Source organism: Salvelinus alpinus, chromosome 14 (assembly GCF_045679555.1).
Source record: "Salvelinus alpinus chromosome 14, SLU_Salpinus.1, whole genome shotgun sequence".
NCBI lineage: Eukaryota > Metazoa > Chordata > Actinopteri > Salmoniformes > Salmonidae > Salvelinus > Salvelinus alpinus.
Genome location: NC_092099.1, coordinates 50769338 through 50841426, shown reverse-complemented (window position 1 = coordinate 50841426; position 72089 = coordinate 50769338). Strand labels below are relative to the sequence as shown.

General features: G+C 45.0%; 1 long non-coding RNA gene and 1 pseudogene across 1 annotated transcript; both read left to right on the top strand.

Moving 5' to 3' along the window:
- The first annotated feature begins 14027 nt into the window (after positions 1 to 14027).
- Positions 14028 to 54286, top strand: LOC139538273 (rab3 GTPase-activating protein catalytic subunit-like; annotated as a pseudogene).
- Positions 54287 to 56661: 2375 nt separating this feature from the next.
- Positions 56662 to 66048, top strand: LOC139539029 (uncharacterized). Its single transcript, XR_011667857.1, has 2 exons — positions 56662 to 62225; positions 62515 to 66048. It is a non-coding gene; the product is annotated as an uncharacterized lncRNA (long non-coding RNA).
- The last annotated feature ends 6041 nt before the right edge of the window (positions 66049 to 72089 follow it).

Sequence of the window (72089 nt, the reverse complement as noted above, 5' to 3'; positions counted from 1 at the left end):
CATTCTAGACGTTTCTGTGCTTCCAACTTTGTGCCTTTCCTGTTTCAGCATGACAATGCCCCTGTGCACAAAGCGAGGTCCATACAGAAATGGTTTGTTGATCAGTGTAGAATAACTTGACTGGCCTGCACAGAGCCCTGACCTCAACCCCATTGAACACCTTTGGGATGAATTGGAACGTCGACTGGGTGCCAGGCCTAATCGCCCAACATCAGTGCCCGACCTCACTAATGCGCTTGTGGCTGAATGGAAGCAAGTCCCTGCAACAATGTTCCAACATCTAGTGGAAAGCCTTCCCAGAAGAGTGGAGGCTGTTATAGCAGCAAAGGGGGATCAACTCCATATTAATGCCCATGATTTTGGAATGAGATGTTCGACGAGCAGGTGTCCACATACAGTGGGGAGAACAAGTATTTGAAACACTGCCGATTTTGCAGGTTTTCCTACTTACAAAGCATGTAGCGGTCTGTAATTTTTATCATAGGTACACTTCAACTGTGAGAGACGGAATCTAAAACAAAAATCTAGAAAATCACATTGTATGATTTTTAAGTAATTCATTTGCATTTTATTGTTGATTGATTGTTTGAAATAGGACAAATATAGTCACCCATCTATGATTATAATTACACAGACACAAGGTATGCACACACGTGCTCTCTCTTTCACTACCTCTCTCTGACACTGACCTCACACATTGAGAATGTGGCCTTCTCTGCCTTTTCTTCACCATCCTCTTCCTCAGACATCCTGTTCAAATAATAGACACAATATTCTATAGATAACTCTCCCCCTGTTAGAGAAAACACCTTTAGGCCTCCGGTTTAACGTTTTAGGAAAAACATAATTTTTTCAGACTTTTAATAATATCAAATCAAATTGTTTTGGTCACATACACATGGTACGAGATGTTATTGTGAGTGTAGCGAGATGCTTGTGCTTCTAGTTCCGACAGTGCAACAATATCAACAAGTAATCTAACAATTCCTCAACAACTACCTAATACACACAAATCTAAGTAAAGGGATGGAATAAGAATATGTACATATAAATATATGGATGAGCAATGACCGAGCGGCATAGGCAAGATGCAGTAGATGGTATAAAATACAGTATAAACATATGGGATGAGTAATGCAAGATATGTAAACATCATTATTAAAGTGGCATTATTAAAGTGACTATTGATCCATTTGTTAGAGTGGCTAATGATTTCAAGTCTGTATGTAGGCAGCAGCCACTCTGTGTTAGTGATGGCTGTGTAACAGTCTTGGTCCCAGCTTTTGGTCCCAGCTTTGATACACATGTGAATTCCATTAAGCAAATAATTTTTTTTACTTACAGTAGTGTGTGCATATATTTAAACATGGGGGCCCCAGCTAGAACCAAACCCACGCCCCTGGCATCGCAAGCAACATGAGCCACACAATCATGTTTTGTGCTATTTTATCCAGTTAGCATTGCATTGACATTGTCTTTAATACCCCACAACCCAGTGCATGGATTAGGTAAGGGAGTAATAATGATTATCACTTTTTAGAGAAATATGAGATGTCACACTTGAGCCCTGACCACTCAAGACATATTTTACTACTGTGATGGGACACTGCAGTATTTTTGATTTGTTTTCAAATTCTTTGTGGGTCCGTGTGATCTGTAGGAAATATGTTTGAGTAGTGTGAGATGTCACACTTGAGCCCTGACCACTGAAGGCAAAATTGGGGTTTGTAAATGGGGCGGCAGCGTAGCCTAGTGGTTAGAATGTTGTACTAGTAACTTAAAGGTTGCAAGATCGAATCCCCAAGCTGACAAGGTACAAATCTATTGTTCTGAACAAGACAGTTGACTGTTCCTAGGCTGTCATTGAAAATATGAATTTGTTCTTAATTAACTGACTTGCCTAGTTAAATAAAGGCAAAATGATCTTAGCTGTTAAGTGTCCCCCTCACTCTCTAAACCCTGGTTGGCTGTTTCTCATGGCAACAAATCTTGCTGCTGCTTTATTTCCAGGGAAACAGTGAGTGAACTGCCTTGTTCAGGGGCAGAATGACATATTTTTACCTTGTCAGCTCGGGGATTCGATCCAGCAACCTTTCAGTTACTGGCCCAACACTCTAACCACTAACCCGCCGCCCCTAACAGCCTAATTCCTTGTGAGTCCCTGTGATCTGTGGGAAATATGTATCTCAAAGGTGGTCATACATTTGGCAAGAGGTTAGGAAGAGCAGCTCATTTCCCATCTCATTTTGTGGGCAGTGTGCACAGCCTTTCTCTTGAGAGCCAGGTCTGCCTATGGCAGTCTCTCTCGATAGCAAGGCCATGCTCAATTAGTCTGTACAGTCAAAACTTTTCTTAATTTTCTATATATTTTTATTTTATTTAACTAGGCAAGTCAGTTGAGAACATTCTTATTTACATTGAAGGCCTACACAAGATCTGAAGATCTTTTATATCAATAGCAGTCAATTATTAATCGTCACCTCGATCAATCTCATTCTGATTGTCTTAAGTACTTGGTTATCGGCACGAACCCTAGCTAATAAGTTAAATCAGCAATACATAAATTGGCTTAATTATTTATTTACTAAATAATCACACAGAATTACATGTACAGTTGAAGTCGGAAGTTTACATACACTTAGGTTGGAGTCATTAAAACTCGTTTTTCAACCACTTCACAAATTTCTTGTTAACAAACTATAATTTTGGCAAGTCGGTTAGGACATCTACTTTGTGCATGACATAAGTCATTTTTCCAACAATTGTTTACAGACAGATTATTTTACATATAATTCACTGTATCACAATTCCAGTGGGTCAGGCAATCAGTGGTACAGAGTCAAATATCTCGAACTCTTTAAACCATCCTACTATTGTCAAATGACCATAGTACACTACTCTCATCACCCCACTGGAACTAAAAACACCACACATTTTGGAATGTCTGTGCGTCCTTGACAATCGCCAATCAATATCTAAAAACAGCACACATTTAATTCAGAGAACCTGCACATCATCTCCCTTTTGTGGCACCAATGTCAGGGGTTATAGCAGGGGAAACAGTGCTGCAGTAGTTTAGTGTGTGATGCTGGAATAATGACAAGTGAACCTGGGGAGCTTTGCGTTCACATTGTCTTAAATAAGAGAACCGGTCCGTGGAATTCAAGCGAACCGAACTCTCGAGGTCTGTTTGGTTCGCTTTGGGGGCTCTTTTGAGAGGTCAAATCAAATGTTATTAGTCACATGTGCCGAATACAATAGGTGTAGACCTTACAGTAAAATGCTTACTTACGAGCCCCTAACCAACAGTGCAGTTAAAAAAAAATACAGATAAAGATAAAAGTAAAGTAATTAAAGAGCAGCGGTAAAAAAAATAACAATATATACATGGGAGTGCCGGTACAGAGGCAATGTGCGGGGGCACCGGTTAGTTGAGGTAGTATGTACATGTAGGTGGAGTTAATTAAAGTGACTATGCATAGATGACAACAGAGAGTGGCAGTGGTGTGGAGAGGGGAGGGTAGCCATTTGACTAGATGTTCAGGAATCTTATGGCTTGGGGGTAGAAGCTGTTTAGAAGCATCTTGGACCTAGACTTAGCGCTCCGGTACCACTTGCAGTGTGGTAGCAGAGAGAACAGTCTATGACTAGGGTGGCTGGAGTCTTTGACAAGTTTTGCACTTCATGGCTACAGATGTGAGTGCTACGGTTCGGTAGTCATTTAGGCAGGTTACCTTAGTGTTCTTGAGGACATTTAAGTAACTTATTTTGGCTGGGGGCGCTATTTTCACGTTCGGATGAAAAGCATGCCCAGAGTAAACTGCCTGCTACTCAGGCCCAGAAGCTAAGATATGCATATTATTAGTAGATTTGGATAGTGTCACGTTCGTCGTCCTCCTCATCTGAGGAGGAGTAGTAAGAAGGATCGGAGGACCAAAATGCAGCGTGATGATTATCCATTTTAATTAGAAAACAAAGAACAAAACAATAAACGGACGAAAACGCAACAGTCCCGTATGGTGACATACAAAAAGAAACAGGAACAATCACCCACAATACAAAACAGCCTACCTAAATATGGTTCCCAATCAGAGACAACGACTAATACCTGCCTCTGATTGAGAACTATATCAGGCCAAACACATAGAAATAGACAAACTAGACATACAACATAGAATACCCACTCAGATCACACCCTGACCAAACAAAACATACAAACATACAAAGCAAACTATGGTCAGGGCGTGACAGATAGAAAACACTCTGAAGTTTCTAAAACTGTTTGAAAGATGTCTGTGAGTTTAACAGAACTCATATGGCAGGCGAAAACCTGAGAAAAATCCAACCAGGAAGTGGGAAATCTGAGGTTTGTAGTTTTTCAAGTGATTTCCTATCCAATATTTGTTTGTCTTTTTTTTTTTTTTTCACCTTTGTTCAACCAGGTAGGCAAGTTGAGAACAAGTTCTCATTTACAATTGCGACCTGGCCAAGATAAAGCAAAGCAGTTCGACACATACAACAACAGAGTTACACATGGAGTAAAACAAACATACAGTCAATAATACAGTAGAAAATAAGTCTATATACAATGTGAGCAAATAGGGTGATATAAGGGAGGTAAAGGCAAAAAAAGGCAATGGTGGTGAAGTAAATACAATATAGCAAGTAAAACACTGGAATGGTAGATTTGCAGTGGAAGAATGTGCAAAGTAGAAATATAAATAATGGGGTGCAAAGGAGCAAAATAAATAAATACAGTAGGGGAAGAGTAGTTGTTTGGGCTAAATTATAGATGGGCTATGTACAGGTGCAGTAATCTGTGAGCTGCTCTGACAGCTGGTGCTTAAAGCTAGTGAGGGAGATACAGTGGGGAGAACAAGTATTTGATACACTGCCGATTTTGCAGGTTTTCCTACTTACAAAGCATGTAAAGGTCTGTAATTTTTATCATAGGTACACTTCAACTGTGAGAGACGGAATCTAAAACAAAAATCCAGAAAATCACATTGTATGATTTTTAAGTAATTAATTTGCATTTTATTGCATGACATAAGTATTTGATACATCAGAAAAGCAGAACTTAATATTTGGTACAGACACCTTTGTTTGCAATTACAGAGATCATACGTTTCCTGTAGTTCTTGACCAGGTTTGCACACAATGCAGCAGGGTTTTGGCCCACTCCTCCATACAGACCTTCTCCAGATCCTTCAGGTTTCGGGGCTGTCGCTGGGCAATACGGACTTTCAGCTCCCTCCAAAGATTTTCTATTGGGTTCAGGTCTGGAGACTGGCTAGGCCACTCCTGGACCTTGAGATGCTTCTTACGGAGCCACTCCTTAGTTGCCCTGGCTGTGTGTTTTGGGTCGTTGTCATGCTGGAAGACCCAGCCACGACCCATCTTCAATGCTCTTACTGAGGGAAGGAGGTTGTTGGCCAAGATCTCGCGATACATGGCCCCATCCATCCTCCCCTCAATATGGTGCAGTCGTCCTGTCCCCTTTGCAGAAAAGCATCCCCAAAGAATGATGCTTCCACCTCCATGCTTCACGGTTGGGATGGTGTTCTTGGGGTTGTACTCAACCTTCTTCTTCCTCCAAACACGGCGAGTGGAGTTTAGACCAAAAAACTCTATTTTTGTCTCATCAGACCACATGACCTTCTCCCATTCCTCCTCTGGATCATCCAGATGGTCATTGGCAAACTTCAGACGGGCCTGGACATGCGCTGGCTTGAGCAGGGGGACCTTGCGTGCGCTGCAGGATTTTAATCCATGACGGCGTAGTGTGTTACTAATGGTTTTCTTTGAGACTGTGGTCCCAGCTCTCTTCAGGTCATTGACCAGGTCCTGCCGTGTAGTTCTGGGCTGATCCCTCACCTTCCTCATGATCATTGATGCCCCACGAGGTGAGATGGATGGAGCCCCAGACTGAGGGTGATTGACCGTCATCTTGAACTTCTTCCATTTTCTAATAATTGCGCCAACAGTTGTTGCCTTCTCACCAAGCTGCTTGCCTATTGTCCTGTAGCCCATCCCAGCCTTGTGCAGGTCTACAATTTTATCCCTGATGTCCTTACACAGCTCTCTGGTCTTGGCCATTGTGGAGAGGTTGGAGTCTGTTTGATTGAGTGTGTGGACAGGTGTCTTTTATACAGGTAACGAGTTCAAACAGGTGCAGTTAATACAGGTAATGAGTGGAGAACAGGAGGGCTTCTTAAAGAAAAACTAACAGGTCTGTGAGAGCCGGAATTCTTACTGGTTGGTAGGTGATCAAATACTTATGTCATGCAATAAAATGCATATTAATTACTTAAAAATCATACAATGTGATTTTCTGGAATTTTGTTTTAGATTCCGTCTCTCACAGTTGAAGTGTACCTATGATAAAAATTACAGACCTCTACATGCTTTGTAAGTAGGAAAACCTGCAAAATCGGCAGTGTATCAAATACTTGTTCTCCCCACTGTAAGTGTTTCAGAGATTTTTGTAGTTCGTTCCAGTCATTGGCAGCAGAGAACTGGAAGGAGAGGCGGCCAAAGGAGGAATTGGTTTTGGGGGTGACCAGAGAGATATACCTGCTGGAGCGCATGCTACAGGTGGGTGCTGCTATGGTGACCAGCGAGCTGAGATAAAGGGGGACTTTACCTAGCAGGGTCTTGTAGATGACCTGGAGCCAGTGGGTTTGGCGACGAGTATGAAGCGAGGGCCAGCCAACGAGAGCGTACAGGTCGCAGTGGTGGGTAGTATATGGGGCTTTGGTGACAAAACGGATGGCACTGTGATAGACTGCATCCAATTTATTGAGTAGGGTATTGGAGGCTATTTTGTAAATGACATCTCCGAAGTCGAGGATCGGTAGGATGGTCAGTTTTACGAAGGTATGTTTGGCAGCATGAGTGAAGGATGCCTTGTTGCGAAATAGGAAGCCAATTCTAGATTTAACTTTGGATTGGAGATGTTTGATGTGAGTCTGGAAGGAGAGTTTACAGTCTAACCAGACACCTAGGTATTTGTAGTTGTCCACATATTCTAAGTCAGAACCGTCCAGAGTAGTGATGCTGGACGGGCGGGCAGGTGCAGGCAGTGATCGGTTGAATAGCATGCATTTAGTTTTACTTGTATTTAAGAGCAGTTGGAGGCCACGGAAGAAGAGTTGTGGCATTGAAGCTCGTCTGGAGGGTTGTTAACACAGTGTCCAAAGAAGGGACAGAAGTATACAGAATGGTGTTGTCTGCGTAGAGGTGGATCAGAGACTCACCAGCAGCAAGAGCGAGATCATTGATGTATACAGAGAAGAGAGTCGGCCCAAGAATTGAACCCTCTGGCACCCCCATAGAGACTGCCAGAGGCCCGGACAACAGGCCTTCCGATTTGACACACTGAACTCTATCAGAGAAGTAGTTGGTGAACCAGGCGAGGCAATCATTTGAGAAACCAAGGATATCGAGTCTGCCGGTGAGGATGTGGTGATTGACAGAGTCGAAAGCCTTGGCCAGGTCAATGAATATGGCTGCACAGTATTGTTTCTTATTGATGGCGGTTATGATAATGTTTAAGACCTTGAGCGTGGCTGAGGTGCACCCATGACCAGCTCTGAAACCAGATTGCATAGCGGAGAAGGTGCGGTGGGATTCGAAATGGTCGGTAATCTGGTTGTTGACTTGGCTTTCGAAGACCTTGGAAAGGCAGGGTAGGCTAGATATAGGTCTGTAGCAGTTTGGGTCAAGAGTTTCCCTCCCTTTGAAGAGGGGGATGACCGCAGCTGCTTTCCAATCTTTGGGAATCTCAGACGACACGAAAGACGACACGAAAGAGAGGTTGAACAGGCTAGTAATAGGGGTTGCAACAATTTCGGCAGATAGTTTTAGAAAGAAAGGGTCCAGATTGTCTAGCCCGGCTGATTTGTAGGGGTCCAGATTTTGCAGCTCTTTCAGAACATCAGCTATCTGGATTTGGGAGGAGGAGAAATGGGGAAGGCATGGGCGAGTTGCTGTGAGGGGTGCAGTGCTGTTGACCGGGGTAGGGGTAGCCAGGTGGAAAGCATGGCCAGCCATAGAAAAATGCTTATTGAAATTCTCAATTATAGTGGATTTATCGGTGGTGACAGAGTTTCCTATCCTCAGTGCAGTGGGCAGCTGGGAGGAGGTGTTCTTATTCTCCATGGACTTTACAGTGTCCCAGAACTTTTTTAAGTTTGTGTTGCAGGAAGCAAATTTCTGCTTGAAAAGACTAGCCTTGGCTTTCCTAACTGCCTGTGTATATTGGTTTCTAACTTCCCTGAAAAGTTGCATATCACGGGGGCTGTTCGATGCTAATGCAGAACGCCATAGGATGTTTTTGTGTTGGTTAAGGGCAGTCAGGTCTGGAGAGAACCAAGGGCTATATCTGTTCCTGGTTCAATTTTTTTTGAATGGGGCATGCTTATTTAAGATGGTGAGGAAGGAATTTAAAAAAAATAACCAGGCATCCTCTACTGACGGGATGAGGTCAATATCCTTCCAGGAAACCCGGGCCAGGTCGATTAGAAAGGCCTGCTCGCTGAAGTGTTTCAGGGAGCGTTTGACAGTGATGAGTGGAGGTCGTTTGACCGCTGACCCATTACGGATGCAGGCAATGAGGCAGTGATCGCTGAGATCTTGGTTGAAAACAGGTGTATTTGGAGGGCAAGTTGGTTAGGATGATATCTATGAGGGTGCCCGTGTTTACGGCTTTGGGGTGGTACCTGGTAGGTTCATTGATAATTTGTGTGAGATTGAGGGCATCAAGTTTAGATTGTAGGATGGCTGGGGTGTTAAGCATGTCCCAGTTTCGGTCACCTAGCAGCACGAGCTCTGAAGATAGATGGGGGGCAATCAGTTCACACATGGTGTCCAGAGCACAGCTGGGGGCAGAGGGTGGTCTATAGCAGGCGGCAACGGTGAGAGACGGTGAGAGACTTGTTTTTAGAGAGGTAGATTTTTAAAACTGTTTGGGTACACACCTGGATAGTAGGACAGAACTCTGCAGGCTATCTCTGCAGTAGATTGCAACACCGCCCCCTTTGGTCGTTCTATCTTGTCTGAAAATGTTGAAGTTAGGGATGGATATTTCAGAGTTATTGGTGGTCTTCCTAAGCCAGGATTCAGACACGGCTAGGACATCCGGGTTGGCAGAGTGTGCTAAAGCAGTGAATAAAACAAACTTAGGGAGGAGGCTTTTAATGTTAACATGCAAGAAACCAAGGCTATTACGGTTACAGAAGTCATCAAAAGAGAGCGCCTGGGGAATAGGAGTGGAGCTAGGCACTGCAGGGCCTGGATTCACCTCTACATCACCAGAGGGACAGAGGAGGAGTAGGATAAGGGTACGGCTAAAAGCTATGAGAATTGGTCATCTAGGACGTCTGGAACAGAGAGTAAAAGGAGCAGGTTTCTGGGGACGATAAAATAGCTTCAAGGTATAATATACAGACAAAGGAATGGTAGGATGTGAATACAGTGGAGGTAAACCTAGGCATTGAGTGATGATGAGAGAGATATTGTCTCTAGAAACATTATTGAAACCAGGTGATGTCATCACATGTGTGGGTGGTGGAACTGAAAGGTTGGATAAGGTATAATGAGCAGGGCTAGAGGCTCTACAGTGAAATAAGCCAATAAACACTAACCAGAACGGCAATGGACAAGGCATATTGACATTAAGGAGAGGCATGCTTAGCCGAGTGATCATAAGGGTCCAGTGAATAGTGAGGTTGGTTGGGGTCACGGCGATTCAGACAGCTAGCCGGGCCATGGGTAGCAAGATGGCAGAGGATGGAGGTCTGTTTTTAGCCACCTCGTGCGTTTCTGTCGGTAGATTAGTGGGATTCCGTGTGGTAGAAGGGACCAATCCATTTGGCAAAATAGATATAGTTATAGTGACCCAAGAAAATAGTCCGATAGTCCTATTCAGATAGCAGCCGATAAGACAGCTAACGATTAGCGGGCCGCAGATGGGCGTTCAGTGCAGATAACGTCGGTAGTCCAGTCGTGAAGGCCCGGTTGGGCTCCGTATCGGCAGTAAAACGGGTCCGGATAGGTGATTGTAGCCCAGGAGTGGCTGATAGAACTCAGACTTTTCGTCTGGACTTAGTGCTCGCGCCTTGTGCATTTGGATTACTGGACTATACGAGCGAACAAAAAGGAGGTATTTGGACATAAATTATGGACTTTATCGAACAAAACAAACATTTATTGTTGAACTGGGATTCCTGGGAGTGCATTCTGATGAAGATCATCAAAGGTAAGTGAATATTTATAATGCTATTTCTGACTTTTGTTGACTCCACAACATGGCGGGTATCTGTTTGGCGGCTGAGCGCTGTACTCAGATTATCGCATGGTGTGCTTTTACCGTAAAGCTTTTTTGAAATCTGACACAGCGGTTGCATTAAGGAGAAGTATATCTTTAATTCTATGCATAACCCTTGTGTCTTTCATCAACGTTTATGATGAGTATTCCTGTAAATTGATGTGGCTCTCTGCAAAATCATCGGATGTTTTGGAGGCAAAACATTACTGAACATAACACGCCAATGTAAACTGAGATTTTGGGATATAAATATGAACTTTATCGAACAAAACATACATGTATTGCGTAACATGAAGTCCTATGAGTGCCATCTGATGAAGATCATCAAAGGTTAGTGATTAATTTTATCTCTATTTCTGCTTTTTGTGACTCCTCTCTTTGGCTGGAAAATGGCTGTGTTTTTCTGTGACTAGGCGCTGACCTAACATAATCGCATGGTATGCTTTTGTCGTAAAGCCTTTTTGAAATCGGACACTGTGGTGGGATTAACAACAAGTTTTTCTTTAAAATTGTGTATAATACTTGTATGTTTATGTATAATATGTATGTATAATATGTATAATATTGTATGTATAATACTTGTATGTATGTTTAATACTTGTATGTCGTAGCGGGAGTTGTGTTTGGCCACTCAGTCGTGGGTCAACAGGGAGTACAGGAGGGGACTAAGTACACACCCCTGAGGGTCCCCAGTGTTGAGGATCAGCGTGGAAGACGTGTTGTTGCCTATCCTTACCATCTGGGGTCGGCCTGTCAGGAAGTCCAGGATCCAGTTGCAGAGGGAGGTGTTAGTCCCAGGGTCCTTTGCTTAGTGATGAGCTTCGTGGGCACTATGGTGTTGAACACTGAGCTGTTGTCAATGAACAGCATTCTCACATAGGTGTTCCTTTTGTCCAGATGGGAAAGGGCAGTGTGGAGTGCGATTAAGATTGCGTCATCTGTGGATCTGTTGGGGCAGTATGCGAATTGGAGTGTGTCTTGGGGATCCGGGAGGATGCTGTTTAAGTGAGCCATTACCAGCCTTTCAAAGCTTCATGGCTACTGACGTGAGTGCTACGGGGTGGTAATCATTTAGGCAGGTTACCTTTGCTTCCTTGGGCACAGGGACTATGGGGGTCTGCTTGAAACATGTTGGTATTACAGACTTAGTCAGGGAGATGTTCAAAATGTCAGTGAAGACACTTGCCAGTTAGTCCGAGCATGCTTTGAGTACACGTCCTAGTAATCCATCTGGCCCTGTGGCTTTGTGAATGTTGACCTGTTTAAAGGTCTTGCTCACATCAGCTACCGAGAGCGTGATCACACAGTCATCCAGAACAGCTGGTGCTCTTGTGCATGCTTCAGTGTTGCTTACCTCGAAGCGAGCATAAAAGGCATTCAGCTCGTCTGGTAGGCTCACGTCACTGGGCAACTCGCGTCTGGGTGTCCCTTTGTAGTCTGTAATAGTTTTCAAGCTCTGCCACATCCGACGAGCGTCAGAACCGGTGTAGTAGGATTCAATCTTAAACCTGTGTTGACGCTTTGCTTGTTTGATGGTTTGTCTGAGGGCATAGCAGGATTTCTTATATGCGTCCGGGTTAGAGTCCCGCTCCTTGAAAGCGGCAGCTCTAGCCTTTAGCTCGATGTGGATGTTGCCTGTAATCGATGGCTTCTGGTTGGGATATGTACGTACGGTCACTGTGGGGACGATGTCGTCGATGCACTTATTGATGAAGCCAATGACAGGTGGTATACTCCTCAATGCCATTGAATGAATCCCGGAACATATTCCAGTCTGTGCTAGCAAAACTGTCCTGTAGCGTAGTATCGAGCATGGTGGCGACACAGTAAAGAGGCTCAGAGAGAATGCCACCGAATCGCTTTTTCACAGCCTTTTGTGGAGTACTTTTCCAAGTTTTAACCCCACTGTCTGTGTCGGCAGTTTTGTTGAGCAGGTGTTTTAATGCCATGACAGAGGGTATCACGTCTGCTGCAGACGCAGTTGATGAGCTTATTTCTCCAGTCAGTTGTTCGAATTGAGCTAGGAGTGTGTTCATGTTTCAAACATGCTCTTATATGCCATTGAAATGGCAGCAGCGGTATGAGACCACGAAATCCTCGTCGACCCACTGTGCTGTCAGACTCACCATGCTCACGGGGCTGACATCGCTGGTCCAAATGTCAGTCGTGAAGCTAATAGCAGTGACGCCCATAGCAAGTAGCTCATGGATGTGCGTTTCAACAATACTGTGTAACTCTGGTAGGGCAACATCTGACATTGGTAGTGTGTAGTGGGGCATTGGTAGTGTGTAGTGGGGCTCGAGGTGCACAACCAGTCAGCGAAAGCCAACATCATCCACGACAGAGAATGGTTGATTGTCAAGGGCAATGAATTCCATTATCTTGGCGTTAATGGATTTCGCCTTTGAGTTGTCTCGCTCTTTCAAATGACTGCTCGTCTTGAACTTGTTTAGCTTTTGTTCTGTGTAGTGCTGTATTTGTCGTGGCGTCATTACGTCATCTAACTACCTTTATTTAGGTATGCACGTCAGCTTTGACATCGGTTTTGCACACCGGCGTTAAACTAGGCATTGGGCCGATGTTGGCATTTTTGTTAATATCGGCCTATTTCGATATGCTTACCGATATATCGTGCATCCCTAATGAGTACAGTAATCCAGGTCTCCTCTCCCTAACCTCTAACCTTTACCACAAATCTTTATGTTAAGATGGGAATTAAAGACAGACATTCACTACTGCTATTGATATTTCTTAACACCGAATCTGTCTGCTATGTTTTACAATATATATTATAGAGGTTATAGTTTGACCTGACTTGATGGATGGTGTAGTAGCGGTCTGCTCTCATTTTAAAGCAAAAATATGTCATTTTTGGGCTACCCGACCATATTCACATAGAAATGTGAGTTATATACGTGTCATTCTAATTGATAGCACATCTAGGAAGCGTTAGATCTGTTCTTCAGTGAGCTCCAAAAGTATTGGGACAGTGATATTTTATGTTGTTTTTTGTGTCTGTACTCCAACACTTTGCATTTGTAATGATACAATGACTGAGATTAAGGTGCAGACTGTCAGCTTTAATTTGAGGGTATTTTCATCCATAACCATTTAGAAATGACAGGGGATAGGGGAAAGTATTCTGACAAATTCACATGTAGTAAATAGAGGGGTATTTGGTCCCATATTCATAGCACGTAATGACTACATCAAGCTCGTGACTCTACACATTTGTTGGATTCATTTGCTGTTTGTTTTGGTTGTGTTTCAGATTACTTTGTGTCCAATAGAAATGAATGGTAAATAATGTATTGTGTCATTTATGAGTCACTTTTATTGTATGAATGAAAATACCCTAAAATTAAAGCTGACAGGTTGCACTTTAACATCATAGTCATTGTATAATTTCAAATCCAAAGTGCTTGAGTACAGAGCCAAAACAACAAAACATGTGTCCCATTACTTTAGGAGCTCACTGTATGTGTGCTACTTTTATGCTTCCCAATTTTCAGTTTAGTTTTTGTATCTTTTGCTTTCATTTCTGACACCAGCTTCAAACAGCTGAAAATACAACATTTTTGGTCATGAAAATATATTTCACAATGGTTTAGATGGTACAATGATTATCTACACAATGACTGCTTGTTTTGTCACAAACTGACATTAGGCAAACTATTCTAATTTTTGCAACTTGGAAATGGCAGAGCGACTTCTGCATATTGCACCTTTTAAGTATCCAGTCTGTGTTTGCAGGTATGGCATGCGTGAGTTTGTGGTCATCTCCCCTGGGGCCAACTGGGAGGCAGTCATCAGTGAGTCCAGGTGCAACCTGCTCCTCAGCTCCGTCTCCATCTCTCTGGCCAACACAGACGGGTAGGTGAACATAGCTCCATCTCTCTGGCCAACACAGACGGGTAGGTGAACATAGCTCCATCTCTCTGGCCAACACAGACGGGTAGGTGAACATAGCTCCATCTCTCTGGCCAACACAGACGGGTAGGTGAACATAGCTCCATCTCTCTGGCAAACACAGACTGGTAGGTGAACATAGCTCCATCTCTCTGGCCAACACAGACTGGTAGGTGAACATAGCTCCATCTCTCTGGCCAACACAGACTGGTAGGTGACAGTAGCTCCATCTCTCTGGCCAACACAGACTGGTAGGTGACAGTAGCTCCATCTCTCTGGCCAACACAGACTGGTAGTTGAACATAGCTCCATCTCTCTGGCCAACACAGACTGGTAGGTGACAGTAGCTCCATCTCTCTGGCCAACACAGACTGGTAGGTGAACATAGCTCCATCTCTCTGGCCAACACAGACTGGTAGGTGAACATAGCTCCATCTCTCTGGCCAACACAGACGGGTAGGTGAACATAGCTCCATCTCTCTGGCCAACACAGACTGGTAGGTGAACATAGCTCCATCTCTCTGGCCAACACAGACGGGTAGGTGAACATAGCTCCATCTCTCTGGCCAACACAGGCTGGTAGGTGAACATAGCTCCATCTCTCTGGCCAACACAGACTGGTAGGTGAACATAGCTCCATCTCTCTGGCCTACACAGACTGGTAGGTGACAGTAGCTCCATCTCTCTGGCCAACACAGGCTGGTAGGTGAACATAGCTCCATCTCTCTAGCCAACACAGACTGGTAGGTGAACATAGCTCCATCTCTCTGGCCAACACAGACTGGTAGGTGAACATAGCTCCATCTCTCTGGCCAACACAGACTGGTAGGTGACAGTAGCTCCATCTCTCTGGCCAACACAGACTAGTAGGTGACAGTAGCTCCATCTCTCTGGCCAACACAGACTGGTAGGTGAACATAGCTCCATCTCTCTGGCCAACACAGACGGGTAGGTGAACATAGCTCCATCTCTCTGGCAAACACAGACTGGTAGGTGGCCATAGCCCCATCTCTCTGGCAAACACAGACTGGTAGGTGACCGTAGCAACAGTGAATACTGTATTCAGCAAATATTATATTCCTGTCTCTTTGGGAACAGTAACTGTTATAAGTCACAGTTATACAACAACTGTTTATGTTCTTTTGTAAAATCAAGTTCAAATTTGTTACAGAATTTGCTTTGACAAATAAGAGAAGAGCTGATACTGCCAATGTGTCCTATAGCTAATAATGAATCTATGCTGAGGTTCCTACACATTCACACAGCTAGTTGCAACATGCTCTTTGTGTGTGTTTCTGTATAATGTCACAAGCCATGTTTTAAAATAGCAACACTGTGGGAAGTGAGTACAGCCCTCCGTGGCATCACATATTGCGGTAGGTCAGCTGGTATCCATGGCAACACTGGGCTGAATGGAAGATGGTAGCAGTAGATCTGTGGCTCTGTAGCAAGGTCATCTGGTCTCACTGTCTTTCTGGGAGTTTACTGTGTGGCAGAGAGACATTAACAACACATGTTTAGAGTAAGAGGAAGCATGTATCAGATCATCAGCACGTAGCTTCATGAGCACGTAGCTTCATGAGCACATAGCTTCATGAGCACGTGTTCTGTCACTGATGCATGTATCATTTATTACAAATAATGTTGTTTTGTGACTTCTTCAAATTAGAGAAAGTATGACATACTTTTGAATAGAATAATATTCAAGGTTAGTATGTGGGAGGAAAAAGTATGAAAATGTATGTACTCATTACTGAAAGTCGCTCTGCATAAGAGCGTCTGCTAAATGACTAACGTAAATGTAAAAAATGGAACAAGGCTTATTATTAAATGATTTACTTGTTCAATCCACTAGGTGGCGTATGTTTTGTCTGTAGTTCCTCTACTGTGCACCAGGTGCTGCTGTGTAGCTGTGGTGGTAGAATAGGGTTGTGGAGGGAGTTACAGGATTTCACACTGTGGCTGCTCTTCCACATTGATACCAGAGATTCCTGGCATGTCTCTAAAGTTAAAGGGATCACTTCAAAATCAAACATCATCTGTTGTGCAGGTCCAAATGTATGCCTCAATCCCAAACCAATTGAAAGATTAGTCAAATCGGAAATCTTTCTATAGCTGGATCTTGACTGCCGATGGCATGTGACTAACTCATCTTGACACAAGAACAGAGAGTAGTTACAGTAGGCACCTGGCTTTCAACGTGTGGCTGCTCTCCCACAAAACATCAAAGTTTGAAGTGACCTACCCTTTTTTAAACTCCTCTATTTCCCCTGTCTCTGTGGGTGCCGTACAGCCAGGTGCCGATGTTTGTACAGATCCAGCAGAAGTGGAGGAGGATGTACCATGGGGAGTGCCAGGGACCGGGGGTGTGTACCGACTTTGAGATGGTCCACCTCCGCAAGGTGCCCAGCCAATACAACCACCTCTCAGGCCTGCTGGACATCTTTAAGTCCAAGATGGTGAGTATAGAAGGACCTGGTCTAATGACTTCATGCCTAACATTAACCTTTTAGCTCTTTTAGCTCTTTGGGTCACCCCAGACTAACTGTAGGTCCAGTTTCCCTGAATGAGAGTAAGCCTAGTGTTGGACTAAGATTCACTTTCAATGGTGAATCTTCATTAAGCATGTTTTTTTTGTCCAGGACTAGGCTGAACCTTTGTCTGGATACCCAGCCCCCTGCTAGATATGATGGATAGCACAAGATATTACATAACACATTGTCTCTATTTATGTTTCTCTTTCCTCTGTTCTCCAGGTCTGTCTCCTCTTCCTCCCATCAACATCGCTATCCGCTTCACGTACGTCCTGCAGGACTGGCAGCAGTACTCCTGGCCTCAGCAGCCCCCTGGTACACACAACAACCACACAGCCCACTAAACAGGAAGGAATGTGTCTAGTTATTCGTGCCGCTAACTCCGGCACACTTATATACCAGAGTCGATGTGGGTTTGAATCCAGCCCAGTCGCACTCCTCCTACCTTTCCTGTCTGCTTTTATAAAACCACATCCTATCTGTTCAGTAAAACCACATCCTATCTGTTCAGTAAAACCACATCCTATCTGTTCAGTAAAACCACATCCTATCTGTTCAGTAAAACCACATCCTATCTGTTCAGTAAAACCACATCCTATCTGTTCAGTAAAACCACATCCTATCTGTTCAGTAAAACCACATCCTATCTGTTCAGTAAAACCACATCCTATCTGTTCAGTAAAACCACAAAATATGAAACAGGAAGGAGCTAGGAGGGCAACCGATATATCAAGTCAGAAATCTAAACGGTGCTAGACATACAGTGGGGTCTGAAGTTATTGACACTCTTGATAAAGATGAGAAAAAATTACTGAATAAAATAAATCATAAAAATACTGAGCTATATTGTATGCAAAAAAAATGTGGAAATTATATAATTGCATATTAATACAATTGCTCAGAGAAAAAGATTTTGTTTAACAAGTAATACTTTTTGCTCTCTCAAAAAGGTAGGGGTCAAAATGATTGACACCCCTGTTTTCAATACCTTTCAATAGCTCACCTTGCAAGGAAAATGGCACTGAGCCTTTTTCTAAAATGTTTGAGTTGGAGAACACATTGGGAGGGATCTTCCTCCTGACAGAATCCTTCCAGATGCTTGATATCCTTTGTCTCCTCTTCTGGACCGCCCTCCTCCATTCAAACCACAGGTTTTCAATGGATTTCAAGTCCAGAGACTGAGATGGCCATTGCAAAATGTTGATTTTTTTTGGCCAAATAACCATTTCTTTGTGGATTTTGATGTGTGCTTGGGGTTATTGTCTTGCTGGAAGATCCACTTGCGTCCAATTTTAACGTCCTGGCAGAGGCCACCAGGTTTTTGGCTAAAATGTCCTGGTACTCTGTAAATTTCAATGACGCTGTGGACCTTAACAAGGGCCCCAGGACCGGTGGAAGCAAAATAGCATACAATATAGCTCAGTATTTGAATTATTCCGTTTATACAGTCATCATTATCAAGGGTGTCAATAATTTCGTACCCCACTAGGCTAGCCCATAGGGCGTATTGGAAGCTTTGGTCGTTCAACGCCTCCGTGCGCGTGACCAACATTTTAGCAAACTGATATAATCCACTCACTCTCTCTTTGCTCCAAATTCAATAGTGTATGGTTCTTCCCACAGTTATGTTAAGTGCTGCTCTCCGGGGTACATTTTAGTGTTGCAAATAGATGCTTGAGTCTTTGAGTGGTGCAGGGAAGGCGGTACAAGGTCGGAGGTCGGAGAGCTTTTTAAACGGCTCACAAACGGACAATATTTCTGCTCCTCTTGAATGGGACCTGAGAGGAATGGCAGTGGGTGGAGGGTCAATTTGAGGTTTTTATATTTGACACCAGAGTATATTTGGTTCTTTAGTTTTTATTGTTATGAATTTGCCTGCCTTCAAGGCATTGAGGATGAAAACACATAGGAAGTGTTAACAGTTTTGGTTCTTCTTGCTGCCTCTAAGTGAACGTATTGGGAGTTGAATCAAAGTCATGATTGAACAGTAAAAGGTGAAAGTGTGTTTTTTTTTTCTTTTTTCGTTGCCTCCAGACTTCGACGGTCTCCTCGGAGGGGAGGTGGGAGGGGTGGAGTTTGGGAAGTTGCAGTTCGGAGAGCGTGTGAGGATCCAATCAGGTAGGACTGATGTAGCCATGACGACAAGTCAAAGCATGCTTGATTTAGAGATTTACCTCATTGTTCACGTGTATTCTTGACATCTTTGGCATGAGCCTTTAATTCATTATTGACCAAACTGTAGCTTATAGTGAGACGTTTATAAAGCAAAACAAACAAATCTGTATTTTCTTTCATTGTTGTCTCAGTGAGCTTCACCTATTGACCACCTGGCCCCACCTGACAGAAGCTATCGTGGTGGATAACAATGTGTACTCGTGAGTGTCAACCAGCACACTCCCTCCCTCCCCTCTGACCTGCTGGTTGACACACATTGATGGAACATCTTAACAGCCTGAGATACGATCTATCAAGAACATTGTTTGTCCTCTTACCAAATGACAGCAAATATAGAGGTGTCATTTTCAATAAATAGAATCAGTATCCAGGTTGAGCTTATAAAGCAAGTGAGCATTGAGGTAGATGGAGAGAGAGAGCGAGAGAAAGAACATCCAGGTCAGTAAAACAAGTTCTCCATACCTTTGGAACACTGAAAGGTTGCTACCCATATTAATATCCTGTGTGCCAGACAGTGTAGGTGTTGAGAGGGCGGTTGTGGAGGAGGTGTGTGGGAAGAGGATATAACAAGTACCTCAGCCCCAGCAACACCGCTCGCTCGTTCAACTGCATTAAAGCTGAAATTAATTCATGCTGAATGATTTTACGCTTTTCAGTTTAGTGATGAAATGGTGCTCAGTGAGCCATCGCTTCATATTAACAGGGTTTTTCTTCAAGTCCCTCCATCCTAAATGTGCTTGAGCTTCATTGTATAAAGAGTTTCTTTGAAGGGAATCAAAGATATCTGCACTTGGATGCAGAAACATTTAGATTAGCCCTGTCAAAAACAAGATCCTCTTTCAAAGACTGTTTTGGGGTTTATTTTGCTGGTTGTATTTATTGGTGAATCCCCTTATAGGGCGTTCTGGGGTAGAAATGTTAGATATAATATTTTGGGGTTTTAGAGAATATGTGACTTGCCTCGGGTCAACTGAAATGGTACCCTACCTGACTGACTGACTGGCTGACTGGGTAATAGATATTATATGGCAACTGATACTCAGTGGTTCTTATTTCAAGGATCCAAAATAAAGCAAAAAGTCAATAGATAATTATCAGGTAATTACTTTCCACTATATAGTCTCTAAATGAAAACCAGGTCAATATCTGGTTGTAAAGTAAACCACAATAACAATGAATCTTCTCTTCCCGTCAGAGCCCCATGTTTAATAGCCTATATTCAGGCCTAATCTTTACTATAATGGTAAATGTGAACCACTGATCTGATCCAGGGACAGTTTACCTCCCTCCCCTGTGTGGTCTGACCTTATGTGCTCTCTGTGTGACCTCACAGTGACTTGGACCCACTCCAGGCCCCTCATTGGTCAGTCTGAGTCAGGAGCACAGACAACCCCAAGTGCTTGCTCGGTAAGTTAGGACCCTCTCACAGAAATACTGATCCTATATTATAGAAATCCTATAGAATATTATGAATGTCCATGTAACGTGGTTTAAAATGCTCCCTCATCCATCAGCTGTATGTAAAGGGAGTTCCAAAGACTTACTCAGATGTTGACTTACTCTATGTCAAATTTGATGGACAAAAAAAGCTTTTTGAATTTGAAATATATGTAATCTTCTGGTTGTCACTTGCTACCACAGCCACAAAGTCAAAATTGGCTATATCTTAAAAATGTATGAAAGTAAAAAATGTCTGCATAGTGCATCTTTAAAGTTAGGCATATGGTTAGCAGTTTGGTTAAGGTTAGGGTTTAGATTAGGATTAGGTTTAAAATCACATTTTAAGAAGATAAATTGTAGAAATAAGCGGGTTTTATGACTTTGTGGCTATGGTAACTAGTGATGATCTCATCTTCTCCATCCCAGGTGACTTCCTGACAATTCTTTAAGCTGTTCTCCAAGAAGGAATCAACAGAGGAGATTCTGGGAAGAGGTCCATTTGAGGAGGAAGGCAAAGGTAATGTGTTCTATGGCTACTTGGGTGTATCTCAATAGTCTAACATCTCTTTCTTGAATTTTCCAATATCAAATTTTATTAGTAACATGCGCCGAATACAACAGGTAGACCTTACAGTGAAATGCTTACTTACGAGCCCCTAACCAACAATGCAGTTAAAAAAATATGAATATGAATAAGAAATAAAATTAACAAGTAATTAAAGAGCAGCAGTAAAATAACAATAGCGAGACTATATACAGAGTGTACCGGTACAGAGTCAATGTGCGGGGGCAACGGTTAGTCGAGGTAATTGAGGTAATATGTACATGTAGGTAGAGTTATTAAAGTGACTATGCATAGATGATAACAACAGAGAGTAGCAATGGTGTAAAAGGGTGGGAGGGGCGGGGCAATGCAAATAGTCTGGGTAGCCATTTGATTAGCTGTTTAGGAGTCTTATGGCTTGGGGGTAGAAGCTGTTTAGAAACCTCTTGGACCTAGACTTGGCACTCCGGTACCGCTTGCCGTGCGGTAGCAGAGAGAACAGTCTATGACTAGGGTGGCTGGAAACTTTGACAATTTGTAGGGCTTTCCTCTGACACTGCCTAGTATAGAGGTCCTGGATGGCAGGACGCTTGGCCCCAGTGATGTACTGGGCTGTACGCACTACCCTCTGTAGTGCCTTGCGGTCGGAGGACGAGCAGTTGCCATACCAGGCAGGGATGCAACCAGTCAGGATGCTCTCGATGGTGCAGCTGTAAAACCTTTTGAGGATCTGAGGACCCATGCCAAATATTTTCAGTCTCCTGAGGGGGAATAGGTTCTGTCGTGCCCTCTTCACGACTGTCTTGGTGTGTTTGGACTATTCTAGTTTGTTGGTGATGTGGACACCAATATGGTGTTTTCCCTAGGGGGATTTGTGCAGACGTCAGTGCAGATGATGGGAAATAGAAGCCACTCTGGACTCTTGGCTTGTTGTTTGCATGTGAAGGGAGAATTACGCTCTCTTCTCAGTCAGAGCCCACCCTCACACCCTCCCTGTGAATGGCTTCTCTGTCCCTCCCCCCTCCCCTCTCTCCTCATTAGACAACATCAGCCATGCCCTGTCTAAGCTGACGGACCCCACAGCCGTGTCCATCCCCAAGCTGTCTGTCTCCAACATGGTGCACAGCGCCCGCTAACGCATCCACCGCCGCATTGACGAATCACCGCTCAGCAATGACGTGCTCAACTCTATACTGCTGGTAAGAGAGAGCAGGCATGACAACGGACACACACTCTTACCTTCTAAAGGCATATGGTGATTTAGGCAGGCTGACATCATACTACACAAGAGGAGAGGAGAGCAGGAGAGTCTTCAGCCAGGCTCCTCAGTTACTGGCCCTGCTGTGTGAACAGCTTCTTGATCAGCCGTGAAGCCATTGCTCAAGCAGTACCTTATTCCCTACATGCTCACACTGCCATTGGCCTAGCCCCCCCGGCGCACGTTTGTTTTTTTACCCTAGCACTACACAGCTGATTCAAATATCAACATCATCAAGCTGTGTAGTGCGAGGGTAAAAAACTAAACGTGCGCTGGGGGGGCAGGCCAGTGGTTTGGGAAACCCTGTGTTAGAGGCTCAGTGGTAAGTCAGACAGTTGTTCAATAAAACATTAAAATCAGACACTCGGTTCGTAGCAGGATTGTTCCTTCACAGATGCTTTGTGTCAAGGTGTAAGGAAATGGATGTTCCCTTGTACGAGAGTATGTAAGCTTATATTTGTGTGTGTATGGTGTCAGTATCTCTTCCCAGACGCAGCCATAGGTAAACCATCATCAGAGAACAGCGAGAGAAAGGCTGCTCAATCACACACCGATGGGAAACCAGAAGAGAAGGATTCTGACGACTATGTAGGTCTGCTGTCTGTGCTTTACCACACTATCACTGTGTCAGACACACTGCACTCCAGGGCTGGGTTCAGTAGTCACTGTGTCAGACACACTGCACTCCAGGGCTGGGTTCAGTAGTCACTGTGTCAGACACACTGCACTCCAGGGCTGAGTTCAGTAATCACTGTGTCAGACACACTGCACTCCAGGGATGGGTTCAGTAGTCACTGTGTCAGACACACTGCACTCCAGGGCTGGGTTCAGTAGTCACTGTGTCAGACACACTGCACTCCAGGGCTGAGTTCAGTAATCACTGTGTCAGACACACTGCACTCCAGGGATGGGTTCAGTAGTCACTGTGTCAGACACACTGCACTCCAGGGCTGGGTTCAGTAGTCACTGTGTCAGACACACTGCACTCCAGGGCTGGGTTCAGTAGTCACTGTGTCAGACACACTGCACTCCAGGGATGGGTTCAGTAATCACTGTGTCAGACACACTGCACTCCAGGGCTGGGTTCAGTAGTCACTGTGTCAGACACACTGCACTCCAGGGCTGAGTTCAGTAGTCACTGTGTCAGACACACTGCACTCCAGGGCTGGGTTCAGTAGTCACTGTGTCAGACACACTGCACTCCAGGGATGGGTTCAGTAGTCACTGTGTCAGACACACTGCACTCCAGGGATGGGTTCAGTAATCACTGTGTCAGACACACTGCACTCCAGGGCTGGGTTCAGTAGTCACTGTGTCAGACACACTGCACTCCAGGGCTGGGTTCAGTAATCACTGTGTCAGACACACTGCACTCCAGGGCTGAGTTCAGTAGTCACTGTGTCAGACACACTGCACTCCAGGGCTGAGTTCAGTAGTCACTGTGTCAGACACACTGCACTCCAGGGCTGGGTTCAGTAGTCACTGTGTCAGACACACTGCACTCCAGGGCTGGGTTCAGTAGTCACTGTGTCAGACACACTGCACTCCAGGGCTGAGTTCAGTAGTCACTGTGTCAGACACACTGCACTCCAGGGCTGGGTTCAGTAGTCACTGTGTCAGACACACTGCACTCCAGGGCTGAGTTCAGTAGTTATGCCATTGGAGAAACATTTTGAAATACTTGAACTTGTCTGAAAGAACTCAGAAATACAATTTCCAATTGTCAAGAAAATGTCAGAAAAAGTCTGATTGATTAGTGTCATTTTTTGCAATACTGTGTGATGATTGTACTCCCCCACCCCCCTCACAGCCTGTACAACCAGCTGAAGTCTGCTCCTAGTAACAGTCTAACGTACCGCCTGGCGCTATGTCTGTGTCTGGTTAACTTCTACCATGGAGGGGTCCGGGCCATGGCTCACCTCTGGCAGGAGTTTTTCCTGGAGATGAGATACCGTTGGAAGAACAACTACCTACCTCGTCTATGGGTGAGAAGAACCAGATTTTAGCTGGATTGATTGATTGTTACACCTTCTATTGCTCCCCAATAGGGGAAACAACAACAGATTTAGCATTAGGACCAATTCTAAACTACCTAGTTTTCTGGTGAGAACATGGTCCTATTCATTATGCAACAAACAGAATAAAATGGACTGAACTAGTCCAGTAAGAAACTATATATTTTCTGTTTTATCTTTTGCTACGGTGTGCCCCAATGAATAAGACCCCAGATTATAACACCTTCGATTGCTACCTAATGGGACACAGTAACAAGCACAGCATCGATTGGGATCAAATCCATTTATATTCCTGTCAATTTAAGTTCATATGGAATTTGTCCATTTTGATAGACATCTACTCAGACATCCACCCAGTCATTTCCTGAAGGGGGACTGTAATAGAACAACATTGGATTGAACCTGATCTGGAATGCCATCAATAATGAGGTTTAGGATATACACATTATACTGAATCATCATCATCCTGCCTGTCTCCTCTGATTCAGACTGGCCGGTGGTCCCCCAGACCTCCGCTGCTGTCTCCTCTGATTCAGACTGGCCGGTGGTCCCCCAGACCTCCGCTGCTGTCTCCTCTGATTCAGACTGGCCGGTGGTCCCCCAGACCTCCGCTGCTGTCTCCTCTGATTCAGACTGGCCGGTGGTCCCCCAGACCTCCGCTGCTGTCTCCTCTGATTCAGACTGGCCGGTGGTCCCCCAGACCTCCGCTGTTGTCTCCTCTGATTCAGACTGGCCGGTGGTCCCCCAGACCTCAGCTGCTGTCTCCTCTGATTCAGACTGGCCGGTGGTCCCCCAGACCTCCGCTGCTGTCTCCTCTGATTCAGACTGGCCGGTGGTCCCCCAGACCTCCGCTGCTGTCTCCTCTGTTTCAGACTGGCCGGTGGTCCCCCAGACCTCCGCTGCTGTCTCCTCTGATTCAGACTGGCCGGTGGTCCCCCAGACCTCCGCTGCTGTCTCCTCTGATTCAGACTGGCCGGTGGTCCCCCAGACCTCCGCTGCTGTCTCCTCTGATTCAGACTGGCCGGTGGTCCCCCAGACCTCCGCTGCTGTCTCCTCTGATTCAGACTGGCCGGTGGTCCCCCAGACCTCCGCTGCTGTCTCCTCTGATTCAGACTGGCCGGTGGTCCCCCAGACCTCCGCTGCTGTCTCCTCTGTTTCAGACTGGCCGGTGGTCCCCCAGACCTCCGCTGCTGTCTCCTCTGATTCAGACTGGCCGGTGGTCCCCCAGACCTCAGCTGCTGTCTCCTCTGATTCAGACTGGCCGCTGGTCCCCCAGACCTCCGCTGCTGTCTCCTCTGATTCAGACTGGCCGGAGGTCCCCCAGACTTCCGCTGCTGTCTCCTCTGATTCAGACTGGCCGGTGGTCCCCCAGACCTCCGCTGCTGGCTCCTCTGATTCAGACTGGCCGGTGGTCCCCCAGACCTCCGCTGCTGTCTCCTCTGATTCAGACTGGCCGGTGGTCCCCCAGACCTCCGCTGCTGTCTCCTCTGATTCAGACTGGCCGGTGGTCCCCCAGACCTCCGCTGCTGTCTCCTCTGATTCAGACTGGCCGGTGGTCCCCCAGACCTCCGCTGCTGTCTCTTCTGTTTCAGACATACATGTTTAATAGTCTGTAGTTTACTCTGTGAACAGCCTCAGTAATCAATGTAGTGAGGTCCATATGTGCACAGTTGGGTCCAGTCTATCAACTGTATAGATACAGACCACGCTATGATTATTACTAAGTCTGTTTACTTAGTCCAAATAGGCTTTGTCAGAGATGTCCCCTTCCCTCTTGAAGGCCTGCAACAACAACAAAGTACTCTGCAAAGTCTTTGATAAAGCCCAACACACCAACATGAACAATAGCTACATGAAAGCATTAATCCAGCACAAAAGCAATCTGAATGCCGAAATTAATTGTTTAGGAAGAATGGATTAAAATGGATTAATATGTATTAATATGATGATAGCAGAAGCTACCTGTACAGTCGTGGCCAAAAGTTTTGAGAATGACACAAATATAAATTTTCACAAAGTCTGCTGCCTCAGTTTGTATGACGGCAATTTGCATATACTCCAGAATGTTATGAAGAGTGATCAGATGAATTGCAATTAATTGCAAAGTCCCTCTTTGCCATGTAAATGAACTGATTCCCCAAAAAAACATTTCCACTGCATTTCAGCCCTGCCACAAAAGGAGGCTTCAGTGCGCCCAAGAAAGTCCAGCAAGAGCCAGGACTGTCTCCTAAAGTTGATTCAGCTGCGGGATTGTGGCACCACCAGTACAGATCTTGCTCAGGAATGGCAGCAGGCAGGTGTGAGTGCATGTGCACGCACAGTGAGGCGAAGACTTTTGGAGGATGGCCTGGTGTCAAGAAGGGCAGCAAAGAAGCCACTTCTCTCCAGGAAAAACATCAGGGACAGACTGATATTCTGCAAAAGGTACAGGGATTGGACTGCTGAGGACTGGGGTAAAGTCATTTTCTCTGATGAATCCCCTTTCTGATTGTTTGGGGATTCCGGAAAAAAGCTTGTCCAGAGAAGACAAGGTGAGCGCTACCATCAGTCCTGTGTCATGCCAACAGTAAAGCATCCTGAGACAATTAATGTGTGGGGTTCCTTCTCAGCCAAGGGAGTGTGCTCACTCACAATTTTGCCTAAGAACACAGCACTGAATAAAGAATGGTACCAACACATCCTCCGAGAGCAACTTCTCCCAACCATCCAGGAACAGTTTGGTGATGAACAATGCCTTTTCCAGCATGATGGAGCACCTTGCCGTAAGGCAAAAGTGATAACTAAGTGGCTCGGGGAACAAAACATCAATATTTTGGGTCCATGGCCAGGAAACTCCCCAGACCTTAATCCCATTGAGAACTTGTGGTCAATCCTCAAGAGGCGGGTGGACAAACAAAAAAACACAAATTCTGACAAACTCCAAGCATTGATTATGCAAGAATGGGCTGCCATCAGTCAGGATGTGGCCCAGAAGTTAATTGACAGCATGCCAGGGCGGATTGCAGAGGTCTTGAAAGAGAAGGGTCAACACTACAAATATTGACTCTTTGCATCAACTTCATGTAATTGTCAATAAAAGCCTTTGACACTTATGAAATGCTTGTAATTATACTTCAGTATTCCATAGTAACATCTGACAAAAATATCTAAAGACACTGAAGCAGGAAACTTTGTGAAAATTAATATTTGTGTCATTCTCAAAACTTTTGGCCACGACTGTACACCAGGATCTTTCTCTCTGTTTTTTGTTTTGCACATTAGTCTGGCAGAGATACTTGTAGTGCAGAATTGGTACATTTCTCCTCCAAGAGTTTGCTGAATTTAGTGTAAATTGATCCTGGAGAGTATAGGATGATTTAAGGTAGAACGTCAGCACAGAATGGTGAGCTTCAGCCAATGGATACTGATAATAATGTCTCTGTCTTATGTTTATGATGATGATGAGGTAGTGAGAGAGTCGACAGGGAGCAGAGGGAGAGATGGAGAGGGAGCGAGAGTGAGTCGACAGGGAGCAGAGGGAGAGATGGAGAGGGAGCGAGAGAGTCAGTCGACAGGGAGCAGAGGGAGAGATGGAGAGGGAGAGAGAGAATGAGTCGACAGGGAGCAGAGGGAGAAATGGAGTGAATTGACAGGGAGCAGAGGGAGAGATGGAGTGAGTTGACAGGGAGCAGAGGGAGAGATGGAAGGATGGAGAGGGTGAGAAAGAGAGAGCACGCCCTAGCCCCACAGCCCAGACAGAACCAGACAGACCCAGACAGGCCCAGCCAGACCCAGACCCATAAACACTTTTCTTATTCAGCCACCCACTCCTCACCTGGGGGAGGAAAGGATGGAGAGAGAAAGAGAGAAGAATAGAAAGAGGGAATGAGAGAGAGAGGGAGGGAGGTGGTAATAGAGATGCCCAGAGAGACAGGGAGGGTGAGAGGGAAAGAGAGGTAATATCTTTCTGAAAAGTCGAGGTGGAGAGCAGTGAGAGCCTCTTTAACTGCAATCACTTTAATAAGAGGAAGAGGCTTCCAGGCAGCACTGTGTCCCCCTCTCTCATTGCTGCTCCCTCTCTTGCTGCTCCCTCATCCTCTCTCTCTCGCTGCTCTCTCTCGCATCTCTCTCTCTCGCTTCTCCCTCTCTCTCTCTCTTTCTCTCGCTGCTCCCTCTCTTGCTGCTCCCTCTCTCTCTCTCTGCTCCCTCTCTCTATCTGCTCCCTCTCTCTCTCTCTGCTCCCTCTCTCTCGCTTCTTCCTCTCTTTCTCTCGCTGCTCTCTCTCACTGCTCTCTCTCTCTCTTGCTGCTCTCTCTCTGGCTGCTCCCTCTCTCTCTCTCTCGCTGCTCTCTCTCTCTCACTGCTCCCTTTCTTTCGCTGCTCCCTCTCTCTCACTGCTCCCTTTCTTTCGCTGCTCACTCTCTCTCTCGCTTCTTCCACTCTCTCTCTCGCTGCTCTCTCTCTCTCGCTGTTCTCTCCCTCTCTCTCTCTCTTGCTGCTCCCTGTCTCTCTCTTGCTGCTCCCTCTCTCTCTCTCTCACTGCTCCCTCTCTCTCTCTCTCACTGCTCCCTCTCTCTCTCTGCTCCCTCTCTCTCACTGCTCCCTCTCTCTCACTGCTCACTCTCTTTCGCTGCTCACTCTCTCTCTCGCTTCTTCCTCTCTCTCTCTCGCAGCTCCCTCTCTCTTTCGCAGCTCCCTCTCTCGCTGCTCACGCTGCGCCCGCTCTCTCTCTCTCGCTGCTCTCGCTTCTCTCTCTCTATCTCTCTGGCTGCTCCCCCTCTCTGGCTGCTCCCCCCTCTCTCTCTTGCTGCTCCCCCTCACACTCTCTTGCTGCTCCCTCTCCCTCGCTGCTCCCTCTCTGTCACTGTTCCCTCTCTCTCGCTTCTTCCTCTCTCTCTCTCACAGCTCCCTCTCTCTCTCTCACAGCTCCCTCTCTCTCTCTCTCTCTCTCGCAGCTCCCTCTCTCTCTCTCTCTCTCGCAGCTCCCTCTCTCTCTCTCGCAGCTCCCTCTCTCTCTCCCTCTCTCTCTCGCAGCTCCCTCTCTCTCTCTCGCAGCTCCCTCTATCTCTCTCTCTCTCAGTTCCCTCTCTCTCTCTCGCAGCTCCCTCTCTCTCTCTCTCTCTCGCAGCTCCCTCACTTTCTCTCTCGCTGCTCCCTCTCTCTCTCTCTCTCTCTCTCGCTGCTCCCTCTCTCTCTCTCTCTCTCTCTCGCTGCTCCCTCTCTCTCTCTCGCTGCTCCCTCTCTCTCGCAGCTCCCTCTCTCTCTCACAGCTCCCTCTCTCTCTCTCTCTCTCTCTCTCTCTCTCTCTCTCTCTCTCGCAGCTCTCTCTCTCGCAGCTCTCTCTCTCTCTCTCGCAGCTCTCTCTCTCTCTCTCGCAGCTCCCTCTCTCTCTCAGCTCCCTCTCTCTCTCGCAGCTCCCTCTCTCTCTCTCGCAGCTCTCTCTCTCGCGCTGCTCCCTCTCTCTCTTGCGCTGCTCACTGTCTCTCTCGCTTCTCCCTCTCTCTCTCTCGCTGCTCCCTCTCTCTCTCTCGCTGCTCCCTCTGTCTCTCTCTCTCTCGCAGCTCCCTCTCTCTCTCTCGCAGCTCCCTCTCTCTCTCTCTCTCTCTCTCTCTCTCTCTCTCGCAGCTCCCTCTATCTCTCTCTCTCAGTTCCCTCTTTCTCTCTCTCTCGCAGCTCCCTCTCTCTCTCTCTCGCAGCTCCCTCTCTCTCTCTCGCAGCTCCCTCTCTCTCTCTTTCTCGCTCTCTCTCTCTCACAGCTCCCTCTCTCTCTCTCTCTCTCTCTCTCTCGCTGCTCCCTCTCTCTCTCGCTGCTCCCTCTCTCTCTCTCTCTCGCAGCTCCCTCTCTCTCTCGCTTCTCTCTCTCGCTGCTGCCTCTCTCTCGCAGTTCCCTCTCTCTCTCTCGTTTCTCTCTCGCTCTCTCGCTGCTCTCTCTCTCGTCGCTGATCCCTCTCTCTCTCGCTCTCTCTCGTTGCTGCTGAGTCCCTCTCTCGCTGCTGAGTCCCTCTCTCTCGCTGCTCTCTCTCTCTCTCTCGCTGATTCCCTCTCTCTCTCTCTCGTTGCTGCTGAGTCCCTCTCTCGCTGCTGAGTCCCTCTCTCGCTGCTCTCTCTCTCGTCGCTGCTGAGTCTCTCTCTCTCACTGCTCTCTCCCTCGTCATCCCTCTCTCTCGTCGCTGCTCCAACTCTCTCTCAACTCAATTCGCTTTATTGGCATGACGTAACAATGTACATATTGCCAAAGCTTATTTTGGATATTTACAATATAAAAATGAGAATCAAAATTGTCAACGGGACAACAGTAACAACAATAACCAAGGGTCAAAATAACCATACATTGAACAATAACATGTGCAGGTTGATTGGTCTGTCAGACACTGTCCCTCAACTTATGGCAGGCAGCAATGTAGTGCGCTGCCAACCCACAGCTCTCCGCGTCCTCCCCCAACAGGACGGGTAGCCTATCCTCATCAGAGAGGTCTTTAACCTTGAATAAGGGTTTCAAATTTGGGAAAATGACACTCTCTAATTGTTTTATATTTTTGACATTTTGTCAGGAAATGCAGCTCCGTCTCAGGTTCTACTGTTGTGCAGTGGTTGCACATCCTTTCCTCTACAGGGAGTCAGGTTTTCCTGTGTCTACCTTTCTCAATGGCAAGGCTGTGCTCACTGAGCCTGTACTTTGTCTCTCTCTCATCGCTGATCCCTCTCTCTCTCTCTCTTGTCGCTGCTGAGTCTCTCTCTTGTCGCTGCTGAGTCTCTCTCTCGTCGCTGCTGAGTCTCTCTCTCTCTCGCTGCTGAGTCTCTCTCTCTCTTGTCGCTGCTGAGTCTCTCTCTCTCTCGCTGCTGAGTCTCTCTCTCATCGCTGATCCCTCTCTCTCTCTCTTGTCGCTGCTGAGTCTCTCTCTCGTCGCTGCTGAGTCTCTCTCTCGTCGCTGCTGAGTCTCTCTCTCGTCGCTGCTGAGTCTCTCTCTCTCTTGTCGCTGCTGAGTCTCTCTCTCTCTTGTCGCTGCTGAGTCTCTCTCTCTCTTGTCGCTGCTGAGTCTCTCTCCCGTCGCTGCTGAGTCTCTCTCTCTCTCGCTGCTGAGTCTCTCTCTCTCTCGCTGCTGAGTCTCTCTCTCTCTCGCTGCTGAGTCTCTCTCTCTCGCTGCTGAGTCTCTCTCTCTCTCGCTGCTGAGTCTCTCTCTCTCTCGCTGCTGAGTCTCTCTCTCTCTCGTCCCTGCACTCTCTTTCATCGCTGCTGCCTCTCTCTCTTTCGTTGCTGATCCCTCTCTCTCTCTCGTCGCTGCACTCTCTTTCGTCACTGCTGCCTCTCTCTCTCGTCGCTGCTCTCTCTCTCTCTCGTCGCTGATCCCTCTCTCTCTCTCGTCGCTGCACTCTCTTTCGTCGCTGCTGCCTCTCTCTCTCTCGTCGCTGATCCCTCTCTCTCTCTCGTCGCTGCTCTCTCTCTCTCTCTCTCTCGTCGCTGATCCCTCTCTCTCTCTCTCTCTCTCTCTCTCGTCGCTGCTCTCTCTCTCTCTCTCTCGTCGCTGATCTCTCTCTCTCTCTCGTCGCTGATCCCTCTCTCTCTCTTTCGTCGCTGCTGCCTCTCTCTCTCTCGTCGCTGCTCCCTCTCTCTCTCTTTCTCGTCACTGCTCCCTCTCTCTCTCTTTCTCGTCGCTGCTCCCTTTCTCTCTAGCTGCTCACTCCCTCTCTAGCTGCTCCCTCTCTCGCTGCTGAGTCCCTCTCTCTCTCTCTCTCTCTCGCTGCTCCCTCTCTCTCTCTCGCTGCTCCCTCTCTCTCTCAGCTCCCTCTCTCTCTCACAGCTCCCTCTCTCTCTCTCTCTCTCTCTCTCGCAGCTCTCTCTCTCGCAGCTCTCTCTCTCTCTCTCGCAGCTCTCTCTCTCTCTCTCGCAGCTCCCTCTCTCTCTCAGCTCCCTCTCTCTCTCGCAGCTCCCTCTCTCTCTCTCGCAGCTCTCTCTCTCGCGCTGCTCCCTCTCTCTCTCGCGCTGCTCACTGTCTCTCTCGCTTCTCCCTCCCTCTCTCTCTCTCGCTGCTCCCTCTGTCTCTCTCTCTCTCGCAGCTCCCTCTCTCTCTCTCGCAGCTCCCTCTCTCTCTCTCTCTCTCTCTCTCTCTCTCTCTCTCTCTCTCTCTCTCTCTCTCTCTCGCAGCTCCCTCTATCTCTCTCTCTCAGTTCCCTCTTTCTCTCTCTCTCGCAGCTCCCTCTCTCTCTCTCTCGCAGCTCCCTCTCTCTCTCTCGCAGCTCCCTCTCTCTCTCTTTCTCGCTCTCTCTCTCTCACAGCTCCCTCTCTCTCTCTCTCTCTCTCTCTCTCGCTGCTCCCTCTCTCTCTCGCTGCTCCCTCTCTCTCTCGCAGCTCCCTCTCTCTCTCGCTTCTCTCTCTCGCTGCTGCCTCTCTCTCGCAGCTCCCTCTCTCTCTCTCGTTTCTCTCTCGCTCTCTCGCTGCTCTCTCTCTCTCGTCGCTGATCCCTCTCTCTCTCGCTCTCTCTCGTTGCTGCTGAGTCCCTCTCTCGCTGCTGAGTCCCTCTCTCTCGCTGCTCTCTCTCTCTCTCTCGCTGATTCCCTCTCTCTCTCTCTCGTTGCTGCTGAGTCCCTCTCTCGCTGCTGAGTCCCTCTCTCGCTGCTCTCTCTCTCGTCGCTGCTGAGTCTCTCTCTCTCACTGCTCTCTCCCTCGTCATCCCTCTCTCTCGTCGCTGCTCCAACTCTCTCTCAACTCAATTCGCTTTATTGGCATGACGTAACAATGTACATATTGCCAAAGCTTATTTTGGATATTTACAATATAAAAATGAGAATCAAAATTGTCAACGGGACAACAGTAACAACAATAACCAAGGGTCAAAATAACCATACATTGAACAATAACATGTGCAGGTTGATTGGTCTGTCAGACACTGTCCCTCAACTTATGGCAGGCAGCAATGTAGTGCGCTGCCAACCCACAGCTCTCCGCGTCCTCCCCCAACAGGACGGGTAGCCTATCCTCATCAGAGAGGTCTTTGAAACCTTGAATAAGGGTTTCAAATTTGGGAAAATGACACTCTCTAATTGTTTTATTTTTTTTGACATTTTGTCAGGAAATGCAGCTCCGTCTCAGGTTCTACTGTTGTGCAGTGGTTGCACATCCTTTCCTCTACAGGGAGTCAGGTTTTCCTGTGTCTACCTTTCTCAATGGCAAGGCTGTGCTCACTGAGCCTGTACTTTGTCTCTCTCTCATCGCTGATCCCTCTCTCTCTCTCTCTTGTCGCTGCTGAGTCTCTCTCTTGTCGCTGCTGAGTCTCTCTCTCGTCGCTGCTGAGTCTCTCTCTCTCTCGCTGCTGAGTCTCTCTCTCTCTTGTCGCTGCTGAGTCTCTCTCTCTCTCGCTGCTGAGTCTCTCTCTCATCGCTGATCCCTCTCTCTCTCTCTTGTCGCTGCTGAGTCTCTCTCTCGTCGCTGCTGAGTCTCTCTCTCGTCGCTGCTGAGTCTCTCTCTCGTCGCTGCTGAGTCTCTCTCTCTCTTGTCGCTGCTGAGTCTCTCTCTCTCTTGTCGCTGCTGAGTTTCTCTCTCTCTTGTCGCTGCTGAGTCTCTCTCCCGTCGCTGCTGAGTCTCTCTCTCTCTCGCTGCTGAGTCTCTCTCTCTCTCGCTGCTGAGTCTCTCTCTCTCTCGCTGCTGAGTCTCTCTCTCTCTCGCTGCTGAGTCTCTCTCTCTCTCGCTGCTGAGTCTCTCTCTCTCTCGCTGCTGAGTCTCTCTCTCTCTCGCTGCTGAGTCTCTCTCTCTCTCGTCGCTGCACTCTCTTTCATCGCTGCTGCCTCTCTCTCTTTCGTTGCTGATCCCTCTCTCTCTCTCGTCGCTGCACTCTCTTTCGTCACTGCTGCCTCTCTCTCTCGTCGCTGCTCTCTCTCTCTCTCGTCGCTGATCCCTCTCTCTCTCTCGTCGCTGCACTCTCTTTCGTCGCTGCTGCCTCTCTCTCTCTCTCGTCTCTCTCTCTCTCGCTGATCCCTCTCTCTCTCTCTCTCTCTCTCTCTCGTCGCTGCTCTCTCTCTCTCTCTCTCGTCGCTGATCTCTCTCTCTCTCTCGTCGCTGATCCCTCTCTCTCTCTTTCGTCGCTGCTGCCTCTCTCTCTCTCGTCGCTGCTCCCTCTCTCTCTCTTTCTCGTCACTGCTCCCTCTCTCTCTCTTTCTCGTCGCTGCTCCCTTTCTCTCTAGCTGCTCACTCCCTCTCTAGCTGCTCCCTCTCTCGCTGCTGAGTCCCTCTCTCTCTCTCTCTCTCTCTCTCTCTCTCTCTCTCTCTCTCTCGTCACTGCTCCCTCTCTCTCTCTTTCTCGTCACTGCTCCCCCTCTCTCTCTCTCGTCACTGCTCCCTTTCTCTCTAGCTGCTCACTCCCTCTCTAGCTTCTCCCTCTCTCGCTGCTGAGTCCCTCTCTCTCTCGTCGCTGATCTCTCTCTCTCTCGTCGCTGATCTCTCTCTCTCTCGTCGCTGATCTTTCTCTCTCGCTGCTGAGTCTCTCTCTCTCTCGCTGCTGAGTCTCTCTCTCTCGCTGCTGAGTCTCTCTCTCTCGCTGCTGAGTCTCTCTCTCTCGTTGCTGAGTCTCTCTCTCTCGTTGCTGAGTCTCTCTCTCTCGCTGCTGAGTCTCTCTCGTCGCTGCTGAGTCTCTCTCGTCGCTGCTCCCTCTCTCTTTCTTGTCGCTGCACTCTCTTTCGTCGCTGCTGAGTCTCTCTCTCTCGCTGCTCTCTCTCTCTCTCATCGCTGCTCCCTCTCTCTCTCTCGTCGCTGCTCCCTCCCCCTCTCTCGCCTTTCTCTCTCTGTCCCTGTGTGCCCATAAGGAGAATTATGGGCACACAGGGACATGTTGAGGAGAAATGGCTCGATAAGGGCCAAAGGAATAAGGTTGTACCGGGCAGAATTACACACACGCGCGCAAACACACATACCTCCCAAAAGCTTGCCCTCTGCTGCTTGTGTGTCTTTCTCCAAGATGCTCAACTGCTGCACCGAGAGGAAGAGAGCGAGGGCTGACGGGAGGAAAATGGCGAAAGGAGGGAGAAAGAGGGAGAGGAAAGTGTCAGGGTCGACCGAGAATGGGTGCCTGGGACCGAAGAGTGTGGCGACGGTGGAAGGCGCGATAGAGGTGTCTACTGGGAAGTCACGGGACACGTGGAGCTACAGCGAGAGCGAAGACGAGTTCTTTGAGTGCCTGAGCGACACAGAGGTGGTGAAGGACGGTCCATCTACAGACGGCAAGAAGGGCGGGGCTAAAGAGGACGGGGCCAAGGCGGGCAAGCCGGAGGGTCGGCTCCACCCCCACGGGAAGTTGACCCTGCTCAACTTCAAGGAACCCCTGTACATCCCTGTCACTCAGGTATATTTAAGCAATAAGGCCAGAGGGGGGTGTGGTATACGGCCAATATACCACGACGCAACACGGAGTGCCTGGATACAGCCCTTAGCCGTGGAATATTGGCCATATACCACAAACCCCTGAGGTGCCTTATTGCTATTATAAACCAACGTAGTTTTAAAGCAGTAAAAATATATGTTTTGTCATACCCGTGGTATACGGTCTGATATACCACGGCTGTCAGCCAATCAGCATTCAGGGCTTGAACCACCCAGTTTATAATACTGTATATACTGTAGTACACGCCCCTGTATATCCCTTTCGCTCAGGTATATTACCGTATATACTGTAATACAAGCACCACACCCCTGTACACCCATGTAACTTGGGTATATTACGTACAGTACCAGTCAAAAGTTTGGAAACACCTACTCATTCAAGGGTTTTTCTTTATTTTTACTATTTTCTACATTGTAAAATAATAGTGAAGACATCAAAACTATGAAATAACACATATGGAATCATGTAGTAACCAAAAACCTTTTAAACAAATCAAAATATATGTTATATTTGAGATTCTTCAAAGTAGCCACCCTTTGCCTTGATGACAGCTTTGCACACTCTTGGCATTCTCTCAACCAGCTTCAAGAGATAGTCACCTGGAATGCATCTCTATTAACATGTGTGCCTTGTTAATTTGTGGACTTTCTTTCTTTCCTTAATGCGTTTGAGCCAATCAGTTGTTGTGACAATGTAGGGGTGGTATACAGAAGAGAGCCCTATTTGGTGAAAGACCAAGTCCATATTATGGCAAGAACAGCTCAAATAAGCAAAGAGAAACTACAGTCCATCATTACTTGAAGACATGAAGGTCAGTCAATACGGAAAAGTTCAAGAACTTTGAAAGTTACTTCAAGTGCAGTTGCAAAAACCATCAAGCGCTATGATGAAACTGTCTCTCATGAGGACCACCACAGGAAAGGAAGACCCAGAGTTACCTCTGCTGCAGAGGATACGTTCATTAGAGTTACCAGCCTCAGAAACTGCAGCCCAAATAAATGCTTCACAGAGTTCAAGTAACAGACACATCTCAACATCAACTGTTCAGAGGAGACTGCGTGAATCAGGCCTTCATGTTCAAATTGCATCAAAGAAACCACTACTAAAGGACACCAATTAGAAGAAGAGACTTGCTTGGGCCAAGAAACGCGAGCAATGGACATTAGACCAGTGGAAATCTGTCCAATGTTCTGATGAGTCCAAATTTGAGATTTTTGGTTCCAAACTCCTTGTCATTTGTGAGACGCAGAGTAGGTGAACGGATGATCTCCGCATGTGTGGTTCCCACGTAAAGCATGGAGGAGGAGGTGTGATGGTGTTGAGGTGCTTTGCTGGTGACATTGTCTGTGATTTATTTAGAATTCAAGGCACAAGTAACCAGCATGGCTACCACAGCATTCTGCAGTGATTCGCCATCCCAGCTGGTTTGCACTTGGACAGTGCCATCCCAGCTGGTTTTTCAACAGAACAATGACCCAACACACCTCCAGGCTGTGTAAGGGCTATTTGACCAAGAAGGAGAGTGATGGAGTGCTGCATCAGATGACCTGGCCTCCACAATCACCTGACCTCAACCCAATTGAGATGGTTTGGGATGAGTTGGACCACAGAGTGAAGGAAAAGCAGCCAAAAAGTGTTCAGCATATGTGGGAACTCCTTCATGATTGTTGGAAAAGCATTCCAGGTGAAGCTGGTTGAGAGAATTCCAAGCTTGTGCAAAGCTGTCAGCAAGGCAAAGGGTGTCTACTTTGAAGAATCTCAAATATAAAATATATTTTGATTTAACACTTTTTTGGTTACTACATGATTCCATAAGTGTTATTTCATAGTTTTGATGTCTTCACTATTATTCTACAATGTAGAAAATAGTAATTTAAAAAAAGTGTCCAAACTTTTGACTGGTACTGTATATACTGTCGTACAATCCCATGTACATCCCTGTCTCATTCCACATTCATGGGCATTAATATGGTTTGCTCGCCCCTTTGCTGCTATAACAGCCTCCACTCTTCTTTGAAGGCTTTCCACTAGATGTTGGAACATTGCTGCGGGGACTTGCTTCCATTCAGCCACAAGAGCATTAGGGAGGTTGGGCACTGATTTTGGGCGTGTTCCAATTCATCCCAAAGGTGTTCGATGGGGTTGAGGTCAGGGCTCTGTGCGGGCCAGTCAAGTTCTTCCATACCGATCGCAACAAACCATTTCTGTATGGACCTCACTTTGTGCACGGGGGACATGTGCACAGGTAGCCTAGTGGTTAGAGTGTTGGGCCAGTAACCGAAAGGTTGCTAGATCGAATCCCCGAGCTGACAAGGTAAGACTCCGTCGTTCTGCCTCTGAACAAGGCAGTTAACCCACTGTTCCTAGGCCGTCATTGTAAGTAAGAATTCGTTCTTAACTGACCTGCCTAGTTAAATAAAGGTTAAAATAAAAAAACTGTTGCCAGAAAGTTGGAAACACAGAATCATCTAAAATGTCATTGTCTGCTGTGGCTTTAAGATTTCCCTTCACTGGAACTAAGGGCTGTGGCCTGAACCATGAAAAACAGCCCCAGACCATTATTCCTCCTCCACCAAACTTTACAGTTGGCACTATGCATTGGGGCAGGTAGCGTTCTCCTGGCATCTGCCAAATCAGATTTGTCCGTGGGACTGCCAGATGGTGAAGCGTGATTCATCACTCCAGAGAACGCGTTTCCACTGCTCCAGAGTCCAATGGTGGTGAGCTTTACACCACTCCAGCCGACTCTTGGCATTGTACATGGTGATCTTAGGCTTGTGTGCGGCTGCTCAGTCATGGAAACCCATTTCATGAAGCTCCCAATGAACAGTTATTGTGCTGAAGTTGTTTCCCGAGGTAGTTTGGAACTCGGTAGTGAGCGTTGCAACTGAGGACAGACAATTTTATGTGCCATGCGCTTCAGCACTCAGCGGTCCCATTCTGTGAGCTTGTGTGGTCTCCCACTTTGCGGCTGAGCCGTTGTTACTCCTAGACGTTTCCACTTCTCAATAACAGCACTTACAGTTAACCGGGGCAGCTCTAGCAGGGCAGAAATTTGACTAAATGACTTGTTGGAAAGGAATCCTATGACGGTGCCACGTTGAAAGTCACTGAGCTCTTCAGTAAGGCCATTCTACTTCCAACGTTTGTCTATGGAGAATGCATGGCTGTGTGCTCGATTTTATACACCTGTCAGCAACGGGTGTGTCTGAAATAGCTGAATCCACTAATTTGAAGGGGTGTACACATACTTTTGTATATAGTGTATGTTCAAATACCTACCATATCATTATCAATGGCACTGTTTAGACACACAGCCAGCCATTGTAGATTACTGTACAATCTGCACCACTCTAGCACATTGATCTATTCATTACTATATTGTAACGATCCAGTAACTCATTGTTACTGTGGTACCATAAATCATTTTAACGCAGTACCTGACGAATTCAGTACATGCACACAGTGCATATTTCATTTTTCACAGACTTGTAATAAATCATAGTTGTAACATAAAACCCCTAATTATCTTTAAAAGTCACAGATAAAGGGTTGATCTTAATAAGTATGGTAATGAGAAGCATGACGTGACACCGAGACTGACAGATTCAACTCCACAAAAGCAGTAGTGCTCAGCCTCTAATTGTCCAAGGCGTTTGGGGGCAGATAGCTACTATAATACATCTGATTATAAAGGCAATGTCTTCTCAAATGTGGTGACCACCACTGATTTAGCCTCTATGCTATGAGTGTGTCTCCTCCCTCCCAACCTGCGTCCTTCCTTCTTCTGTGTACTCGCTCCCTTTGTCCCTCCTCCCTCCCTCCGTGTCTCCCGCCCACCATCCCTCCCTCTCTCCCTGCTGTTTGTGTGAACCCAGAGCCCAGCTCCTGGAGTGATTTGTAGCTCCTCTCCTCCTCATCAATTATAGACGGGGCTGAAAAGTAGAGCTAATTAATGCAATGGGTTGAGGCTGACCCTCGTCAATGATTAACACGAGACGATAGGCGGTCACTGAGGAGGGGAGAATGTGGCCCAGGCTGTCTGAAGTCGGTTTCTATCCACACACACAAAGACGACCCCGGACACGCAGTACACTGACACACACGGACACACATAGCAGATGTTGGGAAAAGGCGAGGCGAGGATGGATGCCTTGCCTAGTTAAGAGAGCGGAACGATCATGCGCTGTGTGGAGCGGTGAGGGAGAGATGGATGAAGGGTGTGAGTGTAAAATAAACGAGTGTCAGCACTTCTTCTAGAACGGCCCCGACGGCTTCACACAGGCTCTGAGGCTGCTGCTGCGGTGGCTGTCTGGGCCGTGCACAATCTCCATCACACACACACACAATTCTAATAAAAACAACTGTTGGACAATGGCTGAAGATACTCCAAACAAAAATTTATCAGATATTCATGGCACGGACAAATAAGAATAGTTCTAATGGCACGGACAAATAAGAATAGTTCAGCTATTCAATTTATTATCAGATTTCTCATTTTTTCTTAGATTGTGCTCATATATACATTTTGTAATGATATGAGGTATTTGTAAAAAATATTTTGTATTAAAATAATGAAAGTTAGATGTGCCTCATTTGCATAAATATAATGGTAGGCTATATATAGGGATAGATTAACATAAAGGGGTGGAAAAGGGCTGTGCTCTGTCCATGCGTACCTGCACTAACCTCATCTGTCTAGACTGCCTCATTAATTACTGTTGTCACGTTCTGTTGCAAAATTCGACAAGTGTGTCAATAGCAGATTACCTTCGGATTAAAAATCAACGCGATTGGCTCTAGATTACACCTATACTTTACAATGTTTGCAAGGTCAGATATATCACTATAATCTGAGTGTTCATTTTCGGAAGTTACTTTCATTTCAGCTCATCTAATTAAAAAAAATATATTCTATTCTACAAAAAATGTATTTGCGTCAAAATAAAGTATTTTTTTTCTCCTTGTGATGTAAGTGTCGGGACGATGCGTTTAATCACTGACGAAGCTTTAGCGTTCTTATAGACGCAACGGAATGACAATGTATTCCATTGAGCCCATTTCAGCCATTACCGGGGGGTGTTTGGCAGGTCACTTCTGAGGTCGTAAACTACAGGCACGAGCAGGATTAAAATGAAAGCCATCAATCTAGTGATATTTAAGTGGATTTTTCACCCCTCAAACACAGGAAGTAGAGGGCTGAAGAATACTGATCCTCTGGTGGGCGGGGCATGGGCGTCGCCAGACACAAACGCACACACACAGACAGACACACACGCTGGTGTATCATGTGGAGATTTTTGTACATGTCTTTTCTTCACCTGTCTCTCTCCCTTTCATCCACACACCTTTCTCCAAACGTGTCTCTCTATCTGTCATATATCACACCCACTATCCCTTAAGTCTGTTTCCTCTCTTTTGTCTTTCTCTTGCTGTCTGTCCTCTCCATGACACTTTCTCTCCGCTTCTGTCTCTCTCTTCCTACATCCATCTATCGATTATCTGTATGTCTGTGCTATGTCTGTATGTCTCTCTCTTCCTACATCCATCTATCGATTATCTGTATGTCTGTGCTATGTCTGTATGTCTCTGTCTCCGCTTTGTTTTCTTCTAGTCCCTTTCAGACATTTCCTCGCTCTCTCTCCTTCTCTAACACATTTTCTCTTTCTCCCTATCCATCTTCCTCTCTCCTCTCACACTCCTCCCTCTCTCTGTCTTTTAAACAGCAGGGATAGGGTAGGGGAACAGAGTGGGGGCAGGCAGAGATAGGTGTTTTAGATTCATGGCGATGCCACTTCATTTGTAATGAGGCGGATTGGCTCTGCTCACACACACTTGCTCTGCTCGGCAGTCTCACCTTCCTTCCCTGGGTTTAATTAGTCTTCAGTGGGTAAAGTGTTTGGCCACCGCTCCTCTCCTCCACTATTTATACCTCCAAACTCTTCTGCGTACTAAATAGCTCCCTATACCCTATACAGTGCACACATTTGAACAGGGCCCATAGGGCTCTGGTTAAAAGTAGTGCACTAAATAGGGAATACGGTTGTTGGGTGAACTATCCCTTCAAACACAGGTATAATATGAATGGTTTCATCACACTAAGCCAAGCTCGAGGTCCTGAAAATCAGTCTAGTGTATATGAGAGCAAGAGTAGACAAATAATGAAAAACTTTTACTACATAATTCCAAATGTGTTATTTAATAGATTTGGTGTCTTCACTATTATTCTACAATGTAGAAAATAGTACAAATAAAGAAACCCTGGAATGAGTAGGTGTGTCCAAACTTTTGACTGGAACTATATATATATATATATATATATACACATACATACAGTTGAAGTCGGAAGTTTACATACACTTAGGTTGGAGTCATTAAAACTCGTTTTTCAACCACTCCACAAATTTCTTGTTAACAAACTATAGTTTTGGCAAGTTGGTTAGTACATCAACTTTGTGCATGACACAAGTCATTTTTCCAACAATTGTTTACAGACCGATAATTTCACTTATTATTCACTGTATCACAATTCCAGTTGTTCAGAAGTTTGCATACACTAAGTTGACTGTGCCTTTAAACAGCTTGGAAAATTCCAGAAAATTATGTAATGGGTTTAGAAGCTTCTGATTGGCTAATTGACATCATTTTAGTCAATTGGAGGTGTACCTGTGGATGTATTTCAAAGCCTACCTTCAAACTCACTGCCTCTTTGCTTGACATCATGGGAAAATCTAAAAATCATCCAAGCCTTCAGAGAAAGAAATTGTAGACCTCAACAAGTCTGGTTCATCCTTGGGAGCAATTTCCAAACGCCTGAAGGTACCATGTTCATCTGTACAAACAATAGTACGCAAGTATAAACATCATGGGACCACACAGCCGTCATACCGCTCAGGAAGGAGACGTGTTCTGTCTCCTAGAGATGAATGTACTTTGGTGCGAAAAGTGAAAATCTATCTCAGAACAACAGCAAAGGCCCTTGTGAAGATGCTGGAGGAAACAGGTACAAAAGTATCTGTATCCACAGTAAAAACGAGTCCTATATCGACATAACCTGAAAGGCCGCTCAGCAAGGAAGAAGCCACTGCTCCAAAACCGCCATAAAAAAGCCAGACTAAGGTTTGCAACTGCACATGGGGACAAAGATTGTACTTTTTTGAGAAATGCCCTCTGGTCTGATGAAACAAAAATAGAACTGTTTAGCCATAATGACCATCGTTATATTTGGAAGAAAAAGGGGGAGGCTTGCAAGCCGAAGAATACCCTCTCAACCGTGAAGCACGGGGGTGGCAGCATCATGTTGTGGGGGTGCTTTGCTGCAGGAGGGACTGGTGCACTTCACAAAATAGATGGCATCATGAGGCAGGAAAATTATTTGGATATATTGAAGCAACATCTTAAGACATCAGTCAGGAAGTTAAAGCTTGGTCACAAATGGGTCTGCTAAATGGCATATTTATACAACGGGTTGGTCAAAACAAGCATTGTGATTGGTTGAGAAGCATTCTACGGTACTCGGCTACAACTACAGCAGAGCTGTGCGAAAATATTTTAACACGCCTTATCGTGTACAATTATATGGTGTTGTTTAGCATGACAATGAATAAAAAACACAGGTATAGGAATGGTTCTGACAGGATACCAGGAACCAAATCAAATGTATTGTTCACATACACGTGTTTAGCAGATGTTATTGCGGGAGTAGCGAAATGCTCGTGGTCAGTGTTTCCAGGGGACCTTCATTACACCGAACAAAAATATACACGCAACATGTAAAGGGTGTTTCATGAGCTGAAATAAAAAGATCTAGAAATCTATTTCACTCAAATTTTGTGCACAAATTTGTTTACATCCCTGTTAGTGAGCATTTCTCCTTACTCAAGATACCGGATGTGGAGCAGTCGTGAAATCCATAGATTAGGACCTAATGAATGTATTTCAATTGACTGATTTCCTTTATATAAACTGTAACTCAGTAAAATATTTGAATTTGTTGCATTTATATTTTTGTTCAGTATATATTTGAATAGATGTTACACGCAGCTGAATAGTGTTTCAAAACATCGCAGGCTTTTGCGATATGGATATTGCGCAGCCCTACCCAAAACAACCCAAAAGTACTCCAATTCAACCACAAACAGGTACCCAAAACAACCCAAAAGTACCCAAAACAACCATAAACAGGTACCCCAAAACAACCCAAAAGTATCCCAAAACAACCGAAAAGTACCCAAAACAACCAAAAAGTACCCAAAACAATCACAAACAGGTACCCAAAACAACCGAAAAGTACCCAAAACAACCGAAAAGTACCCAAAACAACCACAAACAGGTACCCCAAGACAACCACAAACAGGTACCCAAAACAACCGAAAAGTACCCCAAAACAACCACAAACAAGTACCCAAAACAACCCAAAAGTACCCCAAAACAACCCAAAAGTACCCCAAAACAACCGAAAAGTACCCCAAAACAACCGAAAAGTACCCAAAACAACCACAAACAGGTACCCAAAACAACCACAAACAGGTACCCAAAACAACCCAAAAGTACCCCAAACAACCACAAACAGGTACCCAAAACAACCCAAAAGTACCCCAAAACAACCACAAACAGGTACCCCAAAACAACCTAAAAGTACCCCAAAACAACCACAAACAGGTACCCCAAAACAACCCAAAAGTACCCCAAAACAACCACAAACAGGTACCCAAAACAACCCAAAAGTACCCAAAACAACCACAAACAGGTATCCCAAAACAACCCAAAAGTACCCAAAACAACCACAATGTGATAATAGTGGGGTGCCTGGTAGCCTAGCGGTTGGGCCAGTAAATGAAAGGTCACTGGTTCGAATCCCCGGGCCGACTATGTGAAAAATCTGCAGTCTGTGGTTGATTTGGGTTGTTTTTGGCTACTGTTTTGGCTACTTTTGTTGTTTGGGGGTACCTGTTTGTGGTTGTTTTTGGTACTTTAGGGTTTTTTGTGTACCTGTTTGGGGTTGTTTGCAGTTGTTCTGGGTACTTTTGTTTTTTTTGGGGTCGGGGGGCTGTTAGTCATTGTTTTGGGTGCCTGTTTGGGGTGATTAGTAGGACCTGGCCAGGCTGCAGAATCAGAATTCCTTTTTATTCTCTATGAAATGAGGGACTTTCCTTTTAACAGCTTTATCTGAACTAGTGAATCTTGTACATAACTCTCTGGGGATTGAACCTGTGTTTTCTGTGTGACTCACAACAGTGTTAGCCCTCTGAGCTAAAGCCTGTTCTTTAGCCCTGGGAGCTAACACAAGTTGTCAAATCTCGAGCAAGGGAACTCATCAGGCAAGTTCGGCCGACCCCCTCTACAGTCAGTCTTTTGTGTTAATTCAAATAACCATTTGATTTATGAACCTGAGTGGCTGTGATCATGACTTGCCTTACCAGTTGTGGAACCGAGACAGACTTTAGCGAACATTGTGCAGTGTTCAGTTGCCCTTTAGGAACATGGAGACTAGACAGGACTGTGGACTGTGGACATGGCTCTACCAGACAGAAGCAGTGTTCATTAGCCAGGGCTGATGGGGGTTTGGTAGGGGGTTGTGGGTGTTCTGGCAGAGGGTTGTGGGTGCCTCAGGTGTTCCAGTGTTCCACAGGGCCCTAATGAATCTGACAAGCTGTCAGTCTGTCCTCTGTCCTGCTCAGAGTAACTGACAGGGCCAAACCTAGTGTCATACGCACACACTAATAAGTACTGTGTTGTATTTCCTGGAACATATAGTTACATGTTTAGGGTTGGTTTCCGGCTTCCGTGTCTCGAAAAGCAACACACACACACCCATGCTACTTCTTACACACAATTAACCCCCTCAAACACACTGAAACCCTGAATGTCCTCTTTCCCACTCCATAGGAGCCAGCGCCCATGGCAGAGGACCTGCTGGAGGAGCAGTCGGAGGTGTTGGCCAAACTGGGCACGTCAGCCGAGGGTGTCCACCTCCGCGCTCGCATGCAGAGTGCCTGTCTGCTCTCAGACATGGAGTCTTTTAAGGTGAGGACACTCACACACCCACACCCTGACAACTAGACAACTCCTCACACACCCACACTGACAACTAGACCGACATACAGTACACACACGCTGGCATACACAAACACGTACGCACACACACACACACACAAACGCACCAAGAGAGACACGCGCACACACACAGAGAAGCACAAAAACACACACACTCACTGCCACCCAGACTGGGTGAGTGGCACAGGAGCCTATTAGTGGTCTCAGGCCTTTCGGTCAGTCAGTGTGTTAGACTGGGGGGCGTTTGATTAGATTCTCACAATCTCCCTCATCTCTCATAGTGGCACAGTGGAGGGCATGCTAATTGTGTTATCGATATCAATGAAATGCTTCGTATTAGATATTATGTTGGGTGTGCAATTGGACATTTGATTGAGGTCTAATTTAGCTGATGTACTGTAGCGATGTCTGTTTTAGTACTAAATGCACTTAAAATAATTTCCATTTTGGAAGTACCTCCATAGTGTTGAATAATAGTGGTTGATGTTATGCCAGTAACAGTATTAGTGTTAATACATCTTACAATTTACTAGACACTCTTATCCAGAGCGACTTGCAGTAGTGAGTGTATACATTTAGGTACTTTTTCATACTGGTCCCCTTTGGGAATCGAAGGCATTGCAAGCGCCATGCTCTATCAACTGAGCCACACAGGACCTAGAAAACTCAACACATACAGTACCAGTCAACAAATGTAAACACCTACTCATTCCAGGGTTTTTCTTTATTTTTACTATTTTCATGAAACTGGTTGAGAGAATGCCAAGAGTGTGCAAACCTGTCATCAAGGCAAAGCGTAATAGTGAAGACATCAAAACTATAAAATGACACATATGGAATCATGTAGTAACCAAAGAAGTGAGAAACAAATCAAAATATATTTGAGATTCTTCAAAGTAGCCACGCTTTGCCTTGATGACAGGTTTGCACACTCTTGGCATTCTCTCAACCAGTTTCATGAGGTAGTCACCTGGAATGTATTTCAGGTTTGCTTTGTTAAAAGTTAATTTGTGGAATTTCTTTCCTTAACTTCTTATGGCTGGGGGCAGTATTGAGTAGCTTGGATGAATAAGGTGCCCAGACTAAACTGCCTGCTACTCATGCCCAGTTGCTAATATATGCATATTATTAGTAGATTTGGATGGAAAACACTCTGAAGTTTCTAAAACTGTTTGAATGAAGTCTGTGAGTATAACAGAACTCATATGGCAGGCAAAAACCTGAGAAAAAATCCAACCAGGAAGTGGGAAATCTGAGGTTTGTAGGTTTTCAACTCTTTGCCTATCGAAGATACAGTGGGATATTGGTCATATTGCACTTCCTAAGGCTTCCACTAGATGTCAACAGTCTTTAGAACCTTGTTTGATGCTTCCACTGTGAAGGAGTGGGGAATGAGGGCTCTTTGAGTCAGGGCTCTGGCAGAGTGCCATTAGCTGACCAGGCGCGTTCACGTGAGAGAGTTAGCTTGCGTTCCATTGCATTTCTGAAGACAAAGGAATTCTCCGGTTGGAACATTATTGAAGATTTATGTTAAAAACATCCTAAAGATTGATTCTATACTTCGTTTGACATGTTTCTACGAACTGTAATATGACTTTTCGTCTGAACTTTCGCATGGACCTGCCCGCGCGTCGTGAGTTTGGATTGTGTACTGAACGTGCGAACAAAAACGAGGTATTTGGACATAAATGATGGACTTTATGGAACAAATCAAACATTTATTGTTGAACTGGGATTCCTGGGAGTGCATTCTGATGAAGGTCATCAAAGGTAAGTTAATATTTATAATGCTATTCTGACATCTGTTGACTCCACAACATGGCGGATATCTTTATGGTTGTTTTGGGCTCTGAGCGCTGTACTCAGATTATAGCATGGTGTGCTTTTTCCGTAAAGTTTTTTTTAAATCTGACACAGCGGTTGCATTAACGAGAGGTTTATCAATGTTTATTATGAGTATTTCTGTAAATTGATGTGGCTCTCTGCAAAATCACCGGATGTTTTCGAGGCAAAACATTACTGAACATAACGCGCCAATTTAAACTGAGATTTTTGGATATAAATATGAACTTTATCGAACAAAACATACATGTATTGTGTAACATGAAGTCCTATGAATGTCATCTGATGAAGATCATCAAAGGTTAGTGATTAATTTTATCTCTATTTATGCTTTTTGTGACTCCTTTCTTTGGCTGGAAAAATGGCTGTGTTTTTCTGTGAATAGGTGCTGACCTAACATAATGATATGTTGTGCTTTCGTCGTAAAGCCTTTTTGAAATCGGACACTGTGGTGGGATTAACAACAAGTTTATCTTTAAAATGGTGTAAAATACTTGTATGTCTGAGGAATTTTAATTATGAGATTTCTGTTGCTTTGAATTTGGCGCCCTGCACTTTCACTGGCTGTTGTCAAATCGATCCCATTAACGGGATCCCAGCAATAAGAAGTTGATGCATTTGAGCCAATCAGTTATGTTGTGACAAGGTAGAGGTGGTATACAGAAGATAGCCCTATTTGGTAAAAGACCAAGTCCATATTATGTCAAGAACAGCTCAAATAAGCAAAGAGAAACGACAGTCCATCATTACTTTAAGACATGAAGGTCAGTCGATGTGGAAAATTAAGAACGTTGAAAGTTTTTTCATGTGTAGTCACAAAAACCATCAAGCGCTATGATGAAACTAGCTCTCATGAGGACCACCACAGGAAAGGAAGACCCAGAGTTACCGCTGCTGCAAAGGATAAGTTCATTAGAGGTACCAGCCTCAGAAATTGCAACCCAAATAAATGCTTCACAGAGTTCAAGTAACAGACACATCTCAACATCAACTGTTCAGAGGAGACTGCGTGAATCAGACATTCATGGTCAAATTGCTGCAAAGAAACCACTACTAAAGGACACCAATAATAAGAAGAGACTTGCTTGGGCCAGAAACGCGAGCAATGGACATTAGACCGGAAATCTGTCCAATGGTCTGATGAGTCCAAATTTGCGATTTTTGGTTCCAACCGCTGTGTCTTTGTGAGACGCAGAGTAGGTCAACGGATGATATCCGCATGTGTGGTTCCCACCATAAAGCATGGAGGAGGAGGTGTGATGGTGTGGGGGTGCTTTGCTGGTGACACTTAACCAGCATGGCTACCCCACAGCATTCTGCAGCGATACACCATCCCATCTGGTTTGTGCTGAGTGAGACTTTAAATGCTTAGTGAGACTATAAATGCTTAGTGAGACTATAAATTGTTTTTCAATAGGACAATCACCCAAAATACACCTCCAGGCCGTGTAAAGGCTATTTGACCAAGAAGGAGAGTGATGGAGTGCTGCATCAGATGACATGGCCTCCATAATCAGCCGACCTCAACCCAATTGAGATGGTTAGGGATGAGTTGGACCGCAGAGTGAAGGAAAAGCAGCCAACAAGTGCTCAGCATATGTGGGAACTCCTTCAAGACTGTTTGAAAAGCATTCCTCATGAATCTTGTTGAGAGAATGCCAAGAGTGTGCAAATCTATCATCAAGGCAAAGGGTGACTACTCATAAAATAGTTTTGGATTTGTTTAAAACTTTTTTTTGGTTATTACATGATTCCATATGTGTTATTTCATAGTTTTGATGTCTTCACTATTATTAGTAAAAATAGTAAAAATAAAGAAAAACCCTTGAATGAGTAGGTGTGTCCAAACTTTTGACTGGTACTGAAAATGCTTTTGATGATTAAAGTCAATTTCCTTCCTTTGTCATGAGGACAAATCTACAAAACAGCTCTACAATATGCATGCATATTGAATTAATTTAGCCAAGTTACATTTAATAGCTCCCTTAAAGTTATAGAAACAGGCCAAAAAAAGCTGAATTCATCTCTGTTGTCACCATACCACATCTTCCTGCTGAGTAGCATTCAGCCTCACCTGCTAACTCCAAGCTGTTGGACCCAAGAGGTTCGGAACATCAGGTCACCATCTTTAAACGTCTCTGATGGGACTTCCGGCTCCACCCCCTTTGTTCCCAATGGTAACAAACGCTGACAAATAGTGTTCTGTCGGGGGGCACAGTCGCAACTTTTTGTCGCATTACCCCGGTCTGTTTTTAACTGGCCCACTAAATGCTCTACTTTGGAGTATGTTCTTCTCAACCTCTTCTTCTTCTGTCCTCTCTGAGCTCCAACAACAGCTGACAAGAGAGGGAGGGAGGGAGGGAAGGTTATAAACTAGAGGAAGAAGAATGTTGTGTACTCAGGTATAGCGATTAGTTGATTTAGAATGGCCTCTAAATTTAGTGTGAGCTGTCTCGGGGCCGTGGCCAACCGGCTCTGTATGTAATTGTGCTTAGCCAAGCATAATCTGGCATTTTAGCTTAATTATCCCAGTCCCTGCTGGTGCAGAGTAGGGAGGATGGACCGCTGATGAATGGTGGGTAATATGACAGCCATGCAGCACATACCAGCCCCCTCCTCAACTCGGTGTGTTGCGCACACACACGCCGATGCATGTATACAAACACACGCGTCACATGCACACACAAACACAGACACACACTTCTTCCGTAGGGGGACAGCAGCAGAGGAGAAGCCTCCTGTCTGTCTGTGTCTCTGTCTGTCCTGCCCTGGGCCCCCAGGCTACTGAGGAGAGCTCCTGTCTCAGTTATTCATGCTTTAGACTCATTGTCATCAATCCATCTACTGTTGCTTCACTGAAATGGAGCGGTCTCCTCTGTACCAAACTTATAGTGCCTTCAGAAAGTATTCACACCGCTTGACTTGTTCCACATTTTGTTGTGTTACAGCCTGATTTTAAAATTGATTCAATTGAGATTTTGTGTCACTGGCCTACACACAATTCCCCATAATGCCAAAGTGGAATTATGTTTTTAGAATTTTTTACAAACTAATACAAAATAAAAAGCTGAAATGTCTTGACTCAATAAGTATCCTAAAAAGTCACATAAGTTGCATGGGTATTAAAACACATTACTGAGTATCACTTTCCATATTTTCAAGCATAGTGGTGGCTGCATCATGTTATGGGTATGCTTGTAATCGTTAAGGACTAGGGAGTTTTTCAGGATAAAGACCTGGTTGTCTGCTTTTTCACCAGACACAGAGATTAATGAACCTTTCAGCAGGACAATAACCTAAAACACAAGTCCAAATCTACACTGTAGTTGCTTACCAAGAAGACAGTGAATGTTCCTGAGTGGCCGAGTTACAGTTTTGACTTAAATCTACTTAAAACTCTATGGCAAGACCTAAAAATTGGTTGTCTAGCAATGATCAACAAACAATTTGACAGAGCATGAAGAATTGTGAAGAATATAATGGGCAAATGTTGCACAATCCAAAGCTCTTAGAGACATACCCAGTAAGACTGACAGCTGTAATAGCTGCCAAAGGTTATTCTACAAAGTATTGACTCTGGGGTGTGAATACTTATATAAATTAGATGTTTCTGTATTTCATTTTCAGTAAATGTGCAAACATTTAAAAAAACATGTTTTCACTTTGTCATTATGGTTATTGTGTGTAGATGGGTGAGAAGAAAACAAATAGTTAATCCATTTTGAATTCAGGCTATAACCCAACAAAAATATGGGGGTATGAATACTTTCTGAAGGCACTGTATTGACTGTGTAGAGCTCTGAAACATAAGGAAACATTGACATGCCTGCCTGTGTCTGTTTCTGTGTCAGGCAGCGAATCCGGGCTGTACCCTGGAGGACTTTGTGCGGTGGTACTCCCCCAGGGACTACGTTAAGGAGGAGGTGGTGGATGAGAGCGGGGACACGGTGGTCAGGGGCGACCTGAGTGCCAGGATGAAGATCCCGGGGAACATGTGGATGGAGGCGTGAGCCACAGCCAAGACCACCCCTGCTCGCAGACAGAGACGCCTGTTTGACGACACCAAGGAGGCTGAGAAGGTATGGACATAGGAGCATTTAGAATAGTATTGTCCATTGTAACTTAATGAACAGAGAAAGCATTGTCTAGTATGCTGAGAAGGTAGGCATCGGTGAGCACCGAACAGAAGTAGGATGAAGTTGCCCGTCAATATTGACTTGAGTTCAGTTTGGGTTTTTTCCCACCAAGGATTTGGGGAGAATAAACTGAGTTTGGGATTTTTCCAATGAAGGTTAGGATTTGGGGAGGATAAGCTGTGTTTGGGGAGGATACGTTTAGTTTGGGGTTTTCCCCCCAAGGTTAGGATTTGTTGCCTGGCTACCCAAACTCCTTGCTCCGGCCAAACGCTATGCCATGCCCACGGATGTTAGTTTTTCTCTGCAATGAATCTGGATTTGGACAAGAGCCAGAATACACGTGGGTAAAGCGGCATTTTGACATTCGTCATTACTTTTGATACTTTGATTGGTTAGAGATGATCCAATTGCTGATGAATTTGTTTTGTACAACACCCCTGACATCACCACAAATGACTTCAACGATTGCAGTCTCAGACTGAAGTATGTAGCGAACTTAGAGCAGCGAATGAATTCACTTTGAGTTGTCAGGCAGTAGAATTTGGGTAGGATAAGTTCAGTTAGGATTTTTTCACCCCAAGGTTAGGGTTTGGGGAGGATGAGCTGTGCCTAAGGGCAGCTTCTATCCAAAGCCATTGTGCATTGTCAATCACTGACTATGATTTAAACGTCAACTGCACTTCCTGATTTGGCCTTGTTTTTCATCAATGCTCATTAAGAAATGCTAGCGGCCATGACAGAAGGCAAACAAGGGTTGTCTTGGGGGTGTGGTTTGATGTGGGTGTTTCTTGGGTGTGTCTTTGCCATTCAATCACAACAAACAAGGACCGTAGTCAGCCAGTTCGTGTTGAAACATTATTGAATGAAAGCTGGTAGCATGCATCAAGCATGTCATTGGGTTTGATTGCTTATAAGCTAGCTAGTTAGCTAACATTAGCTAGCAGGAATCAAACTTGTCTTCAGGTGCAACATTAGCTATACAAATCTTCTCACTTAACGTGTTAGGTAGAGGCTATGTATTTAACTAGTTACGTCACAGTATCATTGGCTATGCTGCTATGATACTAGACTATTAAATAATGACATGTAGCTAGCTAGCTTGCTATGAACAAAATTCTGCTACTTTACCAACAACACACCAGTCTCAGGTTTGACAGTTGACAGCCTAAGTAGAAGCTAGTCGAATTGAATCCATATCCTGGCCATCTGCCCATGATCGTTGAACAACTTTATGGAATCACATTTTCAGTAGAGTAGCTATTTCCAAAGCAAAGGCAATTACTAACCACTGTCTGGGGAAGATGTTCCAGTGGTCTCCGCCCGCCCGGGGCACTGGGTCCTGCAAAGCGAACTCACCCAGTCTTTTCCCAGAAAACTCAGTGCCACCACGTGTTAATAGGCAAAAAGGGGCATGAATTGTTGACATAATTGTAATCCAAACCCAACCTTCATGTACTCATTGTGATGCACTCAGGTTCCAAATTCCATTTTAGACAAGACTGACTGACTTTGTAGTACATTTTTACACTAGAATAAATGTTTCTGACTCATATTGATGCCACATAGGCCATTTTTTCAAAGGGATTTGTTGTTTTTTAGGGGCATTAATTTTTTTTATATCACTAGGTGAAAAAGGCATCTGACTGTGACAGGTAATACTTTTCCATTTTGAGCTGCTAGACTGAGACTCAGTGAATGACAGCTCCACCTGTCCTGAAGCTCAGGGCTGCCAGCTCAGAGAACTGACCCCTCCCAGGTTCACTACACACTCTGCCTGTTTGTCCCTGTTTCAGCCAATCACCACACAGCGCTGGTAGAAGTAGGTCAGAACACAAGGTGTCCCTGCTATGAGACACACACACACACACACACACACACACACACACACACACACACACACACACACACACACACACACACACACACACACACACACACACACACACACACACACACACACACACACACACACACAGGTGTCCCTCCCCTCCCTGCCACGGGTCCCCTCGCTGAGAGTTTAAACTGAGTTCAGGGGAACCTTGCTGGGCCTTGGAAGGTCGGTCATCATCTAGCCTATAGCACTGCGTCCTTCATCCGTCTGCCGCCAGCCAGCCAGCTCTTTTGGGTAAACTCCAGGTGCACCGATTTAGTTTGGAATTCATTTTCTGATTGACATTTTTTTTGCTGCTCCACTAAGTTGTCCTCTTAGGTAGGTAGACGACAGCAGTGCTTCTATATTCCACACTCCTCTGATTGCAGTCAAGATCATCACCACAAGGAAGTCACTCTGCGACATCTTAAGAGCGTGGCGCTGTCCCGTTTGTTCTATCCCTGTGCAACAGAGCCCGAAGGAGCGCGGCGCTGTGTCGTTTGTTCTATCCCTGTGCAACAGAGCCTGAAGGAGCGTGGCGCTGTGTCGTTTGTTCTATCCCTGTGCAACAGAGCCTGAAGGAGCGTGGCGCTGTCCCGTTTGTTCTATCCCTGTGCAACAGAGCCTGAAGGAGCGTGGCGCTGTGTCGTTTGTTCTATCCCTGTATAACAGAGCCTGAAGGAGCGTGGCGCTGTCCCGTTTGTTCTATCCCTGTGCAACAGAGCCTGAAGGAGCGTGGCGCTGTGTCGTTTGTTCTATCCCTGTGTAACAGAGCCTGAAGGAGCGCGGCGCTGTGTCGTTTGTTCTATCCCTGTGCAACAGAGCCTGAAGGAGCGTGGCGCTGTGTCGTTTGTTCTATCCCTGTATAACAGAGCCTGAAGGAGCGTGGCGCTGTCCCGTTTGTTCTATCCCTGTGCAACAGAGCCTGAAGGAGCGTGGCGCTGTGTCGTTTGTTCTATCCCTGTGCAACAGAGCCTGAAGGAGCGTGGCGCTGTCCCGTTTGTTCTATCCCTGTGCAACAGAGCCTGAAGGAGCGTGGCGCTGTGTCGTTTGTTCTATCCCTGTGCAACAGAGCCTGAAGGAGCGTGGCGCTGTCCCGTTTGTTCTATCCCTGTGCAACAGAGCCTGAAGGAGCGTGGCGCTGTCCCGTTTGTTCTATCCCTGTGTAACAGAGCCTGAAGGAGCGTGGCGCTGTGTCGTTTGTTCTATCCCTGTGCAACAGAGCCTGAAGGTGCGTGGCGCTGTCCCGTTTGTTCTATCCCTGTGCAACAGAGCCTGAAGGAGCGTGGCGCTGTCCCGTTTGTTCTATCCCTGTGCAACAGAGCCTGAAGGAGCGTGGCGCTGTCCCGTTTGTTCTATCCCTGTGCAACAGAGCCTGAAGGAGCGTGGCGCTGTGTCGTTTGTTCTATCCCTGTATAACAGAGCCTGAAGGAGCGTGGCGCTGTGTCGTTTGTTCTATCCCTGTGCAACAGAGCCTGAAGGAGCGTGGCGCTGTCCCGTTTGTTCTATCCCTGTGCAACAGAGCCTGAAGGAGCGTGGCGCTGTGTCGTTTGTTCTATCCCTGTATAACAGAGCCTGAAGGAGCGTGGCGCTGTGTCGTTTGTTCTATCCCTGTGTAACAGAGCCTGAAGGAGCGCGGCGCTGTGTCGTTTGTTCTATCCCTGTGCAACAGAGCCTGAAGGAGCGTGGCGCTGTGTCGTTTGTTCTATCCCTGTGTAACAGAGCCTGAAGGAGCGTGGCGCTGTCCCGTTTGTTCTATCCCTGTGCAACAGAGCCTGAAGGAGCGTGGCGCTGTGTCGTTTGTTCTATCCCTGTATAACATAGCCTGAAGGAGCGTGGCGCTGTCCCGTTTGTTCTATCCCTGTGCAACAGAGCCTGAAGGAGCGTGGCGCTGTGTCGTTTGTTCTATCCCTGTGTAACAGAGCCTGAAGGAGCGTGGCGCTGTGTCGTTTGTTCTATCCCTGTGCAACAGAGCCTGAAGGTGCGTGGCGCTGTCCCGTTTGTTCTATCCCTGTGCAACAGAGCCTGAAGGAGCGTGGCGCTGTCACGTTTGTTCTATCCCTGTGCAACAGAGCCTGAAGGAGCGTGGCGCTGTCCCGTTTGTTCTATCCCTGTGCAACAGAGCCTGAAGGAGCGTGGCGCTGTCCCGTTTGTTCTATCCCTGTGCAACAGAGCCTGAAGGTGCGTGGCGCTGTGTCGTTTGTTCTATCCCTGTGCAACAGAGCCTGAAGGTGCGTGGCGCTGTGTCGTTTGTTCTATCCCTGTGCAACAGAGCCTGAAGGAGCGTGGCGCTGTGTCGTTTGTTCTATCCCTGTGCAACAGAGCCTGAAGGAGCGTGGCGCTGTGTCGTTTGTTCTATCCCTGTGCAACAGAGCCTGAAGGAGCGTGGCGCTGTGTCGTTTGTTCTATCCCTGTGCAACAGAGCCTGAAGGAGCGTGGCGCTGTGTCGTTTGTTCTATCCCTGTGCAACAGAGCCTGAAGGAGCGTGGCGCTGTCCCGTTTGTTCTATCCCTGTGCAACAGAGCCTGAAGGAGCGTGGCGCTGTGTCGTTTGTTCTATCCCTGTGCAACAGAGCCTGAAGGAGCGTGGCGCTGTGTCGTTTGTTCTATCCCTGTGCAACAGAGCCTGAAGGAGCGTGGCGCTGTGTCGTTTGTTCTATCCCTGTGCAACAGAGCCTGAAGGAGCGTGGCACTGTGTCGTTTGTTCTATCCCTGTGCAACAGAGCCTGAAGGTGCGTGGCGCTGTGTCGTTTGTTCTATCCCTGTGCAACAGAGCCTGAAGGAGCGTGGCGCTGTCCCGTTTGTTCTATCCCTGTGCAACAGAGCCTGAAGGAGCGTGGCGCTGTCCCGTTTGTTCTATCCCTGTGCAACAGAGCCTGAAGGAGCGTGGCGCTGTCCCGTTTGTTCTATCCCTTTGCAACAGAGCCTGAAGGAGCGTGGCGCTGTCCCGTTTGTTCTATCCCTGTGCAACAGAGCCTGAAGGTGCGTGGCGCTGTGTCGTTTGTTCTATCCCTGTGCAACAGAGCCTGAAGGAGCGTGGCGCTGTCCCGTTTGTTCTATCCCTGTGCAACAGAGCCTGAAGGAGCGTGGCGCTGTGTCGTTTGTTCTATCCCTGTGCAACAGAGCCTGAAGGAGCGTGGCGCTGTCCCGTTTGTTCTATCCCTGTGCAACAGAGCCTGAAGGAGCGCGGCGCTGTGTCGTTTGTTCTATCCCTGTGCAACAGAGCCTGAAGGGTTGTGTGTCATTAGGGTATACCAATTCAGATTGCGTTTCCGGAATCTCATCACCGACTCATACAAAAATAACGAATTACCCTGCGTTGGATTAAGAGCAGTGTCATTAAAATGCAGAGTTGCCTCTAACCAACACATTTGACCCTTCGCCAAGCCCCGCCTCCCTTTGTTGCTGTTGCAACCTCGGACAACATTTTCCCGGGAAGCCCAATTCTCCCTTCTAACCACTGACGAAATCCTGTGGTTTTAATACATAATGAAATTAAACACAGACTACTTTTTGTTTTAATAAAAATGTTGTTTAATTTATTGGCACGAAAGGAAAACAATTGATTAACAGCAAAACAAATAAATATATAAACGGTGTGCAGGTGTGACAGCATCATGTTGTGGGGGTGCTTTGCTGCAGGAAGGACTGGTGCACGTCACAAAATAGATGGCATCATAAGGTAGGAAAATTATTTGGATATATTGAAGCAACATCTCAAGACATCAGTCAGGAAGTTAAAGCTTGGTCGCAAATGGGTCTTCCAAATGGACAATGGCCCCAAGCATACTTCCAAAGTTGTGGCAAAATGGCTTAAGGACATCAGAGTCAAGGTATTGGAGTGGCCATATCAAAGCCCTGACCTCAATCCCTTAGAAAATGTGTGGGCAGAACTGAAAAAGCATGTGTGAACAAGGAGGCCTACAAACCTGACTCAGTTACACCAGCTCTGTCAGGAGGAATGGGCCAAATTTCACCCAACTTATTGTGGGAAGTTTGTGGAAGGCTACCTGAAACGTTTGACCCAAGTTAAACAATTTAAAGGCAATGCTACCAAATACTTAATTGAGTGTATGTAAACTTCTGACCCACTGGGAATGTGATGAAAGAAATAAAAGCTAAATAAATCGTTCTCTCCACTTTATTTAAGAATGTGAAATGTCAGAATAATAGTAGTGATCCTAACTGACCTAAGACAGGGAATTTTTACTATGATTAAATGTCAGGAATTGCGCCTATGTTTGTGTTGCTTCACAGTCCCCGCTGTTCCATAAGGTGTATTTTTATCTGTTTTTTAAATCTGATTCCACTGCTTGCATCAGTTACCTGATGTGGAATAGAGTTCCATGTAGTCATAGCTCTATGTAGTACTGTGCGCCTCCCATAGTCTGTTCTGTGAAGAGACCTCAGGTGGCATGTCTTGTGGGGTATGCATGGGTATCTGAGCTGTGTGCTAGTTGTTTAAACAGACAGCTCTGTGCTTTAAACAAGTCAATACCTCTCACAAATACAAGTAGTGATGAAGTCAATCTCTCCTCTACTTTGAGCCAGGAGAGATTGACATGCATATTATTAATGTTATTGTACATACAAGGGCCAGCCGTGCTGCCCTGTTCTGAGCCAATTGCAATTTTCCCAAGTCCCTCTTTTGTGGCACCTGACCACACGACTGAACAGTAGTCCAGGTGTGACAAAACTAGAGCCTGTAGGACCTGCCTTGTTGATAGTGCTGTTAAGATGGTAGAGCAGTGCTTAGTTATGGACAGACTTCTCTCCATCTTCGCTACTGTTGTATCAATATATTTTGACCATCAATATATTTTGACCGTTTACAATCCAGGGTTACTCCAAGCAGTTTAGTCACCTCAACTTGCTCAATTTCCACATTATTTATTAAAAGATTTAGTTGAGATTTAGGGTTTAGTGAATGATTTGTCCCAAATAGTTTTTGAAATATTTAGGACTAATTTATTCCTTGCCACCCATTCTGAAACTAACTGCAGCTCTTTGTTAAGTGTTGCAGTCATTTCAGTTTCTGTAGTAGCTGACGTGTATAGTGTTTAGTCATCTGCATACTTAGACACACTGGCTTTACTCAAAGCCAGTGGCATGTTGTTAGTAAAGATTGAAAAAAGGTAAGGGGCCTAGACAGCTGCCCTGGGGAATTCCTGATTCTACCTGGATTATATTGGAGAGGCTTCCATTAAAGAACACCCTCTGTGTTCTGTTAGACAGGAAACTCTTTATCCGCAATGTAGCAGGGGGTGTAAAGCCATAACAGGACCAAGCCTGACCTGCTGAGGAGTGACGGACTCCATCCTAGCTGGAGGGGTGCTCTTATCTTATCTACCAACATAGATAGGGCTCTAACTCCTCTAGCCCCACAATGAAATAGGGTGCAGGCCAGGCAGCAGGCTGTTAGCCAACCTGCCAGCTTAGTGGAGTCTGCCAATAGCACAGTCAGTGTAGTCAGCTCAGCCATACCCATTGAGACTGTGTCTGTGCCTCGACCTAGGTTGGGCAAAACTAAACATGGCGGTGTTCGCCTTAGCAATCTTATTAGGATAAAGACCTCCTCCATTCCTGCCATTATTGAAAGAGATCGTGATACCTCACATCTCAAAATAGGGTTACTTAATGTTAGATCCCTCACTTCAAAGGCAGTCATAGTCAATGAACTAATCACTGATCATAATCTTGATGTGATTGGCCTGACTGAAACATGGCTTAAGCCTGATGAATTTACTGTGTTAAATGAGGCCTCACCTCCTGGTTACACTAGTGACCATATCCCCCGTGCATCCCGCAAAGGCGGAGGTGTTGCTAACATTTACGATAGCAAATTTCAATTTACAAAAAAAAAAATGGCGTTTTCGTCTTTTGAGCTTCTAGTCATGAAATCTATGCAGCCTACTCAATCACTTTTTATAGCTACTGTTTACAGGCCTCCTGGGCCATATACAGCGTTCCTCTCTGAGTTTCCTGAATTCCTATCAGACCTTGTAGTCATAGCAGATCATATTCTAATTTTTGGTGATTTTAATATTCACATGGAGAAGTCCACAGACCCACTCCAAAAGTATTTCAGAGCCATCATCGACTCAGTGGGTTTTGTCCAACATGTCTCTGGACCTACTCACTGCCACAGTCATACTCTGGACCTAGTTTTGTCCCATGGAATAAATGTTGTAGATCTTAATGTTTTTCCACATAATCCTGGACTATCGGACCACCATTTTATTACGTTTGCAATCGCAACAAATAATCTGCTCAGACCCCAACCAAGGAGCATCAAAAGTCGTGCTATAAATTCTCAGACAACACAAAAATTCCTTGATGCCCTTCCAGACTCCTTCTGCCTACCCAAGGACGTCAGAGGACAAAAATCAGTTAACCACCTAACTGAGGAACTCAATTTAACCTTGCGCAATACCCTAGATGCAGTTGCACCCCTAAAAACGAAAAACATTTGTCATAAGAAACTAGCTCCCTGGTATACAGAAAATACCCGAGCTTTGAAGCAAGCTTCCAGGAAATTGGAACGGAAATGGCGCCACACCAAACTGGAAGTCTTCCGACTAGCTTGGAAAGACAGTACCGTGCAGTACCGAAAAGCCCTCACTGCTGCTCGATCATCCTACTTTTCCAACTTAATCGAGGAAAATAAGAACAATCCAAAATTTCTTTTTGATACTGTTGCGAAACTAACTAAAAAGCAGCATTCCCCAAGAGAGGATGGCTTTCACTTCAGCAGTAATAAATTCATGAACTTCTTTGAGGAAAAGATCATGACCATTAGAAAGCAAATTACGGACTCCTCTTTGAATCTGCGTATTCCTCCAGGGCTTAGCTGTCCTGGATCTGCACAGCTCTGCGAGGGCCTGGGATCGGGAGAGACACTTAAGTGTTTTAGTACTATATCTCTTGACACAATGATGAAAATAATCATGGCCTCTAAACCTTCAAGCTGCATACTGGATCCTATTCCTACTAAACTGCTGAAGGAGCTGCTTCCTGTGCTTGGCCCTCCTATGTTGAACATAATAAACAGCTCTCTATCCACCGGATGTGTACCAAACTCACTAAAAGTGGCAGTGATAAAGCCTCTCTTGAAAAAGCCAAACCTTGACCCGGAAAATATAAAAAACTATCGGCCTATATCGAATCTTCCATTCCTCTCAAAAATTTTAGAAAAAGCTGTTGCGCAGCAACTCACTGCCTTTCTGAAGACAAACAATGTATACGAAATGCTTCAGTCTGGTTTTAGACCCCATCATAGCACTGAGACTGCACTTGTGAAGGTGGTAAATGACCTTTTAATGGCGTCAGACCGAGGCTCTGCATCTGTCCTCGTGCTACTAGACCTTAGTGCTGCCTTTGACACCATCGATCACCACATTCTTTTGGAGAGACTGGAAACCCAAATTGGTCTACACGGACAAGTTCTGGCCTGGTTTAGATCTTACCTGTCGGAAAGATATCAGTTTGTCTCTGTGAATGGTCTGTCCTCTGACAAATCAACTGTACATTTCGGTGTTCCTCAAGGTTCCGTTTTAGGACCACTATTGTTTTCACTATATATTTTACCTCTTGGGGATGTTATTCGAAAACATAATGTTAACTTTCACTGCTATGCGGATGACACACAGCTGTACATTTCAATGAAACATGGTGAAGCCCCAAAATTGCCCTTGCTAGAAGCCTGTGTTTCAGACATAAGGAAGTGGATGGCTGAAAACTTTCTACTTTTAAACTCGGACAAAACAGAGATGCTTGTTCTAGGTCCCAAGAAACAAAGAGATCTTCTGTTAAATCTGACAATTCATCTTGATGGTTGTAAAGTCGTCTCAAATAAAACTGTGAAGGACCTCGGCGTTACTCTTGACCCTGATCTCTCTTTTGACGAACATATCAAGACTGTTTCAAGGACAGCTTTTTTCCATCTACGTAACATTGCAAAAATCAGAAATTTTCTGTCCAAAAATGATGCAGAAAAATTAATCCATGCTTTTGTTACTTCTAGGTTAGACTACTGCAATGCTCTACTTTCCGGCTACCCGGATAAAGCACTAAATAAACTTCAGTTAGTGCTAAATACGGCTGCTAGAATCCTGACTAGAACCAAGAAATTTGATCATATTACTCCAGTGCTAGCTTCCCTACACTGGCTTCCTGTTAAGGCAAGGGCTGATTTCAAGGTTTTACTGTTAACCTATAAAGCGTTACATGGGCTTGCTCCTACCTATCTTTCCGAGTTGGTCCTGCCGTACATACCAATACGTACGCTACGGTCACAAGACGCAGGCCTCCTAATTGTCCCTAGAATTTCTAAGCAAACAGCGGGAGGCAGGGCTTTCTCCTATAGATCTCCATTTTTATGGAACAGTCTGCCTACCCATGTGAGAGACGCAGACTCGGTCTCAACCTTTAAGTCTTTACTGAAGACTTATCTCTTCAGTAGGTCATATGATTGAGTGTAGTCTGGCCCAGGAGTGTGAAGGTGAACGGAAAGGCTCTGGAGCAACGAACCGCCCTTGCTGTCTCTGCCAGGCCGGTTCCCCTCTCTCCACTGGGATTCTCTGCCTCTAACCCTGTTACAGGGGCTGAGTCACTGGCTTGCTGGTGCTCTTTCATGCCGTCCCTAGGAGGGGTGCGTCACTTGAGTGGGTTGAGTTACTGACGTGATCTTCCTGTCTGGGTTGGCGCCCCCCCTTGGTTTGTGCTGTGGTGGAGACCTTTGTGGGCTATACTCGGCCTTGTCTCAGGATTGTAAGTTGGTGGTTGAGGATTTCCCTCTAGTGGTGCGGGGGCTGTGCTTTGGCAAAGTGGGTGGGGTTATATCCTTCCTGTTTGGCCCTGTCTGGGGGTTTCTTCGGATGGGGCCACAGTGTCTCCTGACCGCTCCTGTCTCAGCCTCCAGTATTTATGCTGCAGTAGTTTATGTGTCGGGGGGCTAGGGTCAGTTGGTTACCTGGAGTACTTCTCCTGTCTTATCCAGTGTCCTGTGTGAATTTAAGTATGCTCTCTCTAATTCTCTCGTTCTCTCTTTCTCTCTGAGAACCTGAGCCCTAGGACCATACGTCAGGACTACCGGGCATGATGACACCTTGCTGTCCCCAGTCCGCCTGGCCTTGCTGCTATTCCAGTTTCAACTGTTCTGCCTGCGGTTACGGAACCCCTACCTGTCCCAGACCTGCTGTTTTCAACTCTTAATGATCGGCTATGAAAAGCCAACTGAGATTTATTCCTGATTATTATTTGACCATGCTTGTCATTTATGAACATTTTGAAAATCTTGGCGCTCTCTAATTTTCTCCTTCTCTCTTTCTTTCTCTCGGAGGACCTGAGCCCTAGGACCATACGTCGGGACTACCGGCCGTGGTGACTCCTTGCTGTCCCCAGTCCGCCTGGCCTTGCTGCTATTCCAGTTTCAGCTGTTCTGCCTGCGGTTATGGAACCGCCACCTGTCCCAGACCTGTTGTTTTTCAACTCTTGATGATCGGCTATGAAAAGCCAACTGAAAATTATTCATGATTATTATTTGACCATGCTTGTCATTTATGAACATTTTTGAACATCTTGGCATAGTTCTGTTATAATCTCCACCCGGCACAGCCAGAAGAGGACTGGCCACCCCTCATAGCCTGGTTCCTCTCTAGGTTTCTTCCTAGGTTTTGGCCTTTCTAGGGAGTTTTTCCTAGCCACCGTGCTTCTACACCTGCATTACTAGCTGTTTGGGGTTTTAGGCTGGGTGTCTGTACAGCACTTCGAGATATTAGCTGATGTACGAAGGGCTATATAAAATAAAATTGATTTGATTTGATTGATAACATATACGTTTTTCCACCAACAGATTATGATCAACAATGTCAAAAGCTGCCCTAAAGTCTAACAAAACAGCCCCCACAATCTTTTTAACATCAACTTCTCTGACAATCATCAGTCATTTGTCTAAGTGCTGTGCTTGTTGAATGTCCTTCCCTATAAGGGTGCTGAAAGTCTGTTGTCAATTTGTTTACTGTAAAATAGCATTGCATAGTGCCTAGCAAAAGTATTCAAACCCCCCCCCCCCCCCCCTCCTTGGCGTTTTTCCTGTTTTGTTGCATTACAACCTGTAATTTGAATGGATTTCTATTTGGATTTCATGTAATGGACATACACAAAATAGTCCAAATTGGTGAAGTGAAATGAAAAAAATGTAAAACGGAAAAGTGGTATGTGCATATTTATTAACCCCCTTTTGCTATTAAGCCTTAAATAAGATCTGGTGCAACCAATTATCTTCAGAAGTCACATAATTAGTTCAATAAAGTCCATCTGTGTCACATGATCTGTCACATGATATCAGTATATACAGTATATACCTGTTCTGAAAGGCCCCAGAGTCTGCAACACCACTAAGCAAGGGGCAAAACCAAACAAGCGGCACCATGAAGACCAAGGAGCTCTCCAAACAGGTCAGGGACAACGTTGTGGAGAAGTGAGGTAGGCAATAAATAGGCCATAGGAGCGAATATTACAATTTAGCAGATTAACACTGGAGTGATAAATCATCAGATGATCATGTGCAAGTAGAGATACTGGTGTGCAAAAGAGCAGAAAGGTAAATAAATAAAAACAGTAAGGGGATGAGGTAGGTAAATTGGGTGGGCTGTTTACAGATGGACTATGTACAGCTGCAGCGATCGGTGAACCCTGAGAACACCATCCCCACAGTGAAGCATGGTAGTGGCAGCATCATGCTGTGGGGGTGTTTTTCATTGGCAGGGACTGGGAAACTGGTCAGAATTGAAGGAATGATGGATGGCGCTAAATACAGGGAAATTCTTCAGGGAAACCTGTTTGTCTTCCAGAGATTTGAGACTGGGACGGAGGTTCACCTTCCAGCAGGACAATGACCTTAAGCATACTGCTAAAGCAACACTCAAGTGGTTTAAGGGGAAACATTTAAATGTCTTGGAATGGCCTAGTCAAAGCCCAGACCTCAATCCAATTGAGAATCTGTGGTATGACTTAAAGATTTGCTGTACACCAGCGGAACCCATCCAACTTGAAGAAGCTGGAGCAGTTTTGCCTTGAAGAATGGGCAAAAATCCCAGTGGCTAGATGTGCCAAGCTTATAGAGACATACCCCAAGAAACTTGCAGCTGTAATTGCTGTAAAAGGTGCTTCTACAAAGTATTGACTTTGGGGGGGTGAATAGTTATACACATTCAAGTTTTCTGTTTTTTTGTCTTATTTCTTGTCTGTTTCACAATGAAAAATATTTTGCATCTTCAAAGTGGTACGCATGTTGTGTAAATCAAATGATAAAAACATTTTTAAAAACAAAATTTTAATTCCAGGTTGTAAGGCAACAAAATTGGGAAACTGCCAAGGGGGTGAATACTTTCGCAAGCCACAGTATCTGGTCAAAAAAAATAATCTACAACTTTACTAAGGGTTGGTAACAAGCTGATTCGTCGACTATTTGAGCTAGTAAAGGGTGCTTTACTATTCTTAGGTAGCGGAATGACTTTTTCTTCCCTCCAGGCCTGAGGGCACACACTTTCTAGTAGGCTTACATTGAAGATATAGCAAATAGGAGTGGCAATATCGTCCGCTGCTATCCTCAGTAATTTTCCACCCATGTTGTCAGACTTTGGTGGCTTGTCATTATTGGTAGACAACAATACTTTTTTAACCCCTTCCACACTCACTTTACGGAATACAAAATTACAATTATTGTCTTTCATAACTGGATCAGATATACTTGGATGTGTAGTTTGTTGCTGGCATGTCATCCCTAAATTTGCTATCTTGCCAATGAAAAAATCATTAAAGTAGTTGGCAATCTCAGTCAATTTTGTTATGAATGAGCCATCTGATTCAATGAATGATGGAGCTGAGTTTGCCTTTTTTCCCAAAATGTCATTGAAGGTGCTCCAAAGCTTTTTACACTCATCCATTGTCATTTATCTTTGTTTAATAGTGTCATTTCCTTTTCTTTGTATTTCTGTTATGGATACAGGTATCCTGTGTGTGTGTGTGTGTGTGTGTGTGTATCCTGTGTGTGTATTTATTTTCTTTCCTTCTCCCCTCACAGGTGGAAATAATCATTCCCCACTCAGTCACCAATCAGTCGTTAATCAGAAGACACACCTCCTCCTGTTTCCATTACCCAATCACATCCCCTTTCTCTTGGTTTAAAAACCCACTCAGTTGTTTTCTCTAGAGCTCAATCTCTCTGTCATGCATCTCTCTGTAGATCTCTTGTTTTTGCAACTACATGTCACTTTGTCCGTTACCCTGTGAGAATTGTTTTGTTATGGTGTTTGACTGTTTGTTTGATGGTGGGAAAAGGGGGTACCAAGACAAGTCGCCAATGGGCATACATTACCCGTAGGAATACTTTGTTTAAGAACACTAGTTAGAACTGGGCGGACCACCCACTGTATTTTTTGGTTAGTTAGTTAGTTGTTTTTGAAGTAGGCTAGTCTAGATTAGGGGTGTTTTTGAATACTTATAATTTCTTTCCTTGCGTCCAGCTCAGCCCCTTTTCCCGCTCCCCCATTACCGTGCGTTTACAAATAAACCATGAGTGTTTGATGGTAGATTTATGTTGTCTGTGTTTATTCGTTCTCACTGTTTCTTTTTCACTGTTATAATTTGCATGAGTTGTTATGGGTCTCGTTGCCATCCCCCCTAGACTGTAGAGCCAAAGGGATTCGTAACAATTTCATTTAGTCACATGATTTTGAAATTTGCAGTACGTTTGCCAATCGGTTTTGCAGCCAGACTTATTTGCCATTCCTTTTGCCTAATCAAATCACATTTTATTGGTCACATACACATGGTTAGTAGATGTTAACACGAGTGTAGCGAAATGCTTGTGCTTCTAGTTCCGACAGTGCATTAATATCTAACAAGTAATCTTACAATTCCACAACTACCTAATACACACAAATCTAAAGGGATGGAGTATGAATATGTACATATAAATATATGGATGATCGATAACCGAGCGTGGCATAGGCAAGATGGTATAAAATACAGTATATACACATGAGATGAGTATGTAAGATATGTTAACATTATTAAAGTGGCATTATTAAAGTGACTACTGATACATTTATTAATGTGGCCAATGATTTCAAGATTTTTATTTCTGTCTGCGCGACTTATGAAGAATCCTGTGGCTGTACCGACTCCGACAACATATCCCAAGAGAGCCATGTTTCCGTGAAACAGAGAATGTTTCAATCTGAAACTTTTGTACGATGGGGATAGTAGATTGACATAGGCTAGTGCTTTTGCTGTTTGTTAGGCCTACTCATCTTGTTTGCCGACAAAAATTGTAAATCTGGACAGTTCTTCAAATATCTTCAATATGCACCTCAGACTTGGATAAGGACGCGCACAGTTGCGTCCCTGATGTGTCTGTCTTCACTTGTAGCCTGTAGGAAACACCCGATCATATGATGGAGAGTGATGTAAGTGAGCAGTGATTCGGAGCACTCAGCACTCTGGGAGAAGGGCACAATGTCCACTGGCCACAAAAGGCATGGATTCTTTTAGGGTGCATTACGGCCACACATAGGGGATGCCGCCGTGACATTCTAGGCATTAAATTGTGAATGAGTTACTGATGTAATGTGTACAGCCTGCGCAAAAAAACAAAGCAGAGCTCATGCCTTTTCAAGCAACTTTTTTCTCATCATTATTAGATGCCCAACGTAGCCCAACGTTTGTGGAACAACTAAAGTTACATTAATAACTCTAATCATACCCATTTCTTTGTTAAACACTCAACACAGAATAGCCGTATGTGCGCAATCTCTCATCGTTTGGAGAAAATATCCTTTCTATTTAATTCAGCTTTGTTCAATTGTATTCTTCATACTATAAAATAATGCCACGGAATTCTAAGCAAATCTTGTCTGCTAAATTAACTAATGTAGCCCACAGCCATTTGGCATAGCCAGATTATTATTATTATTATTATTATTATACCTTTATTTCAACAAGGAACACAGACTGAGACCAAGGTCTCTTTTACAGCTGGGCACTGCGTATACATGTTTAAACATACAGTTTAGGTACAATGATTAAGAAACTACACAAGACAAACAAAGCGATCACAGATAATACAAAACAAATACGGCAACAGATTACATTTACACATGTTATTCCCCTAACAGCACAAGAGCTTGCATTACCCGAAACAGTTACAAGCAATATAAAAATCCTCCAATAAATATTTAAAATTGGCAAGGGGGACAAGAGTCTCAAGTTTAAGTTTAGTCTGCGGGCTATTCCATAGGCAAGGAGCGTAACAGGAAAAGGCAGCCATACCCAACTCCGCGGAAATCGCATGGGCCTCAAGTGTAATCCATGCTTGAGACCTGGTTTTAGGAATTCTAATTCTAATATTGATGAGTGATGATAAATAAGAAGGTAGTTTATTCAGAAGTGCTTTATAGACAAACACGAGAGCATGTTGTTCTCGTCTCACGGACAGCGAAGTCCAACCCACATTTTGATATAAAACACAGTGGTGAGTTATGTAGCTAGCACCCATAATAATAAACCTAAGTGCGCAATGATAAGTAGCATTCAGCAATTTAAGTGTTGATGACGTACCATGCATGTAAATAATATCCCCATAATCTATAACAGACATAAAAGTAGCTTGCACAATTTGCCTTCTATTTGTAGAGGACAAACATGTCCTGTTTCTATAGAGGAAGCCTAGCTTGATTTTTAGCCATTTACAAAGTTCATCAATATCCATTTTAAAAGACAGTTTATCATCCAACCATATCCCTAAGTATTTATATGCAGAGACCTGATTAATTTGAGAACCATCTAAGCTCGTAAGTGCAAGTGTATTTTCAACCAACTTTTTGAACCTATTAAAAATCATAAAATGTGTTTTCTTTGCATTTAAAACAAGTTTCAGCTGTATAAAAGACCCTTGTAATGTCTTATCTGTCTCCAATAATGATAATGCTTGGGCAGCCGTTGACGCGATAGACTACATGACAGTGTCATCAGCATATAAATTAATTTGACACTTTCTTATCTCATCACCGATATTGTTTATGTAGAGCGTGAACAGTAATGGACCAAGTATAGAACCTAGTGGGACCCCTTTAACCAACTCCAATGGCTCCGACTGGATGCCGTCGACTCTAACAGCCTGACTTCTGTCCTTAGACAGTCATGAAACCAACGACAGGACCTAACATAAGGACAACTCAAAGTAAGCTATTCTGTTCTTCTGAAATAGACTACATTTTCTTCATATCGTGCTTCTTTAGACCTGTCTAAAATAAATAATGGATTTATTGTGAAGGTGTAGGCTATATTACATGGATTTATTAGGCTTTATAAAATGTAGATATTCCAAAGGTCTGCATCAGTGGATGTGTGGAAGCCAGGGGATGCTAAATGTGTTTGTTAAAATCTCTCTGGTACAACGCTAGGGTCCCACCTCGACAACAGCCAGTGAAATTGCAGGGCGCCAAATTCAAAACAACAGAAATCCCATAATTAAAATTCCTCAAACATACAAGTATTATACACCATTTTAAAGAAAAACTAATTGTAAATCCAACCACAGTGTCCGATTTCAAAAAGGCTTTACTGCGAAAGCACACCATGCGATTATGTTAGGTCAGCGCCTAGTCACAGAAAACCATACAGCCATTTTCCAGCCAAGGAGAGGGCTCACAAAAGTCAGAAATAGCGATTAAATTAATCACTAACCTTTGATCTTCATCAGATGGCACTCATAGGACTTCATGTTACACAATACATGTATGTTTTGTTCGATAAAGTTCATATTTATATCCAAAAATCTCAGTTTACATTGGCGCGTTATGTTCAGAAATGCATTGTCTCAAACAAACATCCGGTGAAAGTGCAGAGAGCCACATCAAATGACAGAAATACTCATCATAAACATTGATCTAAGATACAAGTGTTTAACATACGATTAAAGATAAACTTCTCCTTAATGCAACCGCTGTGTCAGATTTCAAAAACGCTTTATGGCAAAAGCACACCATGCAATTATGTTAGGTTAGCGCCTAGCCACAGAAAACCATACAGCCATTTTCCAACCAAGGAGAGGTGTCAAAGTCAGAAATAGCGTTAAAATGAATCACTTAACTTTGATGATCTTCATCTGGTGGCACTCCCAGGTCTCCATGTTAGACAACAAATGTTTGTTTTGTTCGATAAAGTTAATCTTTATGTCCAAATACCTCCTTTTTGTTTGCGTGTTTAGTCCAGTAATCCAAATGCACAAGGCGCACTAAGTCCAGACAAAGTCAAAAAAGTTCCATTACAGTTTAAGAAACATGTCAAACGATGTATAGAATCAATCTTTAGGATGTTTTTATTATAAATCTTCAATAATATTCCAACCGGACAATTAATTTGTCATTAGAAATGAAAGGGAACGGAGCTCGTGCTCGTGTGACTAAATTAAAGGCTTTCAGCCTGACCACTGGTTCAAACAGCTCTTATTCGCTCCCCTTTCATAGTAGAAGCCTGAAACAACGTTCTAAAGGCTGTTGACATCTATTGGAAGCCTTAGGAAGTGCAATCTGACCCCATAGACACAGTATATTGGATAGGCAATCACTTGAAAAACTACAAACCTCAGATTTCCCACTTCCTGGTTGGATTTTTCTCAGGTTTTCGCCTGCCATATGAGTTCTGTTATACTCACAGGCATCATTCAAACAGTTTTAGATACTTCAGAGTGTTTTCTATTCCAATCTACTAATAATATGCATATCCTAGCCTCTGGGACTGAGTATCAGGCAGTTTACTCTGGGCACGCTTATCATCCGGATGTGAAAATGCTGCCCCTACACCAAAGAAGTTAATTAATAACCAACAGTTATTTGCTTGACAATCACCGGCTGACAAAATTTCATGACCGCCACAGCCCTAGTTATGCCTAATATGTATGAGAATAATACAGTTGAAGTCAGAAGTCAGAAGTACACCTTAGCCAAATACATTTAAACTCAGTTTTTCACAATTCATGACATTTAATCCTAGTAAAAATTCCCTGTCTTACGTCAGTTAGGATCACCATTTTATTTTAAGAATGTGAAATGTCAGAATAGTAGAGATTTATTTCAGCTTTTATTTCTTTCATCCTGCCTGGTATGGCAACTGCTCGGCCTCCGATCGCAAGGCACTACAGAGGGTAGTGCGTATGGCCCAGTATATCACTGGGGCCAAGCTTCCTGCCATCCAGGACCTCTATGCCATGCGGTGTCAGAGGAAGGCCCTAAAAATTGTCAGACTCCAGCCACCCTAGTCATAGACTGTTACCGGAATGCAGTACCGAAATGCCAAGTCTAGGTCCAAGAGGCTTCTAAACAGCTTCTACCCCCAAGCCTTATGACTACTGAACATCTAATAGCTACCCAGAGCATTTGCATTGCCCCCCCCCCCCACCCCTTTACGCTGCTGCTACTCTCTGTTATTATCCTATGATAAGTCACTTTAATACCTCTACCCACATGTATATATTACCTCAATTACCTCGACTAACCGGTGCCCCCGCACATTGACTCTGTACAGGTACCCCCTGTATATAGTCTCGCTATTGTTATTTTTCTGCCGCTCTTTAATTATTTGTTAGTTTTTTTCTATTTTTCTTAACAGCATTTTTGGTTAAGGGCTTGAAGTAAGCATTTCACTGTAAGGTCTGCACCTGTTGTATTCGGCGCATGTGACAAATACAATTTGATCATTAGTTAGCTAGCTAGCTATCACATCAATTGTGAAAAATATCATAGCTAACGTTAGCTAAGCAATAGCCGCTAGCTAGCTAACCAGTTAGTGGTGCTGACAGTTTGAAACTGCTATAGCAACAAAATGTTTTTCACTCTATCCCATAAAAAATGACATTGCTAACCACCATCCATTAGCTACCACGATTTTAAAGTGTATTATAAAGTGTAATTAATAAGTTAGACACTCGTTAGGTAGTTAGCTAGCTAGATCACTTTGTTTGCATTTGCAACGGATTTTTCTTCTCCCCCTGACTGGTCGTCAACAGTTACTGGTCTTGAAACGCATGTTTTCACCAGAAATGGCTTCTCGTAAACTGTTTGCCACTAGTGGGAATAAATATTGTTGCCACAGATAAAACATTTTTTTAATAACTTACGAACTGTTTGCCACCAGTGGCAATAAATATTATTGTTGCCGCAGATTCATAACTAATGGCAAACATTTGCAGACTTCTGGGATTATTTTGTGGCACACTATTTAGTTTGCAGCAATTTGCCACAAACTTGTGTGAAGTTTGCCACAACATATCATTTTTTGTAAGGTAATAAAGGTAAGGCAAATGCACACGTGTGTGCGAACACTGGGAAGGGACGTTTTTTAAATGGACCACGTGTGTTTGGGAGTGATTTGAGGGAGTCAGTGTGTGTAGGTGTGTAAAAGGTTTTGGCATACAGTGTTATAGGCTCAGGTGCATGAAGAGAGAGACAGAGATACAGACAGACGGGGTTTATATCAGGGAGGACCCCAGTCTTCATTAGTTCTAGGGGCCTCTGAGGGTCTGGGCAGCCAGGCTAGAGAGCCAGTCAGGCAGGAGAGCCATTCAGCCAG